This window comes from Tinamus guttatus, unplaced genomic scaffold, assembly GCF_059628265.1.
Source record: "Tinamus guttatus ecotype Peru unplaced genomic scaffold, ASM5962826v1 Tinamus_guttatus_pri_ptg000089l, whole genome shotgun sequence".
Classification (NCBI taxonomy): domain Eukaryota; kingdom Metazoa; phylum Chordata; class Aves; order Tinamiformes; family Tinamidae; genus Tinamus; species Tinamus guttatus.
Genome location: NW_028288623.1, coordinates 3,089,352 through 3,160,078, shown reverse-complemented (window position 1 = coordinate 3,160,078; position 70,727 = coordinate 3,089,352). Strand labels below are relative to the sequence as shown.

The window sequence follows — 70,727 nt, the reverse complement described above, 5'->3', positions numbered from 1 at the left end:
TATAAATTCAGTCATTACACCTTATGTAAAGTTGGTACAAAGAGGCCACTCACCCAGGATTTCCCCCTGAGAGGAAAAAAAAAAAAAATAGTAGTACTTTTTTGGGGGGGGGAAGGGGAGGGTAGCTCTGAAGAGCTCTGCAAGTTTCTAGGCTGGAGGGGACCAAGGCCTGTGTCCCCTGCTCCACTCTCTGGACACCAGTGAAGTTCATCCAAAAGCTGTCTGCAATACAGATGTTCCCAAACCTCAGAAGACCTGCAGACCAGGTGTTCTACCTTCCCCCTGCTTACTTTCCTCAGCAGAAGCAAAGTAGAAATGTACGGTCCTTGTCTAAGACTTTGACTGTAGTGAAATAACTGAGGAAGAGAGGATGGCTGGGAGCACAGCATACGGGGTATTTGTCCTTCTCCTGGAGATAACTATCTTATTTTACTCCTTCCAGCTAATGTCCTTTCTACTCTGCAGCTGCTAATGATCTCTGCTTTTGGGATGGTCTAACTGGTACCTGTCTAATGAAATACAGAATGGTTAATCTTCCTTTGTAATCGGCTCTGGAGTCTGTTGTTTCTGTTCCAAAATGGAAAGGGCTCATGTGCCCAGGTGTCTGCCTGTCCAGATGAGTGCTGCCTCTTCTCATGGAGCTCCAGCTTGACCAGATCCTTCTGATCTTCAGGGTAGGAGAAAGGCAGATGCTTGTGTAGGGGGCCTGCTCCTCTTCTGTCCCAGAGGGGAAGGGGCACTAAAGGACTCTGAGGATGCTGAAGATTGGTGAATATACCCAATCCAGTCACCAGGGCCTCCTTTGCTGTCTCTTTAGGCAGCCACATGCACCCCTCGATCCGCTGCAATTGCGAATACTCATCTGTCACCTTCCCACAGCCAGTTGTTTCCCAAACCCTGTAACAGCGACGTCACATGTAAACAGTCGTTTCCTCTGCAAAGCCACTTCTAATGCTTGCTCATGTATCTTTGGCCAGAGCTGCCGCATGACTAATGCACTCATCATACGGTGTATTGGTTAGCTCAGTGCTGCTGTAATATTACCCAGCAAATAAAGCGTGTGCTTCCAGCCCTGCCGTGTCCCAGTTCCCACTGCAGTCGCTGGGCAGACAGAGCTGTGGTCACACAGAGGGCAGGTAAAACAGGTACCTGAGGCATGACTGGACTTGTTCAAAGTGTAACTTCCTATTTCTCGTGTTTGCCCCCCTCCCCTTCACTTTCCCATAAACTCTACCTTTGTTTGACTCTCAGCACTCCCTTCTTTTGTCCTTTTTTTTTTTTTTTAACGGGGGTTGGGACTTCTGCTCTGCATTGCAAGGTGCCTGCAACTTCTCAGACTGTGCAGTACAACCCAAATCATAGCGTCAGCCGGTCAGATAGCATTTTCTGCACGCATGCAAGAAGTATCTCTCTGAACTCTTCTAGGACCCTGTCAACTTTTTGCATCAGGCATACTAGTGTCAGAAAAGGGAATAGCTTAAAGTATAAATAGCTTCCCAGCTTAAACCACTGAGGAGACTTTGGCACTGTGTAATACACTCCAACAGCAGTCTGTGTGGGACACTTGCAAGCATTGCAGAAAGCACCACAGGGACCTTTGTGTCTGAAAATGCATCATGGCTGGAAAAAGTTCTGCCTCTAATCCCAAGATAGCTAACTTCAGTTGTCTGTCCTGGAGCAAAATTCAAGATAAGAAATGTTCGTCTCCATTTATCTCCATGAGACTATCAGTCCAGCTCCTATCTGTGGGGGATCTACAACAGGTGTGTGGAAGTAAAAACAGCCAGGTTGTGTTTTCACACAGGTTAACCATGCTTTTCACTAAGGCCTAAAGGTGTCTTTCCTAACAAAATCTTACTGCATCCTTTGGTGTTTTATTGCCAAAAAATGATTTAGTTTGCCAAATTATTGATTTAGTGCTAGCAGAAAGCCCCAGAAACAACACAAGAGGATTGTTGCCAGGTCTTAGCCCTTGCAAGAAGCTCTGCCTGACTTCATCGGAATTTGATTTTGAGTTGGGATCTTGGTCGAGCCTTAAAATGGAAAATAAGAAAGGGCAGCTGCTCATATTTGTCAAGTCTTCTGTCTCATATCACAGGTTTCTCTCAGCACAGCAGCTGCTCAGACCACACTTAAAACACAGGTCAGCACCATGATTCAACTGCCAAACTGTTTTCTCCAAGAGGCCTTTCATGTCCTTGGAGCCAAGGACAAAACAACTCTGTCCCAGTACATTCAAAGCTTGACTAGACACATTCTGGTGACCATAGAAAACCACCTGCCTCCATGACACTGGTTGGAAGTGGTCTGCTGAGCAATGCACTTGCTGAAGTGCCAGGCTCCCAGCCCCAGTATCTTGGGTCATTTTTTTGTCAGCCCACAACCTGTGGGTGACTGGTAGGAGCAGAGCTGTTGTTCTATCCCAGGCAATAAGGAAATAAGATCTTTGCCCAATAAAATACTTGGGATACTCAGGGGGGTTGGACTAGATGACCTCTAGAGGTCCCTTCCAACCTTAAGCATTCTGTGATTCTATGATAGGGAGGACGGGCTCCCTGTATGAGGGAAGAGCCAACATACAGGTGCTTCTTAAAATTGGCCACTGGAAGTTAGCTACAAAACAATGTTCAGTTGTTCAACCAAGTCTATGCTTGTCTGTGCCACAATTAGAATGGAGTAATACTTGTTACACACAGTATGGTGCGAATTTCTCATAGACATGAACAACGTAGAGCTGCCCAAAGCTGCAGAACCATTCCCGGTGTGATTGCAATTGTCAGGTACGGCAGTTCTTTGAAACTGTTTTTGAACATAGGGCTGACAAGGGCCTCCTGACTCATGTCCACTTCCTTCTATTTTAGACAATCTGGTCATCTAATAGTTCTCATAAGCATGGTATGCTCTGTCTTCAAGGAGAGTTTTTTTCCTCACACTATTCTAGTTGGAAATCTCTCCAGGAGAAGAATCCCCCTCTTGCTCTATAATCAAGAAACCATCTGCCACTTTCCAGACTAGCTTTAGTTTTGGCCTGCTTATACTCATTTCATTTTTTGCCAAAAAAGTTTCTTTACTCCCTGTAAAATGAACAAGTTTGGGAGTTAGTGAAGAACCTAGACAGGGCCTATATGAGTTGAGTTTTTTTTTTTTTTCCCCAAATTCTCCTTGCAGTTCAATGCAAACTGTAATAAACCATATATCTGATGATTAGAGCATTAGATCTTCTAGCCCATAGGATTAGTAGCAGTAAGTCTCATATAAGAAGGGAGATTTCAGAAATCTATAGGATGTCTAAGGAAACTTGCTGGAAGTTGCACATTCACTCTAAAGCAAATCAGAATGACTGCCCTGATGCACAGCATCTCGGCTCCTCCCAGGGTAGGGGGAGATGACAAAGAGAATCCTACCATGGCCAGTGACTGTTTTTAAGTCACCTGCCAGAGCTAAAGCTCAGACAGGTTGAGAGGAAAGAAAAACTTTGTGGTTTCATGGCAAAATGTATTTTAGCACAGCTGAGATTATTCATTCATTTAGTTTAAAATCCCCTTTGTTTACAACTACTTGAAAATGGCAGGAAGCACTCCTGCACCTTTGCAATGCCTCTTCACACCCACGAGATTAAAAGCCTTAAAGCTTTCTCTTCAACCAGCCTGAAATGACATGTGTGGGTAGCTATCTTGTCACTGTTGAACTGAGGATCTATTTAAATGAGGGATGAAGACTCCATTGTTGCTGTCTACTTCAGAGATACAAACGAAAGAGATCTTCCCAGCTCTGAAGAGTTTTTGAGCTTGCGCAAGCATGACCCCATGCCATCTAAACCTCCTGGAAGCAAGTCAGATTGATGCTTTGCTGATAAACATATCAGTGGCTGAGGAGCTGGCTACAGTGCGGCTCTCATAATTACTAATCTGGTTCAAAGGCTTTTATGCAGAAGAACAGTGGGTCCCCAAACTGTGCTGCAGCATGTTGTGTGCCACAGTGTTCTGCTGTGATAGAAAGGCTGGTCCTGTTAGACAAGCTTGCTTTTCCTATCACTGTCCCCTTCATAACACAAGAGGTAATTCATACCTCTTCATGAGGAAACTTTTGTCCATGTTTCAAGCACAGCAGCTGGGAACAGTTAGGCCCTCTTAGATAAACACTGTCTGAGAATATCAAAATAAATAAAGAAAGGCTATTTAATTCATTTGAAGAGCTCTTCCTCTTATCAGAAGATTTCTCTGGCACTGCCTCTGAGATGGAAGTGATAACTCATTTGTTTTGCCCTTGCTACACACAACCAAGCACCTCGGATTATGTCGTGACTGAGCATGCAGAAGATATTTGCATGTTTGCCACATGTCCATTTTCCCTCTGCTCACTATGCTGAGATCTGCAGCCTTCTAAAATATATGTGTGACCAGTGTGATCTAGAAGGTCACAGAGACCTTGTGGCACATGACAGTTGGAGCGCTACCCTCGGTGCCACCTTCTATCTGCCCAGATCCTGCGCATTTCAGGGTGTCACCAAGCAGCTCTTACTTCTGCAGGATCAGCTTCTTGTGCAACTTACTTTGCAATCAAAGATGAATGCTATGACCAGGCAGCTTCCTTACAGCCAAAGTGGTATTTATTCTGCAGAGAAAGGCTTTGCCTAAAACATTTTTACCCCGATCAGTCAGCACAGACAGGCAGGGCTCTTAAGGCAGCATCACCATATGCAGGTTTAGTTATCCCCAGGAATTTCCCAATTCCTTGCAAGAGGCAGGCCCTTTTCAGACTTGCAAGGTTTTCAAGGGCTTTGGCCTTTCTGCACAAAACTAGTTTTTCAAGTCTCTTGGAGATGCTGTAAAATTCTTCCAACTAGAATGACTTTCCTTAATGACTTTCATTCATGTACTGAGAACCAGTTTATTGTCAGTCAGCTGCTTTTATTCCTGTTCATTTTTTCGTCCTCAGCCCCACAATACTAATCCTGTATATTTGTACAGGAGCACCTCAAAGCCAGATCAACAGACAGTACATTCAAATTAATACAAAACAGCATGTAGGAGTCCCAGTAGGAGGATTGCTTAGAGGAGAACAGGAGGACTAGAACAGGAGTGATCCTTGCAGGCTTATCCCAGCAGGCACACAGTCGACCAATATGGTAGGGGCAGTGTGAAACACTCTGCTTTCCAGTCAGCCTGAGAATTTATGCCCTTTTAAACTGCCAGAATTTCTTCTGCAAAAGCTCACCTGCAGCACTGGAAGTGCAGGAGGTAGGTAGGCCTGAGCTATAGGAGTGTTTATTTGCAGACCTAGCACATATACGAGGTTGACATGGAGTTTCTTTGAGGAAGTTCCTACAGCCAACCCTCACAGAATCTATCTTGGTGAACTGAGTTTATTAACAAAAATGGCTATTGCTGATTAATAACATTAATGGTAACGAAGTAAGTACATCATACTGTGTATAATATCAAGAGAGTTTGCTTTCTTTTCAAGTGCTAGAGCTGGCTGAAAATCCATTTGTTTTCTGGAGCATTTCAAATAAGTTTCTGTTATGATCCATATTGAACCCTGGGATTTCTGTAGGAGAGAAAATGTTCCCTCTAGGAAAACATGTGTCCCTTCCCTTCTAAGTGAAATAAAGTGTGTCGTGTTCCCCTTTGAAGGCTCGCTCTGTCAGGAGCTAGGAAGTCCATAGAGCAGGAGTCCAAGGGAGCGTGAAGGCCCTCCTTCCAGATGGGGTTCCGAGTGCATCTCTGTCCATGGCTGCAAGAGCTGGAGGAAAAACTAGTTTCTTCTCAGCAAGAAGATGACAATCCTCGAGATGTCCAAGTCAGGAGTGATCAGTGTGGCTGGGTTACTCTAAAGTTCATCCAGAACAGTTGCCAAAAATGGGCCTATGAACTACCACTCCCATCCACGAGTATGCAGCAGATCGTCACCAAAAGAGGACTGATCCACCTCAAAATTCACTGGAAAATGTTGGTCTATCAAAACTGGAAAATGCCTCTTAGAAAATTCCTGGTTAGAGCCAGTCATAACTCTATCCTCAGTTTCATCAGGTAAGGAAAAGACAGTGAGGTGAAATACATGGAGCTGGATAGTGGTTAGGTCTTGCTTGATGCCAGGAGAGTTTCCCAGGCATGGAGTGACCAAAGGCGGTTGAAGTTTTCAGGCTAAGGAGATGTCTGGAAGAGCGTAGCAGGGGGAAGTAATCTTACAGTGAGTCAGTCTAGGCTCAAGTCTGATATCCCTGCCTAAAGATGCAGAGGTAATTGCCTCTGATTAATGCTGGCAAGCCTCTGTGAACTCCAGTAAGCATATGAAAGACTGACATGCTTCTCTGAGATGGGTGTGAGATAGAGTACAGTCAGGTGTGGGAAGAAAATTAAGTTGAGATGTAGTTTTTAATTACCAATAAAGCCGTGTTCTGGGATGGAGAGTTGAGAGCAGGACTTGGCCTCTTCCTGCTCTCTTATGCTCCTCAAGTAACATCAAGGAGTTCGTCAAGGAGTAACATCAAACTCCCCTTTAGTAAGGGGAGTTTGAGAAGAGCAACTAGTCCTTGCTATGGAGTTTTCCTTGTAATGCTTAAATGTTTATTGTGCCCCTTAATCCTTTCTTGCTGGTAGGCTGTAATTATTTAGACCACAGATGTGGCCAGAGATTTGCAGTGGGTGCTATTAAACACAGAAGGGTGAAGGGAAGAGGCAGCATCAATGAAGAAGAGACAGACACAGATGTCTTACATGCTGCACTTTGGGTCCATCTCTTTATTTTTCTCTTAGGCACTTGATATTCCCAAGTGTATGAAACCATCGTGCTTTATTACTCCTCCTTCCACATCACTGAAGTGGCATATGTACCGTTTGAGTTGCAATATGTATAAGATTCCCTTTTAATCGTCTTCCAATTTTCCAGGCCATGGAGCTTCAGGTTTCCTTCAACAGCTCTGAAGGCTGGAAACATTTGCTCTAAATACATACTACATTTCTTCCTTAATTGCCTGAACCCAAGCGTGAGAACTATAATCACAGTTTCCAGGTTCCTGAATCTTCTACTAAACTCACCAAAGATGATAATAGAGACCAGTGTCTCAGCACATCCCAGAGCTTTTGTCTTGCCTTATGGAACACAAAGAGAAATGCTGTGATGTTCCTCGCAATATCCTGACCTCCACTATGGCACTCCCTGAACATCAGTGAGTGAATCACACCTGCATGGCGGGTGGGGGGTCTTTTGCTCAGAAACCACGCAGGGAAATGATGTTAGGCCTTGGGATAATGCTTCCAAGTTTCTGGTGTCTAATGCTATATAAAGAGATTTCCTGTCTTCCAGCATCTAGTGCAATATCTGTAACAGCAGAAAAGTCATGTTTGGAGATGGTGGATGAATCCACTGTATTGAAGGCTGGGGCCAGAAACTCTGTTCCCACGCTACTACTGATTCTCTGGAGACAGATAAGCAGATGTTTCAGGATGTCATGTTCCTCCCAAGGAAGAACTGTGTTTTGTCAGTTAGCCCAAAGTCCATGCTATATGACCCAAACTTGGATTATTTTGAAAAGAATGTTATAAATATATGTAATGTGTAATATTTTACTGCTATATGCTAATAACTTGTTACTCTATGGATCTATTAGGCTTACAAGAAACAAAAAAAAATCATCCTGTAGAAGATAACATGGTATAAAATATCCTCACCTAACCTCCCGTCAGATCATACACTGGTACCCAGTTAATATTTCAAGGTGATGACTTATTTTATCTGCTCCATGTTATTAAACCCCACTAGCAAAAGGAATGAATATTCACCTATGCTATTTATAGCACCATCCATTTTACTATCCACAGCTGGAAGAGCAACACAGGTACCCACACTCAATGCCTGGATCTTTGCATTTTGGGTTTTGCAACTTTTTTTTTTTTTTTTCCCATAAGCATTTACGTCTCTCCTGACTGGTGGCTTTAGCGCTCCTTGAGGATTCAGCTGCTCCTCTTCCCCGGCAGAGGTTTCACAGGGTTTCAAAGCCTCACTCCAGTGTGGTTATTAAAGGCTTTTGTTTATCTTGTGAAATCTGCCCTGCGAATGCTGACACCGACTGAAGTGCTGTGAGAGTTTCCCTGACTCTTCCTCTCCCTGTCTCTCACGGGTCTATTCCCATGAAAATGATCTCAGGTGTGCAGTGCGTCATCATTCCACCCGAGGCGCTTTCTGACTTACTGGCAAGGAAGATGAATGCGCAGTTTCTGAAGCTCTGCCCATGTGCTGCCACGGCTCCTGCTGCCTCCCAAGCTGCTGCAGTGCTGCAGGGACACCCCGGCACAGTCCTGCACATCTCCTGCAGCAGGTCAGGCATACCAGGCATCCCCAAACACACGCTGCTCCCTGGGCACCATCCACCCTCCCTCTTGTAGCAAAGAGCTCTTGGAAGGACCACAGCCAGAGTACTGCAGTACTGCCTGAAACCCACTTGCACTGCTCTGGCAACATTTTCCCAGACACTCTCCTGTCTAGCCCTGCAGGGATCCAGCGTATGCTGGGAGAACCAGATCCTCTCACGACAGGCCCGTCTGCGGCACATGATGCTGACTTTCCCTTTAGATCACAGAGCAATTCTGTCTCAAGGGCTGTGCTGTTTATGCTACTACAGCAAAGTTGCCAGAGAGATCCCAGCTAGGACACCCCGCCTTCTGTACGTCCCCATTGCCACCAAACTGCGTGAGCAAATGGTGAAATAATGGATATTCCCAAACAACTGCTCGGCCTCCCCTTGTCTTGCCTCTGTCAGACTCTATCCTTCTTGGTTCAGATGCCAAATGGCAGCATTTAGCCAAGAAAATATATCAGGCTCCTCTTTCAGTTCCAGGGCTGACTGTAATGGTAAGGAGCCGAAGTCCTCCCTCCAGGAGGGGCAACAGTAGCGCTGAGGTCGGTGACAGTGTGAGACATGGACTGTGAAGGTGGAGGAAGGACTGGCCTGTGGCTTGGCTCTGTCCAGAGCTTCACGGAGCTCAGCAGGACTATGGCCAAGCAGACCTGACCCAACAATGTGAGTGGCCTCATGGGAGTAGCTCCCCTTTCTCCCGCCACGTGGGAGTGCTGTCCCCACAGCTCGCAAGCCTGCACAGCGAGTGCCACAAGATCTTCAGCAATGAGCTGATAAGGAGGAACAGGCACTGAGGCCCCAGTATGAGCATCGTCTGCACTGCTGACAGGAGGGAGCTGGGTGGGATAATTTAATCCAAACTACAACATCAGCAGCATCTGTGCCACCCTCACGACCCATCCACAGAGGCCGAACAGCTGTAATGGGGCAGTAATTGCTCTGTGTTTAAAATGTTCTGCTTGACCTGGCTCTGCCCTCACTTACCCTTGAGATGTAGCCAGTCATTTGAAACTGGAGCAGAGGTGCTAGCTTTAGAGCTAGCGGAAAGCTAGGTGTTGTGACAAGGTGGATAGCAGTGTGTTTCCACCTAAAAGCTCCATGAGGGGGCTCCAACAGAAGCCCCTCAGGCCCATCAGGAGAGCAGAAGGTGAGGTATTGAACCAATGAACCGGTGTTCAAGTGCTTGGGAGAGCTTTGCAGCCCGTATGTGACTAATATCTTACATCTGTGGAGGCCCCTCCATGGGGTTGAGTGCTCCCCCTCTGCGAGCAGAGGCAGCGCTCGCAGAATGGCTCCTGCCGCTGGCCCGCGGCTGGGGGGAGCAGCAGGCGCAATCCCCTGCTGAGAAAGCCAGGGCTGCCTCTAGGGCCCAGCAGTCTGTGCCGCTGCGGCTTTGCCCTCTCTGCCACAAGCATGGGGATGGTTTCAGCAGAGCCTGGCTTGCTTTCTGAGAAAACAAGGAAAGAGATTTACCCTAAACCCTGGGAAGCCCATGTATTTTCATTGTATTTTAATTTTAAGAGATTGTCTGCCCCGCCCAAGATTATCTCATGGGAAAGAAAAGCCTGGCTCAATGACTCGCGGTGAAACTTGTCCCTGCGCCAAATTTCCCACACCTGATGTTCCTAGCAGTAGAAACCAGCGTATTTCAGTTCACAACACAGCCCCAGGGGCAGTGCTGGGGGGTGAGGGGACGGAGGGGGAGGATGGGACCCACATCTTCTCCTTCCAGAACAAGTTTGGCAAGTTTGGATGCCGAGTGGCTCAGACCTGGAGCTAGAAAGGGCATAGTGTCACCCTGGGAACAAAGATCACGTGGTGCTGCCACAGAGGGAACTTGTCTCAGGGATACGTTGAAACATACCCTGTTCTCTTGTGCAATAGGTCTTTGCAAGTACAATACTGTCTTCTGTGATGGGAACGGGGAGCCCAGGGCTGGACTCCACAGATGCATGAGTAAGCAGCTTCCAGGAGGCCCCGGTGCCAGCTAGGCCTGCTTTCTGACTCTGGGATCAGGTGCCCACTGGGAATGGGGTCTTATCCAGCATCGTCCAGTACAGGGGTCTGAATCTTGGACACATGCTGTACAGCGATAGTGGTTTCTTTGTATGGGTGACAGGGGATAGATCCATTACAAAAGTGATTTAGCATGGTTCTGGTAAGAGGCAATAATACAAAGGAGAACCAGGATCTTTAAGTAAACCCAACAGACCAAAGTCAGTCTTTTGGGAACAGGTGTCTTTCTGCAGGTCTGAAGGAGAAGCAGTCAAACCTAGGCTAAGGCTGCAAGAGGGTGAACATTTCTTCGGCTGCCGGCGGCTGTTTGAGTAGCGCCTCTGCTCACTCCCACTCCGTCAGGTGTTCCCGCACAGCTGTCTTCAAGGCCACAGAGCAAACCACATGCGAGCTGATCTAGGAAGAGTCGGGGGCAGGAAGGTACTAGGAGCAAAGTTGAAGCAAGCTACTTAGGCTGTCACTACAACTGAGAAAAGTCGAACTGTACCCTGATTCCAAGCTGGAAATAGGTGCTTTGAATTTAATTATGTTAATCAAATAGACTATGTGAAGAAAAAGCTAGTTAGCCCCTGAGGATTGAACTGGTGGTGTTAAGGCGATAAGGTCGTTAACACAGGCAGACCTGACTCAGGAGTCTGGAGGGCAGATGCTATGCCCTAGTAATTGCATTTCAACAAGGTTCAAGCACATCAGAGCTCCTGCTTGTCTCTGCTACTGGGCTCATTTTAGCTCCTGACCTAGTAAAATTCAGGTTGTCCTCACAAACTGAATAGGATGTAACCAACAGGGGATAGAGAATTCCTGGAGACACCTCTTGCCTTTTTGGCCATAAGGCAAAGACTTGCCTTTTTGGCTCTGTTTCATAAGGAGTTACATGTCATGGTGCTTAGCTACAGTGAGTTCCTTGCCATGATGCTCGTGTTGGTGGGAAAGCCCTGATGGATCACTCTGCTGGATGCAGGAATTTACTGACCAGTGTCCAGTTGGGACCTGAACAAACAAGGGGGCACTGAGGAGTTTCTGGACTAGTAATGGGTTAAGGCCCTGGCTAGGTCCATCCATCTGGATAGGGGTGATTGCTTTTAGCTGCTCTGCCATGAACTCTCTTGTGTGCTTGGTGTGTTCCAAAAATATAGGTTACAGGGTAAATACGAGGACTGCTGCAGTGCAAAAACAAGCCTGAAGTACACTAGAGACAGATACAAGCACAGATCTAGTGCTGCCTTACGGAGGGCAAGGCTGAAAAACACCCGGAGTGAGATGCTCCATTAAATGAGACAGATACTTGCCACCCTGGGAACTCAGCTATCTTCCTTGGTATTTCAGGGAGTTTTAGTGTCCCTTACAATGCACGTGACAGGATATACCTCAGTGAAACAAATTCACACTTTCCTGCTATTTCCATTTACAGGTCTTTCTATGAGCTTTAATGCCGGGAAGCAGCAAAGCAGAGAGCTGGCTCCAGATAATCCCCCTGCATCTTTTTGCATCTAACACACTGCAGAAGGACAGAATGGTCTCAGGCTTTGTCAAAAGAAACTTTTTTGTTTTGTTTTGTTTTTCATTTTATTTCCTACCTTGATATTAGAAGACCTCTAGCAGCCTCATTTCCCACCCCTTATCCTTTGGAGCAGCTGCTGCACCCTCAATGCACCCCAATGTTGATGAGGTTAGGTTTTACTTACTGGCAATGCTGATGATAGGCTGATGATAGGGCTAAAAGGATGAGCTATTTGGATAGTGCCTTTCTCTCTTGCATGGTGTGGAAAGCACTGTTCAACACTTGAATCATGTTTAACTACCATGTTAAACAGTTAAATAAGGCTGGTGGCTAAATTACCCACCCCAGCCTGCTGACAGAGCAACATGCTGTTATTAAGGCTCCTAATGCAAGGTCCCCAAGGGCTTGTCCCACTGAGTGCTGTGCGGAGCCTCCTGACCAGTCCCCAGATGGTGGCCTCTGAGAAGAAGTGCTGAAAGCCTTGGGTATTTTCTACTCCCACCCCTGGGCGGCTGCTGAGGGAGAGGAAAGTCTGGGTAGCAGAACGATCTTGAAAGGTTCCAGCTTTCCAAAACAAGGGGATGTTAGCACTGCTAACAGGGGGTTGGCCCAGAAAAGAGAAATGGGGTAATTTCTTTCTTATCCTAACACCACTAAGAGGGGAGTGATTCTTTTTATCTCTACACCCAGCTTGCTTTGCAGTCATGGAATTACAAACACAAATTGCAGTCAATAAAAAAATTTATTTAAACAAATATTAGACACAGTCACAAAGGAAAAAAGCAGCTCTCAGTCCAGCTTCTTTTCCAGGACAAAATAATCCCTGTTTTACACCAAGCTACTGCAGAACGTGTGCTATTCCCAATACACTCCCCTCAGCAGAGAATGAGGGGAGGCTGGTGTTACTTGGGCCTGTGATTTGCTCCATGTGATTCTCCTTTTTGGGCCACATCAGAGCCCACTCTCACAGGTGAAAGAAATGCATAAAGACCCAACAGACAAACTGAATTAGTTATACAGCAACAGTGCCTGTACAGGTAGGAAGTATCTGCAGGGATATATTGATGACTGAGAGCTTTGTTCAGGAAACTATCCTCCCTAGAGATGTGCAGGACACATCACCTCCAACTACTGCCTTTGTACTCTTTGTCTTTTAGGATTCCTGACTGGACCCCAATGGCATTTCACGTGGGGGAGTCCTCTTGCTTGCAGCTTGTTTTGACCCACCAGCTTGTTCAACTCTCCAAGCCTAACCCCACAGCAGCTCCGAGGCAGTGGGCCTTTTGCAAAAACCCTGCCTGCCTCTTTCAGGTAGGACACTGCCAAGGGAGGTGGCAGCCTATGTCACAGCCTGGGACGGTACAAGATGCGTTACCAAAACAAATGGCTATAAGAGGTGCTTGCAGGTGTGCGTTTGGATCCAGAGCTGCACTGCATTATTTGTATTGTTCTGGTTGTACAGATGCTCTGGTCCAGGTCCATGTGCTTCTACTGCAGGGAAAACAGTTCACAACTGTATCCCCTTCTGTCACATTATTCCAGTGGGTTTCCAAAGAGATGGGCCTTGGCTATTTTCAGTGAAGCCCCTGAGTTCTGAAAGCATTCCTTGATATGCTCTTTGCTACATAAGCCAGAGCGAAATGTCTCCATGAGATAAGTTTTAGAAATAGATGCAAGTATGAGTTTCCTTTGGTTTTGGTTTCAGCAGAGCAAGCTGTGATTTTTAAGAAAGGGGAGCACAACACAAAGAGCTCTGTATCCTCCTCCATTCCTGTTCTGCTACCTTAGGAAGAAAGATACAAGGTAATTTCTGGTCTCCTGCATAGATCTTAACCTGAGGATTTCATTGTCCAAGAACAACTCCCCCTCTCCCTCCAACTCCTTCCTTTTGATTTGTAACTTGTTGCATAGACAATAAAACTGTTAGAAAATGAGATCACTAGCAATTTTCCAGTTCCTTAGAGAATCTCCTGAATATTAGCATCAAAATTTCTACAGCAAAGTGGAATGACAACTTTCATTTAACAGTGTTTGCTCTTCTTCATTCCTTCTCCATCTTCCTTCCTTCCTTCCCTTTACTTCTTTCTTTTCTCTATCTGCTTCTTTTCTACCTTCTTTATTCCATACTACATCTCTTTTCCTTTCATTTACATGCATTGACTCTGTCTACTTTTCACGTCTTGGTAGTATTACAAACCCTTTACTGGCAGAGTCCAGTCTCTGCTAGGTAGACAGAGCCCCTCATCACTGCCCTTCATCCTCTGTCTGTCCCAAATCATTACACATATTCTTTTCAAAATAGGTCACCCAAAGTTAGTGACTGCTTCTTAAAATGGGGCTAGAGCACTGTCACTGGAGTGCTGAGATCTCTTCAGAGAATGTTTTTCTTAAGCTTAATGCAGCTCTCAGTGCATTTTCTTTTCAGTCTGCTAATGGTCTTTATTGAGGAAAAACCTTCTTGACAGTACTCACAGTAACAGGGCCTGTAAGGAGTGCTGTTTTTTTCATAGCCAAGTTAGTTCTACCTGTTCTAGAAGGCAGAAACAGAGGGGAAGCCTGAGTCCTACTTTACAAACTCCCCTGCCTATATTACACTATGCTGCAGTTCCCCATAATCACCCCTGTCCTACTCTTGGCCAAGTCTGTAAATCCACCCAAGCACAGGCAGACACCAAGAATCTCCCCCCAGCTTTACACCAGAAATGGATTGTGCTGGGTCAGAACTTTGAAAGTGTGTTTCTTTCAGAGAAAAAGCTAGTCATTTTGAACGATATAAGGTACCTGCCTGTTCTGTAGTACTGAGTCTTTGCGTATCAAAGGCTCCCATTAGTCTGGGATACTACAGACATGTCCAGCAGGTACTTATAGCTGCCTTGGACCATCCACATCTTGGTACAATGGAGATCCAGTTCATGTCTCCTAGGCATCTGATACTGTAACCCAGCAAAAGCCAAGTTTCCAAGCCCAGCAGCTTATCATAACCTCCTTGCTGGGGCCATAGGAGCAGTCACTCCAAGAAGGTGCGGAGCCAACACTGGCGTCATGTGTTTCTTTTTCCCGCCCAACCGCAAAGCAGCTTCAGACAAAGCAGAAGAATTTCTTCCAGCGACACTTCGAGAGGGTTTTGATACCTTTGGCTGTCATCTTCTTTTCCTGTCGAGCTTTGTGCTCAACACCACTGACGATGGCCATGTCAAAAACTTCTTTGAGGTTCTTTTGGGTCAGTGCCGAGCACTCCAGGTAGGCTTCAGCGCGGATTTTGTCAGCTAGGCCTTCTGCCTGAGGCCTGGGCACAGGCTTCACATGGTAGCGGTCCAGGCTGATAAGGACATTGACATCATCCCTCAAGTCTGCTTGTGTCCCCACTAGCAGCACTGGGGCCCGGGGATTGTGAGTTCGTATCTCAGGAATCCATTTCTCAGTAATATTTTGGAAAGAGCTTGGGTTTACCACACTGAAGCAGACAAGGAAGACATCAGTGTCTGGGTAACAGAGTGAGCGCAAACAGTCAAAGTCCTCCTGTAGAAAGTGGGAAAAAAATATTAGTTTGAACTTGAATAGCACATTGTCCTAGTGGTTCTTTTACATATCAGATAGGATAGCAACCCCTCAGAGGTAAAGGCCTCATGGCTTCATCACTTTGCTGATCAAACTTTGGTTTGATCACTTCATCACTTCGGTAGGGCATCACCACTTTGTGGCCATACCATGACTGATACACAAGGGTCCAGGCTGCAGGCGTCTGGCAGTCGCTTAAGACTGTCACACCAGCAGATGCTTAATGCTGGGCTAGTGTGTTTCCTTCCTTCCCAGTTAAATAGTGCCTGCCTCAAAACCCTGTGAGTAATTCCTGCCCAGCAGCACCAGAGCTGGCAGCTCCTCTGATAGAGCTTACCTGTCCAGCAGTGTCCCACAGCTGGATCCGGACAGGGGCTCCATCCACCAGGACCTGCACTGTACCAGAAGGAGAATAAGGATTAGTCCGAGGAAGTCATCTACAACACTTTACACATGTAGAAACACACACACTGATGCACTCTGTTTTGTATCCCATTGAAGAGATTTCCTGAAGTCACTGAAGTCCGTAATAGCTGTCTGTCTTGCTGAAAACCTCATTAAAATATCTGAAGTTTGCACTGGGAACATTAGGGCAACAGAGTTTCTGATTTGGTTACCACCTGAGTGTTAGGGTGGATTTGGTTTTTTTTTGGGGGGAGGTTGGTTTTTTTTTTTTTCCTGACATTTTGAAAGGATGTTTTCCTATTATTAGACAACAGATTCTCTAGAGAGAGAGCCCTTAGGTGAACGGTGCGCTGGGAGCAGTCTGATATTCCTCTGCCACACTCCCAGAGAGCAAACACAGATAAACACAAATTGGGAATTTATTTCAGCAACTTGCTCCCAGCTTTTTGGCCCAGGGTGACAGTTCAAATTACTGTCCATTAAACAAGCTGCTCGAGTTTCTTTCATTCAAGCCAGAAGTTCAGCCATAAAAAAAAAGGTTAAAAAGAGCCTTGCCAGCAGTATCTAAACTAAGGAAAAGCAAAAATCTAAAGTCATTTTTTTGAAGAAGTGCTGAGTTACACATGCAAGGTGTGCACCCGTTTCATTCCCTAATCACAGTAAGCCTTTATGTGGTATCAGCTGACTCAGATTGAGGGCTGGCTCCTCTGATGGAGATCTGGAATGAAACTGTTAGATGTGTAAGAGCACAGACACCACAGAGACTGGCTAGAAAACCGAGGAAAAGGAGGAAGAGTTTGGAGGCACTGGAAATCACTTTAAAGTGGCTGTGCTCTCATGAAAAGAGGCAGACATCCTGTGCTAAAGTGACAATGGCTGGCACTTGACACCAGGTGGCTAAACCCTCTCTCTGCGCCCAGGAGGAGGCTTCATTGGCTTTTGTTGTTGTTGTTGTTTTAAGAACAAAAGCGTGGTCAATCTTTTGGTGTTCTTAAAGTAATTAGCAGGTGACAAAAGTGACAGAAACAAGTGACCTGAATTGTTTAATATGAGAGAGCACTCCTCCTCAAGAGAAGGCTGGAAACAAAGAAGGAGATGGGACAAAAGATGAAGTGACATTTAGTGGGAGATTGAGAGCAAAGGAAGAGAATGGAAGGGATGGGTGCGCACAGTGGTGCCACTCCTCGTGGCGCAGCTGAAAGCCATCCCTTCCCTGTGGCTGGGAAGGGGTTGCGCTGTTACCATATCTTTGCCTCAGAGGAGGAAGAGAAACCTGTTCCTGATCAAAGAGCCTGCTCGCTCCTGACTCACTCGTCAAGGCACTGGGCATTTGCCTTTCTAGTATCTGTCTTCTTCTATCTCACAAGGGTGCTGAGAGGACTAATTAGCATCTCTGAAATGTTCAGCAGTCTTCAGAAGAAAGCTACCACATGCGTTACCTCCCGCTCCAACGCTTGCAAAGTTGTTTCGCACCTGCTGCTAGCATGACTGCTAGCGACTGCCACCTCCCTACCACCCTCACACACCCTCCAGATTTCGGTACAGCAGGGAAGGGGCAGGCGGAACAGGACAGCCCGGTGGGGACAGGTCACAGGGTGCACGTTCTGCTGATCACTGCCCTACCTAGCAGTGACACCCAGCTCTAGGTAGCACCCAGGGAAAGGTGGTTGGGTCACTGGCCATTTTCCAGTGCTGTTCCCCGAGTAACATAAGACTTTCTTATTATCTCCTTTAACTGGTTCCGGCTTTATGATCCACTGCTCAGACTTAGGGTTTAAATTTCTGATGAAGATCCTGAACTGGGATATGTGAATTCAGGGAGGGACTTTCTTCAAGTTTATCCAGGTTAAAAGTAGGAATGGGAAGGGAAATATCCCTGTTTCTCCTCCCAGATAAGCATAAAGTGAACCATGGGAGACCCATTTTAATGATATCTTTGATTTATATCAGTCTCAAATGCCACACTCCTCTGGAAACCAGGCTCAGTACTTGGACATTCATAGTGGGGCTGCACCTACATGCAGCTATCTTCAAACTACTTGCTGCTCATAGGAAAGTCACTGGACTCATGCTGCCTCTGCCTTTCTTGATTGTTTTATTAAGGATTTTCCCTTTCAAAAAATTTGGATGCTAACAATTATGGTAAATTCTAGCCTGTTTTACCCAAAAATGAACGCATTAACATGAAGGCAGCAGGGAGAGCAGTTGCCTTTCCCTTGGAGGACTTGAGGACTCCTTACATGTGTTCTCAAAGGGCCGCTGGACCCTGTAACAGCGGCAAGTTCCCACTTCATTTCCCTCAAGTGACAGTGGGAGAGTTTAGAGAGGCTCAAGGCAGAGAAAGAATTCCCAACACAGTAGTGACTAGGAGGATACTCAGACATACAAAATGCTCCTTCTAAGCGTCCACGAGACTATGACACATTTGAAGTCTAGTTCCTGATCTGACCTGAGCCCATCTCTAACCTGCCCATCTATACTGTCACATCCTGCTCTGCAGCTTTGTACCAGATGAAGAAAAAAAATATTTCCAAGGGCCTTCTATATTTTTGGATTTCATATTATAAGTTGGAGTTGGAAAGAAGAGGAGAGCAGGGAGAAAGACAGTATTTTACAAAAGTAGAAAACTGTAACTATTCATCAGCTGATAAGACAAGCATTTTTAGCCAGACTTTTAGAGCTCCCAATTTTTCTGTAGTTTCTGTCCGGTGTTAGCCTTAGGGCACATGTGTGAAAAAAAAGTTCTTACTGAAGATCAGCAGAAGTTAGAAAGTGCAAGGCATGATACTTATGAAACTAAATAATATAAATAAATCATTAAACCCCCTTCTTCTGTTTATGCATAATAACACAACCGAACCAGGCAGGAGCCCAACATCACAGGACTGGAAAGTCAACCTGACACATGCCTGTGCCCTGTCTACACTTGCTTCTTCCTCAAAGCTGCAAAATCCACACTGCCACCGGGTAAAGGGATCACAAAACATCCAAGCGACTCAGTCCAAGTTGCTGAAAACGCTGTTGGGCTTCGGTCCGCAGGGGCGGCACCTGCAAAGCGCGCCCCGCCGCGCACCTCACAGCAGTGAGTCTAAGCCGGGAAGCCCCCGCCAAGCTGCACCGTCCCATTGCGCGGCTGCAAGCCGAGCGAGGCGGCCGCTGTCGCACGGCCCCGCCGCCTACCTGAGAAGGTGTCCAGCGCGGTGGGCTGGTACTCGTCGGGGTAGCCGTTGGTGGTGTAGCTCACCACCAGGCTGCTCTTGCCCACCGCGCCGTCGCCCACCAGCACGCACTTGATGCCCAGCTCCGGGCCGCTGCCCCGGCGCGGGCTGTGCCTGCGCAGCGCCGGCGGGTAGTCCAGCAGCTCCTGGGGCGGCATCGCGGCCCCGCGCCCGCGCCCGCGCCGCGCTCAGGGCCGGCCCCGCGGCGCCGCGGCCATGCCGCGCGCGGGCTGCTGCCGGGAGCGCGCGCGGAGCCCAGCGCCGCCGCCGCCGCCGCCGCCCGGGCACTGAGGCGCGGCCGGGAGCGCCGCAGCCGCCGCCGTGCGCAGCCCGGCCCCTCGCGCGGCGCCGCCCCCGGGCCGTGCTCTGCACCCGCACCTGCCCCCGTCCCTGCCCCTCTACCTGCCCCTGTCCCTGCCCCTCTACCTGTCCCTGCCTCTGTGACTGCCCCTGTCCCAGTGCTAGCCCCACTCCCCGTACAGAGGGAGCCGCTCTATCCCCCTGGCAGCGCCACCAGCAGCACCTCCGCCAGCCAAGGTCGCCCCGCGGGGATAAGATCGTCTGGGCCAGTCAGCAGCGTGAGAGCAGATCGAAAACCGGTATCACATCCATTGCCTGTGCGGTTGCCGCTAGCGGGTTCTTCTGGCACAGCTCGGCTGTTGCTACCTGCTGGCAAAAGCCACGGAGTGTATTTTCCCAGCTAGGTGGACCTGTACAGGGTTTTCAAGTATACTGCCTGTTTTATACTCCTTGCCAGTAGCTCACCCAACACACTGTGCATTGGGAGCACAGAAGATGTCTCCATCCCTGCCCTGGGCTAAAGTGCAGGCAAACAACCAACTAAACAGAAAGAGCAGGAGAAGACCACTTGAAAGCAATGAGGCAGCCACACTATCATAGCAACCACTGCAACCCGTATAACACCACCAAGTGAGAGAAAAACACTGGAGGGAAAGTTTTCCATGCATACAATATTTAACATTGCAAAATCAACTTTGAACGTGGGCTTGTTTCCTAACAGAGAAGCTAAACTCAGACTCTCAAGGAGCAACACCATTTTAGCTCCATAGCGTCCTTCATTGGGCTTGAGACACAAGGGACCTGCTTGCACCAGACAGCATCGTGCTACAAGGAGGCATCCCAGAACGTGAGCCTCCCACATTGCTCACATCCATGCTGAGCAGCCCCCCAAGGGTCTCACCTGCAGGAACACTATGTTGAGGTCTCTAAGCCATGCACAAACTGAAATGATTTTCCTTGTGGCTGCCATAGAGCCATAAGCATTGCACCTCCTCAGGCTCAGGAGCCTGGGCCGGTCCCACTCTCCCAAGCAGATGCCCTGCCCAGAGATAACCTGTGAAAATGGCACCGGGCAACAGCGCCTCTTCTTTGCACTTGGCTCTAGCAGTTTGCTTTAAATCTCCCTCTTTTGCACTTTTTTCTTAACATTTCCATACCAACAAAAATGGGGACAGTAAAATGAGTTAGGCTGTTGCTAGAACTTCATGCTGGGCAGCCTTGCTTCAGCAAGCAGCTGCTAATTCAGTGGGTCGGTTTGCACAGAGCTCCTTCCAGGGCCCCCCTGCTCAGCGCTACTTGGTGCCAGCTGAATGACTGCAGAAATCCCTGGGACAGATGACCCTCAGTAACAGGCGAGGTGTGGCTGTAGGTCAGGCAGGACCGTCAAGAGGAACACAGCTGGGTGACACCCTCTGCCAGAGCAAGGCCAGGGAGCAAAGGGAAAACAGATCCCACAGCAGTTTCTTAGCACATGCTTCAAGTATGTGGTGACATTTTACGAACTGTGACATTTCCATTTATTTGGGAGAAATACATGTAAAAGGGGGATTATCCATTGAATTATTGACTTCTGGCAAGTGCCAGCAGCAGCAGAAGGAAGAAATGAAAAGAAGTTGGCAGCTTTTGTTTCCTCTTTGCTGCTTACCTAGGAATAGAGGGCTAGTAGGAACATGAACTGTTGCCAGCACCAGTGACAGAATTCCTTTTCCTTCTTTCCCAAAAGCTCTTGCTTCTGGGACTGTGGTTTCTCTGCAGTTTCGGACAGCCATTGGCTGGCCTGTACTTAACTTGTGGATGAGCTTAAGTGATTTTTAATCTATATTTAAACTAAGTGATTAAGCAAACAAACAGGGCAGCTCCCACAGGTTTGTTTCCCAGGTCCTGTCTTGCTCCGACAGCAAACAGAAGATGTAGATATGGTTTCATAATGCAGAAAGGAATCTTTTGTAAGATTTCTCTAAGATTTTGCTCATGCAGTGAAAGTCCGTCCTGTTCACAGAGCTGCTGTGCCGGGTCAACAGCCCTGGGGACAGGCTCTGTGCCCCTACCAGGCACACGGCGACACCGCATCGCGCGCTGCCTCCCCGGCACGCTTCGTGCCAACATCAGCTCCCCGGCTGAGTGGGCCATGTGCAGTCTGCAGGGCTGTGCTTGGCCTCTCTCCCAGGAATGTAAATTAGTACCAATTATGATGGGATTCCTCATGGAATGAATGCTTAAACACTGGGAACTAAGCGCAGAAGATCAAACTCCTTTCAGGCAGGCCAAATATAGGCTTCAGGTACTGTTAGTGTTCAGTCATTACTCAGCTGGGCTGCACTATCATTGTAGCTTCTTATTAAAAACAAAGAGAAAAGCTACTTCATTAGATAAACAGTAGAAATTCAAATTATGTATTTAGGCAGTATGTGATTCTCAGCACTCAGCAAACTTTGCACATCTGCACAGAGTCCTCTTATTTAAAAAATCAGCCATTTTGATGAAGATACTTGCTATTCTGCACATTTCTATTATTGCTTTCTTGCTGAGACTGAAACAGAAGTCCACACTTACATTAAAAATGCTAACTGTGCCCATTTAGATGATGAGTGAAATAGGAAACTAGGATTTGCCTCTTGTAGTGGGATCAAATCTATGGATCTGCTCAAACTATTCCATAAAGTTTCCCCTCTTAAAGGCAGTGTTGTCATACTGGGAAAGTGTGATACTGAGATTTTATGTACCTAGTGGTCTTGACTTGCACTGGCTCCTGAGGAATAGGGCACCTCAGACACCATCATTTTCTGCTTCTCTTGTTGATCTCATTTGTAATTTCAGCCACAAATAGCCACAAACCAAATTACAGAGCCTCTCATTTTGCCCGAAAGACACAGGACACAGAATGGGAGCCACTATTTCTTGCAAAGCTTACTGAACTATTCAGTTTTGCCTAAAATAAAGCATTGCACGCTGTGTGAATTGGCAGATCTTTGTTTTAGAAATACCAGGGTTTCCTTCTTCCAGAGCTGGAGAGAAATATATATCAGCTACTCTAAACATGGTTTATGGGTGCAAAGCCTGGTTAGGCCTTTGGTTTCGCCTGAGTTTGTTCAAACGGGTTGTGTATGTCAATACACTCCCTTCGCAAACGGTGCTCTTGGATCATATTTCTGAATCCTTTCACAGCGGGAAACATAAAACAATAAGAAAACAAAAAGAAGGTTGATGAAAACTGAAGACAATGTCACCATGAACAGGGGCAGGATGGGTGGAGAGCTAGATTAAGAGAGGGGCTGAAGTGGCGTGCAAGCGCCGGAGCAAACAGGATCACGAGATGCCGAGATATCTGCTGAAGAAGTCAAGATCCACCCGCTGCCTGGGCTGCTGCTTTCATAATCACAAGGAGAAAGACAACTAATGCTGAGTCACGGGGCATTTTGTCATGCACCTGCGCGTATATCCTTCCTGGGAAAAATCAAGTGCAATTAGCACTTAAAAGAAGTGGCAGGCAAAAAGGTGAAGCCTGTGCCAGCGTTTCCCTGGTGGCATACATTGTCTAGTCACTCTTATCTGTGATGTAAAGTGCTGCTTTTTATCATTTTCTAACAACTCTGCAGAGGCATAAGTAGCCATAAAGTCCAAGTCGTTGTATAATTAGGTTTCTGTTTTTCACAAAAAAATGCTCCCAGTTGAAATTAAAGGAAAAATCACCCAAGTACTTTCCTTCCCATGTAGCTTTCTCGATTAACAGAAATTCCTTAGTTTCTGAGTCCATAGCAATAAATACACATAAAAATTCTGTAGGAGTTAGTGGGAGTTTATGTTGAGCACTGGAGGTGTGTGGTTTTAAAGCGACTTGTGGAGAACAAATATGCAGAGAAACAACGTGAGAATTCAGCTCCACCTGCCCTGGTCTCCTTCACCGCTCTCCAGAACTAAAAGCAATGCCATGGGGATGCAGGAGGTGTGCTGGCTCACCTATTCATTGCCAGGCGAGTTAAGTGGAGACCAAAATTATTACAACAGTATTATATTACATTTTAAAATTAGATGACAATACTGCTAGCACATGAAATATTTTATTAGATGTTTCAAGGAAAAATACGCATTTATATTGTACTCAGTGCCTTTCTCAAAGGCTAATTCACTTTCTGTGTGACTTGCACAGAAACGAGTCCCAGCACTATGATGATGCATCAATAATTTAGATGTATGTTGCCACCTGCTGGAAACAGCGCACCTCTTATTACAGCAACTTGACAACTTTGAAGAAGTGGACAAGGCTTCAGGCACTCAAAGCCCTTTTTTAAAAATCTGAAACAGTAAAATTCAGATTAAGGATAGGCTAGGAGACAATGTTCCAAGTTTCATTTAATTCTGTTCATCAATTAGATAATTAAAGAGAAAGGCATTAACATTTAGGAAGGGATGAGGGAATTAGCAAGGGGAAGGTGAATAGCCAGCTTGAAGAAAACGGTAAGATGTTGCAAGATCACTGTCTGTGCTGAGTCTGCAATTTTGACTTTTCTGTTTCAGTCCCCAGGTTTACCTTACATAAATGTTCTTCAAGGATCAGAACTGAGGGCCTAGCTACGGAGTGTTGACTGCAGGGGGAAGGTTTTCCTGCTGCTAGAGGATGTTCCTGTTCTTTCTCCCTCATTTTCATATGCTCATTCTGGTACCTACCGGTTACATTCACTGGGTTCTCATGAGTTTCATCAAGTTTGCCATGCTTAATGACGGACATCATTTTCTGGAATACACAAGCCCAGGATACAAAGATTTTGAAAGTCCAGTTGTGGGAAAATGTCTTGACCTGTCCTAGGAGTTGTGACAATTAGGTCTATGTACATTGCTCTGGCCTAATCCAGTGTCTGCAGGAAGTTTGTTTCTGACTGGGAGTACTGTGAGCTTGGTAGGTTGGCTGATGGCAAGGAAGTGGGCTCTTGCAAGCTCATTTCAAGATCTGATCCTTTCCAACATAAATTAGTCATTATTTAATGACTTCCTATATGGATAGGCTCCAGTGCAGGTTATCCTGGGCAACTATGACACCCATGGGTTCACAACTTTGAGACTTTATTTTCCTGTATTAACTGTACACATGTCACTCAAAGATGCTGTCTTTCTCACTGGGGAAGTGTTGCTGTTGGGAAAAGGTCTCCTAATTGGGTGGGGGGCCATAGGTATCTGTAACATTTTCCTCAAAGCAGCTACAGTCATATCTGGGAACGTTATTGTATGGCATGTCTTTGTTACCATGTTATGTAGGTTGTTGTTTTGGGGGAATGTACATGCATGTAGGTTTTACGTATGTGATTTTTTTTAAGTGGATCACAGCGAAGGAATATTCCACAGTGAGAGAGATTAATGATCTTCAAAAGACAAAACATATAAGCAAGGCAACGGGGAAGACCTCATCTGAAACGAGAGGGCAATTCTGCTCATTGGTGTTCCATAAAGATTAGCTGAAGATGCAACTGATACAGAGAAGGATGCTCCAAGAAACTAATTGCTTTCCTTTTAAGAAGAGTGAAAGAATTACTTGGTTTGGTAAATCTTGGATCTGGTAAATCAGAATGCAGGCTAACATTGGCTGTGATTTTTCTGAAGGAAGTTACTGCCAGAATGGGAGAAGGACTTGTACACTAAAGGTGAACAAGAACAAATGGGCTCAAACTACCCATGAGTTATTTGGACTAGAAATTAGAGCTCAAAATTATGACAGAAAGGAGGACCTGGAACAGGTACCAGCTGGAGCAGCCAGAGGAAAAAGTACCCACACTTTGAGACAGAGCTTGTAATGAAAAAACTTTACGATGTGGTATCTGCAAGAGAGGGAGACTGGATCTGATAAGCCAAGAAGTCCCTTCCTACCTCGTTTCCCTAAACCTATGTTATTTGTGTGCAGCTTTACAGAAACTGAAGGAAAGCACTTGCTGTTTGTGGTGATCGGGGAACAAAGCAATGTGGTTGTGCTGCTTTCACCCCAAGGTGCCCCATCAGGGTGGCGATGAGTGGAGGCTGGAGGCAGTTGGATGCAGGCTCCTGTCAGTGCCTCCGTGCAGGCTGCCTCAGAGGGGTTTAGAGAGATGATCCCGCAGCACCTCGCCAGGCCAGGAGTTGGGCTGGCGTAGGACCTGCATTTTCAGCTCAGTTCTAGGGAGGAGGCCGCAGTGAGGCAGAGAAGCCAGGAAACGTTGGTGGGTTTGAGGTGGGTGAGGGCATCGCCTTCGAAACGGAGCTTGCAGGACAGTGGGGGCCAGTAAAAGGCAGAGGAGGAGCAGGGGACAAGTGTCTGCTTGTGCACGGCCAGCCACCAAGTACATCGGTGGTGCTCCCCACTGGTGGCTCATGTGCTGCCAGGAGGAACTGCTTTAGTTTGCCAGTGTGCCGAAAACCTTATTTCTTTCTGTATAAAGCACGAGATACTTGTACGTCTCTAGGCAACCTAAAAAAAAAAAAAAAGTGCTGTGAAGATTCGTTTTTATACACATAATGCCAGGACATATTTGCACATCTGTATTCACTTTACACGCGACAGAAACATCAAGAAAAATCCCTGCGCGCATCACGAGATCGATGCTCGTTGCCTCACAACCCCAGCCCCGCCATGCCGGGGCGACCGCCCCGAGACGGGGCCACGCGCTGGCGCAGGCGCAGAGCGCCGCCGGGCGGGCACGTGACGCGGCTCAGCTGAGCGCAGGCGGAAGTGGCGGTGTCGGTTGCGGGCCGGCGGCCGTTGGTGGCCGTTACCGGCTGTTGGTGGCCATGGCGTCCATCCTGGACGAGTACGAGGACTCCTTGTACCGCTCGGCCTCGGTGCCGCCCAGCCGCGCCGCCGTGGGCATCCCGCACTCCGGTAAGGCTCGGGCCCTCGCCGGGGCCTGCTTGTGGAGGGGCGGTCTGGGCGCGGCTGCAAGAACCGATGAATTGTATCGTGCTCCGCATGTCGGGAGCGGGAAATACATACAGGCCAACTAGAGTGTAGGTGTTGAGGTAGATGTGATCCTCGTGGAGTTTTTTTTGTTTGTTTGTTTTTGTTTTTAACATACATAGTTACTTTTATTGTGTAATGAATGATACTTGAAAACAAAGTGCCCTGAGTAGCTATTGAGCAAAACTGTTGATATAAGGTGTGTGCCTGAGGATTATATTTTCAACAGTTCAGATTTTCTTATTGACTGCTGTAAAACTCTGTTCAACTGTGTTTTTCCTACTTTTGACAAATCTGCCTGTTTGCTGACAAATGATGTTGGCAAAGGAAGTGTGGAAGGTGTTTGATTGCAAGGGAACAGCCTAATTGTGGCTATAATTGTTCTTGAAGCACTTAGCACTGGTGGCTTTGAACAAATCTGGAGTTTAAGCAAACTGATTTTGGGGAAAAAAAATGGAAACAGTTCGTAATGAAAAGCAGCCCTTAATGTTATCCTGGAAATCTTGGAAGATGTAAAACATATTCCCCCCTCCCCTCCTTTTTTTTTCCTCTTCAGTTAGCTGTTCCCAGTACAACACAGGTGCTTTTCAAAGTTGTCGATAACTAAATGGTAACTCTGGTGTTGCAAGCACTGAGGATTCCTGAGGTGTGAACTTCAAATGCTGCAGTTTCACCATGAAAGGACCTACTTTGATCTTGTAGACTTGTCTGATGTTGGTAAAATTAAATCTGTGAGCAAATTTAAAGCTCTATCTTTTTTTTTTTTTTTTAAAAAGGCAGATTTTTCCAGAAACCAAATTGGGAAATGCTCCCACTCTTCTGACCAGAACAGAAAAGGGATGCTGAGGTCAGGGTGGAGAAGACTGTTTGAAAGGGTTGTATTATGTGATTTAGACTTCCCGTTCCCCTTTGTCGAGGGAAGTGGAAGCTAGAGAAGTACATCCTCCTGTTACAAACACTAATTAAATTCCTTTTGTTTATGGTGATGAACCTATATCTACTTTAATTGTAAGTGATTACATCTTGAAGAGTCCAGAGTGCTGATCTGAACTATGCTTGAAGCTTAGAAAACAAGCATGAACCCTTCCTCCCCTCACACACCTTTGCAAACATGCTAGGTTGTTCCCTTTCTCTCTTGAGGTTGTGTTTCCTTGCTGGCCCAGGCAGCTTTGTTTTGCCTGCTGCCTGCTGGAGATGTTCTCTTTCTTTTTTTTTTTTTTTTTTCTCTCCCTTTTTTTTCACCTCACTTCACCCTACAGCTAGCTGTGACACTGCTTGAAATTCCAGCTTTTAGGAGTTTTTTTTTACGTGTTTTGATCCACAGTTCAGCCAGCAGGACCAAGCCATAATATTGAAGCTCCTTAATCTGACAGAAGCAACATCTGTTTTGCTTTTGCTTAGCCTGATACAAAGGGAAGACAGTAAGGCATATATTGCTACTTTTGTTTTCCGCTATGCGTCAATGTCAGTGCTGCTCCCAATGGTCACACTCCATGAAGCACACTCCTTTTTGGGTAAAACTCGGAGCTGGGGATGGTCCCTCTTGCTTTCTAGGTTAGATTTCCATGTAGTATGGAAGGGGAGTTGTTTGTGTATGAGGAGCTTAAGTGCACGTTTTCTTTTTCCAGGTTATGTGAATGCACGACTGGAAAAGGAAACACCAATATTTAATAAGCAAAGGATTGATTTCACTCCTCCAGAGAAAATTAACAGCCTTGTGGTCTCCTCTAACCAGCTTTGTATGAGCCTCGGCAAAGACACTCTTCTCAGGTAATTCCACCAGTGACCTGAAGTTATCGTATGTTTTCTGTGCTTTTTGTTAAAAAACAGTTACTCGAAATATATGGAAAAGTGTGAGAAATTGTGTTTATGTAGACTTTTGTCAGTAGTGTGCTTTCATGGTTTCTCTTTGCAGGATTGATCTTGGGAAACCAGATGAACCTAATCAAGTAGAGTTGGGACGCAAAGATGAAGCTAAAGTCTACAAGATGTTTTTGGACCACACAGGTGAGTCAATGGACTACATACAATCACCTAGTCTCTTTTCCCTTCTACAAAGAAGGCAGGCAGGTGGTTCTTCTGTGGGCTGAACTCCATTGCCTAGGGCCTTAGTCCATTGATTTGCCTCTCAGCTATTAGAAAAAAATTGTTATGTGTATATTTTTGCTTTTGAGTTCCTTGAAATGAATGCTGATGCAATCGAACTGTTTTGAAGAAGGCTGCCAAAACCTATGCAGGAAATCCTTGCAGTTGCCCGGTGCTGTATGTATGTATCAGAATTTCTAAAAGAACTCTTGCAATTCACTGTAGCATAGACTGTTTTGTTGTTGTTGTTGTTGTTGTTTTTAAAAAAGGGAAGGCAGTGGGGGGAGGAAAGACTGTTTGTTACTATCACTACTTGCCAGAGATGAAAGAAAAACTCTGAGAATTGTTTGTCTCTAGAGCATTTCTTGGCATAATAGAAGAATGCTTTTACACTGAAGCATCTAGGACTTTTAATTTTAGCTTGTGGCATATGGACCACTGTTTTTATCCAGTATGGGAATTCCCTACATTCTTTGAATGCAGGTGCCTAGGGGAATCCTGGATTAAGTACGTTGGTATCAATGCCTATCAAATATGAGGCTGAGAAGTCTCGTGAAATTAGTTTGTGGAAGTACAATCTAAATTTGTTCTCTTCCTGTGCTCTTCTCCTGTTGGCAGGCTCTCATCTCCTGATTGCGTTGAACACCAGTGAATGTCTTTACCTAAACAGAAGTGTTCAGAAAGTGCGAGCACTGTCTCGCTGGAAAGGCCACTTGATTGAAAGCGTGGGCTGGAACAAATTTCTAGGCACAGAGACCAATACTGGGCCTATTCTGGTGGGGACAGCCCAGGGGCAGATCTATGAGGCTGAGATCTCTGTCAGCGAGGGAGGCCTCTTCAGCACTAACCCTGACCAGTACTTCAGACTGGTTTACGTTCTGGAAGAGGAATCGGGACCTGTCCCAGTCTGCTGCTTGGAGATTGAACGAGGGATAGAAGGAAAATTTTTTATTATAGCTACCACTCAAAAAAGACTCTTCCAGTTTGTTGGCAAGGTACCTGAAGGGACAGAGCATCAAGGCTTCAGCTCCATATTTGCTATGCATGCTGACTATTTGCCCAGCTTCCGGGAGTTTCCAGCCACCTTTGGCTTCAGTGAAATAGCCTTCTACACCCCAAAACTGCGCTCTAACCCCCGATCCTTTGCCTGGATGATGGGAAATGGTGTCTTGTATGGCACACTGGACTATAGCCGACCCGAGTCAATTCTGAGTGAGGAACGGGTCTGGGATTATCCTTCTGATATAGACATAACTGTGAACAAACCAATCTCTATCGTACTTACCCAGTTCCACTTTCTGTTGCTGCTTCCTGATGGGGTGAAGGCTGTATGCACTCTGAATGGGCAAATTGTTTTTCAAGATCTCTTCCTGGAGAAGTTTGGCACACTAACACGCATGATCAAAGATCCCACTGTCCAGCAGATATGGATCCACACGGAGAAAGTAGTGTTCCGCTACCACGTCCAGCGGGAATCTAGAGATGTGTGGAAAATGTACATGAACATGAACAAGTTTGATTTAGCCAAAGAGTATTGTAAAGATCGTCCAGAGTGCCTAGATATTGTGCTGGCAAAAGAGGCAGAGCACTGCTTCCAAAACAAGAGGTATCTAGACAGTGCTAAATGTTATGCATTGACACAGAACTACTTTGAGGAAATTGCCCTTAAGTTCATTGAAGCCAAACAAGAGGAGGCCTTGATGGAGTTTCTAATTAAGAAGTTAAGCAACCTAAAGCCTTCTGAGAAGACACAGACCACTCTGCTGACCACATGGTTAACAGAGCTTTACCTGAACTGGCTAGGTATATTGGAAGGAGATTCCTCAAAGCGGAATCTCTACTTGGATACACGGGAGAAGTTTCGCACCTTCCTGGGGAGCCCCAAGAACAAAGACTGTCTATTTAATAACCGCACATCTATTTATGAGCTGCTGGCAAGTCATGGGGACACAGAGCACATGGTGTACTTTGCAGTTATCATGCAGGACTATGAGCGAGTAGTAGCTCACCACTGCCAGCACGATGAATATGATGAAGCCCTAAGTGTGCTGTCTAGACACAGAGATGAGAAGCTGTTCTACAAGTTCTCTCCAGTCCTCATACAGCACATTCCTAAGAAGGTAGTTGATGCTTGGATTTCTATGGGCTCAAGACTGGATGCCAGGAACCTCATTCCAGCCCTTGTTAACTACAGCCAGAGTGCCAGCACTCAGCAGATCAATGAAGCCATTAGATATATGGAGTTCTGTGTCTATCAGCTGGAGGAAACTCAGCAAGCCATTCACAACTATCTGCTGTCTCTCTACGCTTTGTGTCGGCCAGACTCGTTGCTGTCATATCTGGAGCAAGCGGGAACCAACCCAAACCGAATCCACTATGACCTGAAGTATGCACTGCGCTTGTGTGCAGAACATGGGCACCACCGTGCCTGTGTCCATATTTACAAAGTGATGGAGTTATATGAGGAGGCTGTGGATCTTGCTTTGCAGGTGTGCCTGTGTGTGTGTGTTTGTGCATGCTACAGCATAAAGGACTGTAGCTGACATGCTACAGCATAAAGGACAAGCACTGAGAGAACACGGGCAAACTTGACTATATAGGAGCAAATAAGTTCTAGGGATAAAGACCTATGTGTTAACTCGGTTTCCCTTTTTTTCCGCAACTGTTTTAAGTGAATAGCTGACTGAGAAGCCATAATTGGAAGTGGAGGGGTAGAAATGGAGAGTTCCATCTGCCTTAAGCTCCATCTCTGGCATCAAATTCTTTTAACGTAACTGAGTTTATGCAAGACTTGTATAGCTATCGTTCAGGGTTCTAATTGCTTCCTATTCCTTGCTGGAATAGTTATCGCAGGAGAATGCCTTTGTCGGCTTAGTCTGGCTGTCAGAGAAGTGCTGTATTTTTTTTTTCCTTGACCTTATTGTCCCTTCATTAGAATGTATGGCCAGCAAAGATACAGAAACACAGATTTGCCCTCAGTCTAGTGTTGGGATTTTTCCTCTGTTGTGTGGCAAACAAACCTAGCTGGAGGAATGATATTGGACAGGAATACTGTTGGACATGCTTGACACGTAAACAAGTGGTAGGCCAGTAATGCAGCCCTAGACAACAACAGAAATTATCTACTCGTGTCTCTTCAAATGGACAACAGGCTTTGAAATTGAATGGGGAATAAAGAGGAAAGCTTATCTCGGTTTTCTTGTCCGTTCAACTTCCAGGTGGATGTTGATCTTGCCAAGTCCTGTGCAGATCTCCCTGAAGATGACGAGGAACTTCGGAAGAAACTCTGGTTGAAGATTGCTCGCCATGTTGTTCAGGAAGAGAAGGATGTCAAGAAGGCAATGGCCTGCCTCTCCAGCTGTGCCCTGCTGAAGATTGAAGATGTCCTGCCCTTCTTTCCAGACTTTGTGACTATTGACCATTTCAAGGAGGCAATCTGCAACTCTCTGGAGGACTACAACAAGCACATTGAGGAGCTGAAAAGGGAGATGGAGGAAGCCACGCAGAGTGCCAAGAGAATCCGAGAAGACATCCAGGAAATGAGAAACAAGTATGGCTCTGTGGAACCTCAGGAAAAATGTGCTGCCTGTGAGTTTCCACTTCTAAACCGCCCTTTTTACCTTTTCCTTTGTGGCCACATGTTTCACTACGACTGTCTCCTCCAAGCAGTTTTTCCAAACCTTCCCGCCTATAAGCAGGCAAAACTGGAAGATCTTCAAAAGAAGCTGGCAGCCACTGGCCAGCCCTCTAAGAGCCATCATCGTCCTAAGGATGTAGATACTGCTAGCCTAGGGAAGGGGCAACAGAGCCGGGAACAGATCAAAGCTGATATTGATGATATTGTGGCAGCTGAATGTGTGTACTGTGGGGAGCTGATGATCCGGTCCATAGACAAACCTTTTATTGATCCTCAGAAGTATGAAGAGGAGATGCAAAGCTGGCTGTAGCTTTCCGGATCCATAACTGTCATGACACCAGAGCAGTTTTGTTCACTACCTGTGAAGCTACTAGTGGGAATGTAACCTCCAGAAGTGTGAACACAAATGGCTTCTGTAGAGTTAAGGAAAGAACATCATGGTCTTTTTACCAGGATCACGGTGAATTAGGCGTGAAAATGGGGAACAATAGATATGGCTGGGTACAGACTTGAAAATTAGTTAGAACTAACTTACTGGAATCTCCCTCTACCCCCCACCGATGTTTGCTACTTGCTGTTCCTCTGAGGTTCTTAGTATGACGTTAATGGAGTGCCTTGTTGCCCAGATGGAGCTGGGAACAGCCTATAGTTTCTGTTGGTTTTCACCTGGACTGCTTCTATGTTGTGTGGTATTTCTTTTGATGAAGACAACCTTGAAGGGAAGGGTAGAGACAAATACTTAACAGCATAGACTTCATTCATCACTTTCAAAGCTAAAATTGCCTTTGGTTTCCTTTTTGCTGAGAGTCTGTAACTATGTACACTGAGAGAACATGAAAGGAGAAACTCTTGCGTATATGTTTTGTAAATATGCTACAGAAATACATGTTTCTACACAATGTAATATAAGACTGTGTATAATGTTCAAGCAGGAGTGTCTCATAATACAGTTAAGGCATTTGCCTGCAATTCAAGAGGTGTAATTTGTTTCCCACAAGCTTTCTGAACAAGCCTGTACAGCCGAAGTGACTCTTCACTGCTTTTGGCATGCTTCCTAGCCAGTTCACACATCATTTCCATTTTGCACATGACTGTCTTTATATAGTAAGTCTTAGTTTCACTTGCGTCCCAAATCAAAATTGATAAATGACTTCAACTGCTACTCTGCAAGTAGGAATGTTAGGTTGCCCATTGCATTACTCTGTCCTGGTGCTCTTAAAGCTGCATTTGAACATTACAATAGAGTAATTTATAGATATAGATTCTCTCAAGTTAGAGCTTTGTGAGTTGATTGTTAAATTTGCCTTCCCATTTGAAGCCAGTACCTTGTGACCAAGCAGCTTTTGCCTTCGTGACTGTATTTGATACTTTCTGGGGATGCCTAAAGGCCATTGCTTCTGTCTGTTCCTCTGAGTTGGAAAATTCCTTTCAGATAGTGGTGGTAACTACTGTGGGTGGAGGAACAAATATTTTCTTTAGGATCTTAGTGGGGTCTTTTGTTTTACTTTCGAGGAAACTAAAGTTTTAACGAACTTCTACTTCATTATGGATTTTGAGCCTGAATCACAATGGTAGCAATTAGAAGAGGAATGGAATGATAGAAATGAAAAAAAATATATATTCTTGTTAAGTCAGGACAAAATATTGTTCTCTGAAAAATCTCTTCTGGTCTTCGCTATATCTGTATGGACCTGTCTTGATTACCTGTATTGGTCAACTGATCACCCTGCTGATAAGACTTCAGAAAAGGTTTTTTACATCATTTAAAGGTAATATGAATTGATTTCCTTCTTGAGCTGACCAAGGGATTTTGATAACAATGCAGAGTTCAAGGGAGTTTTCATGAATTGAGGACTTTACCTTGTAATTGATGAATTTTATTTAAGGCAAATGACATGAGTACTAAAATGCAGAGCTGACAGTAGGAAGATCTGAGGTTTTGAAATACTCATTTTGATGTTGGAGCCATGGTATAGATTTTCTTATTGCTGCTACCTGTAAGTGTTTTTAGCTTATCAGAAATCACTGAGGTGCTGGTTTTAGAAACCATATGCTTTTTTTTTTTTTTTTGGTTCTAGATACCCTTTTGCTTTGAATAATTTGATGTATCTACTAGAAGAATGTGTGATGAAAACTACACACGATGTCTTTTGAAGGTCAGCATTAAACCTGTTATAACTGGCCACTCGTGAATCATTATCTTTTCATGTAAGCAGAGTGATGTTTAAGGTTGTGTATGTCGTTAGAAAGCAACAGCAGCTACAACCAGTTTCAGCCACAGTGACCAGTTTTCAGCCCTTCAGGGGAAATATTAGTAGCTCACCCTAAAGCAGGTTCTTTGGGAAGTTATTATTTGTTCCGTCTCTTCACTTTTGGGCATTTGCAGCATGCTTTTGCTGATATAATAGAATTATTGTAGCCCTCCATTCTTTTCCTATTGGTGTTACAGAACAGTCAATTTATGCTATAACTAGGTAAGTGTTTCTATTGTGTTGTGAAGAGGAGAAATGTCATTTGCTTGTATATCCTTCCAGGGAGTTATGCTTGGAAGAAGAGTGTGTATGTGGGAACTGCAGAACAGCAAGTAGTCTTTGCCCAAGGTGGGATGATAAAGCACCTCAAAAAACAACCCTTCAAGTCTTGAGCAACAAAACCAGATTTTCCTTAATGAGTTGTATGCAGTATTTTCTGAATTTCTCTTACGTCATCACAAGCTCCAAAAGTTTGATTAACCATGCACCTGTGTTTCATGGCAGTTTTGGAATATCATGCACCAAACAAGGTGAGAGGTTTGTGGGGGGTAGAGGGAATAGAGGGAAGTGGGTGCACACTGTTCTCCTGTATATCCAATCTGCAAGATCTTTCTGTTTGCTTTCAGAACCACACTTCTCTCCTCTCTATCTTCTCTCCTTACAATCTCAGCAGTTACCTTTCTGAAGTCAGTTCTCCTTAACAGAGTTAACACTTTCACAGGTATGGTTTATTTTACCTGTGAATTAACTATGTATCAGCTGTTGGGATGATGTGGCCTTAGGTCTTGTCTGTGTGAATAACCACTAACATTTAATGTAGTTGGATAACAACTTAACCAGAAGGGTGGGTGAGAGACCTATTTCACTAGAAATCCAGGCCAAAATAATTATACTGGCTTAATTTCACATGATAGGCTTATCCTGGAGAAACTGTTGTGCAGGTAAGGTCTAAAAAGCAAACCTGTGCCTACTCCCTTACTTCTTAGGTGTCAAGTCAGGGATTGGGAAAATACTATGAGCTGGGGGAGAAATGGAGGGTGTACGTTATGGTAGGTTTTCAAGAATTTCAGAAGTGCTTGCTGTTGGCCTCACTAGTTGGAAATTGCTAACAAACATTGAGAGCTGTGTGGTTTGTCTTCAAGCTAAGTGATTGGACTGGAAATGCAGCAGGCAAACTTCTAACAAGCCGCTAGATGTCCCTGCTCCCCAGTGAAACCCTGAGGTTGGCTACAGAGGCGCTGGGGTGGTCTCAGGAGCAAGAACCTGGCCCAACAGTGAGCTCCTGAGGCTGGACCCAGGGTCTCTGTGTGGGGTGTGGAGACGGACCTGTCCACTAGTTATTGGGGGTGCTAAAGAACTGTCTTTAATAGAAAGACACTTAAGTTTACAGAAATGCTGATTTTCAGGTTCTGAGTACTAAAAGCTTGATTTGCTCTGTTAACAAATTCATACCAGCTGCCTTGTGTTTATTTGCATTCTAATGTTCCTACAGATTTGTCCTATTTTGTAACGTGCAGAGATACTATCCTTGGGCTTGGAGTCACAACATTGATAGCCTTGGATCTGCCATTCTTGTTTGGTGAAAGTGATGGGGCCAGGCTCTTTAGCTGCCAGAGGTTGCTTCTGGTGTCTGTGTTAAAAGCACCAGTAAAGCTGCGTTTGCAATGTGATACTGGTCTCTACAGGAACAGAAGTTGGCATGTTTGCTTCTGGCCTTGGATTTACCAGGGTCAAAATCCCAACAGAGATGCAGGCAGGAGTAGGCACATCTTAAAACCATAGAATTGTAGAATGCTTAAGGTTGGAAGGGACCTCTAGAGATCATCTAGTCCAACCCCCCTGCACACGCAGGGACACCTAGACCACGTGGCACAGGACTGCGTCCAAGCGGGTTTGGAAGATCTCCAGAGAAGGAGAGTCCACAACCTCTCTGGGCAGCCTGTTCCAGTGCTCTGTCGCCCTCACTGTTAAGAAATTTTTCCTTAAGTTCCTGTGGAATTTTTGGTACTTCAGTTTGTGGCCATTTCCTCTAGTTCTGTCGGTGGCCACCAGGGAAAAGAGGCCAGCACCATCCTCCTCACTCCCTCCCTTGAGGTACTTATAGACACTGACCAGGTCCCCTCTCGGCCTTCTCTTCTCCAGGCTGAACAGGCCCAGCTCCCTCAGCCTCTCCTCGTAGGGCAGATGTTCCAGGCCCCTGATCATCCTCGTAGCCCTGCGCTGGACTCTCTCCAGCAGCTCCACATCCTTCTTGTACTGTGGGGCCCAGAACTGGACACAATACTCCAGATGTGGCCTCACCAGGGCTGAGTAGAGGGGCAGGATCACCTCCCTCGACCTGTTGGAGACACTCTTCTTAACGCACCCCAGGATCCCATTGGCCTTCTTGGCCACAAGGCCACACTGCTGCCTCATAGTCAACTTGTCTTCCACCACGATGCCCAGGTCCCTCTCTGCAGAGCTGCTCTCCAGAAAGTCAGTCCTGAACCCGTACTGGTGTCTGGGGTTATTCCTTGCCAGGTGCAGGACCTTGCACTTGGCCTTGTTGAATTTCATGAGGTTTCTCACCGCCCAGTTGTCCAACAGAATTAACTACTGGAGTTTGGCTCGGCCTGTAGTCACGTATTAGCATGTAGTTCTTGGAAGGGTTAGTTCTTGTTAGCTGTGCTCCATCACTGTTCACGTATGTGTAGGGTACGGCGGTCGGAAGATCTCGTGCTATGCGGAAAGAATAGGGGAGATGGGCACGTGCAGGGGAGATGGGCACGTGCAGGGGAGATGGGCACGTGCCCGTATAAGGCAATGTTAACGCTATTGGCTACGGAGCGCGCTTCCGCACACAGGCACCCTATATAAGTTCGGATGTACCTGCAATAAACGCCATTTGCTGCATCCACCATATTGGTGTCTGTGCTCATTTGGCCCGGGCTCCCGGGTGGTGGCGCCCGTGCTCGCACGAGGTAACGACGAGGCAATTGAAGCCGAAAGGCAGCACGTATGGACAGGGTTTATCTATGTTTAGAAGGGCAAATACGAAGCTTTCTATGCTCAGAATATTTCTTCTCTGCAATGCCTAGAAGCATTGAAGAAACTGGACTGGTTGCCTAGGGCCAAAGAAGCTGCAGGAGCTCTCCAAGGCCACGAGTGCAGCTCTAGCTGACCCTGCAGACTCTGTGTCACTGCAGGCTTTGTTGCTGTGGGGTAGCTCAGCAGAGGACGGTTTCCAGCTTGCAGCAAGTCAGTGCTGGGCCCAGAGCCCTTCATCGCACACTGTCCGTCCTGTTTGCTTGAGGTGCTGTCAGTGCATGGCTTTAAGGCATCAGAATTATGATTGTATGTGCGGTTTTATCAGTCTTGCACATTCTCATTTGAAATAGCATCTAGGACACTTTTTTGATAGAAGCTCACTATATAAGACAATGTGGTATAACTACACACTATAAAAACATTTATGAATGAAATGCAGTCCACCACTAACTTCTCATTTCATATTAAATGGATCACTGTGTGTGGCAACTTATGTGAAAAGAATTGAACAACTTGTTTTGGTATCCAAAAGTTAGGTGCTCTGTTTTGCTCAACTGAAAGCCAAGTGCCCATCACTTGGCATAGGACTTCCTCTTTGGAATGTAGCCTCAATTTGGAGGCTGCTGGGCTCTGCTTGATCAGACCTCTGTTTTCCAATTTATTCAGTTACTTGGCAGTGTTTTTCATCTATTTTCACCTCTTTGCATTCTGAATATTTTTTTTTTAATAAATAAATGGCTACCATGATACAGGATTCCTAGGAATGCTGTTTATAGTTTTTTGAAACAAGGTGCATAATGTGGTTTTTGCAAGGTATTTCTTGATCTGTTACTTCCACTCTGTTTCTCTTTTCCACTTATATAGAAGGGGATGTAAATTGGGCTGGTGCCTTTGGATAAATTAGGAATGTTACAGATGAAGATGAGCATGAAGGCTGCTGTGTTAGCTTTTTAGGGCTTTCCTCTACATGTGGACATGTGGTTGAGATATTAATTAGCAGATGCTCCAGCTGTTTTTAATGGCTGCTATCTGGCTTGTATCCATGTGAATAAGATATTTACTGTGTTTAGAGACTGGGAAGGTATGCATAGCCAAAAACTTTTAGCCTTTGACTAATTAATATTAATAGCAAAATTGCCATTGTCCAGTTTTTCTCTTGGGCTTATGAGGACAACTGTAATATGTATAGGTATTCTAGTAAAATAAAATACATCTAGCTGAAGCATATGTGCCATTCTTGAGCTAACAGCAGCTCATGCTTTTTAAAAAGATTGGGCAGAGTACGCTGCTGGCCGAGGAGGAAGCTGTGGGAGCTGAGGCTGACTCTCCTAGATGTCCCAATTCTTTGTTTAATACTCACCCGTGTGACACGGCATGACTGTCTCCAAGTGACATCTGCATTTGTGTTGTAGTGGTACGTTCTGCTGAGCAGCTGTTTTGGGGTGAAAAGCACTTCCTCGTGTTCTGCAAGTCTGTTTCAAACAGTGGCCTGCTTGCCCAGTTAACTGTGACCCCAGTGTTAACTTTCTGCTATGTTCTTCTGCAAGGTTGCTTATGATAATCCTCTGTATGAGGATTCAAGCATTGCAGAACCAGAACTTTCAAAGCATAAAATGCTTTAGCGCAGGAAGTGTCTAATGAAAGTGGAACATGCAGAAACCCATTCTGTAATAAGGCAGATCTCATTTTCATTCTGCCAGAAAGTGTTAGTGAGAAAGCAAGCTGTAAAGTAATTTTCTTATTGTTATTTGAGATCCTAATACTGTTCTAGGAACATATGAAGGATATAGGTTCTCTTCTGCAATTTTGAGTGGGTACAAATCAGTTGTCATGGACTTTTGTGTTTATAAATACTGTCCTTTAAAAATATATATATATTGTTGGCTATTGCCTGAGAAATGACGTCATGCTTGATCTACTCAATACTTGTATTCACAGCATGAGCTTTTAGACTGTGAAATAAAACGATTCACTGCAGTAGTGGGTAGCCAGTAAGGGTAAATTCTGGCAATAGTTTCCTTGCCAATATAGAGCCTGAGTTCATTCCCTGCCAGTCACTTTTCTCCGTAACACGATGGAGTCCTTCAGAAGCAGGGGGGAGTTTTCAGTGCCCCCGTATCATTTCAGCAGGGTACCTGGAAGGTGCCACTTGTTGGAGTCAAGTGATTCAGCACCGTTTCAGCAGCTTTGGTTACAAGCAGTTGCTCACTTGCTCACCGTGACACCTGAGCCAGTAGTAAAGGGCAGGTTATTTGCCTGCCGGAGATCATCTTATCCTGCATTGAGTTACACTCTGAAGAAAATCGACCTCTTTGGGAATTTTAAGCTGCTGCTTATAGTTAACTTAGGGAAGGAAGGGGAAGGGAAGAATTTCTGCAGAGAGCTCACATTACCAGTCCTCTTTCAGCATATCTGCACAGTGCCAGTGTACAGCAAGCTCGCTTGGAGGCTCTCTGTAAAAGTGAGCAAACATTTATAGCTAGAGCCTTAGGCAAAAGTGCAAAGTGCTGCACTCTTTCCTCTTCTCCGGAAGGGAAAATGCTTCTGGAGCTGAACGCTGCCTCATGAGGCCCTGAATCAGCAGTGCTGGTGGAGCCAGTTCTTCCTGATGCCCGGTTATGTTCTGCCTTTTTGTTCACTCTTCTGTCACTGGGACAGACACAAGCTCAGCTGCCACCTCTGCCTCCTGCTCACTGCCTTCTCTGCTTACTGCTCTAGCAAAGAATGCCTGCCTGATCGAGTGTGATTCGGACATAAATATTAACTATGGGACAGGTTAATAGGGGAGGAGGTGAAACTGTCTTTCTCCTATGTCGTTCAAGTCTTGAGGGGAATTATGCTGAGGGAATAACAACAGAAGCTTGGGAAGGATGAAATGTAGGAGAGATACCAAACCTGCCCAATGTCATGTGCTGTGTGTGTAGCTCTGTGGCCTTCATTCTGCTGCAGCAGAACTAACAAGGTTGTGTAAAATACTAGCTCCTAGGTAAGCTACTTTCCTGAAGAGTATGTTTCTTTTCTTTTTGCATGAGTAAGAGTATGTTTCTTTTTCTTTTCTTCTGGCACAGGAGCAGCCAGAGATCGTTGTGAGGAAAAGTGTCTCAAATATTTATCACTGGTGACAGTTGTGTTGTAGAGGATGAGCTACAAGTCTCCAATACGGGAGGAGCAGGAAGGAATTAGAGCACACACTGGATACAAGATGGTTACTGATGTGTAAGTAGCACTTTCTGATTTTGGTGGGTATCATGCCTAGCCTCTAAGTGCTGCTTGAGAAGGCCTTTTCCTTCCTAAGGTACCCTATACATGTCTGAAATACTCAGGATCCTTAAAATACTTCTAGGTGCTGACATTCACACAGTTGAGTTGCTTCTAAGCTGTTAGCAGGGATATTGTCATGTCATTAAGCTAATGCCTCCTCTCACTTTCCCAGTGTGGCTGCTTAGTGCAGTCCAAGTAGCAAAGGAATCGGATGGCTGTTTCAACAGCGTTTGAGATTAAATCTAAAGAGCATGCTCACAGTAGTGTAGTTATATTAAAAAGCTGAGGCTGAATCTTAATATTTCCTCCCTGCTTTTTACCAATGCTACAAATGGCATCCAAAGAGGATTTGGCTCCTCACTGTGCCCCTTTCTTTTTGACTAATGCTACTAATGAGTATGGAAGGCTTGAGACGACTAGAGAAAGTCATCCTTCCACTGACACACATTGATCTGATCTTGCACAGAAGGGGCCGAGTTCTTCCGCCTTTTGAAGTAGGATCATACAATATTGCCATTAAAAAAACAAAGGCATTGCAATTTTGTCTCTACAGTTCTATTTCTGTTCCCTTCCTGAAGCTTTAAGTTTTGTAACTTGAGTCTCGGGCTGTTGAGATTCCTTGTTTTTTTCATGACAGTCCAATCTACTAGTCTATAAAAAGCTGTAGCGTCTGGATCCCCTCTATCTGTGGGGTTGTACATGCAACTCAGCCTGCATGGAGAAGGCTGCAACTGTGGGATGGGGGCTGCAGTAACTTCCCTGAAATGCTGAATTGAAATTAGTTCTGGAGTTTCAATAAATGGGGTTGTTACTCTCTGCCCTAATGCAATCCTACATGTATTAAGGGCATCAGTTCTCTTTCGTAGCAGGAAGGAAATGAGATCCCTTGAAAATATGCTTCTAAAATCAACTGGTTGTGTTCCTCTGTCCCTTCTTAGTGCGTTTGTATGGTAAAGATTCTTGTTCTTGGTTTCTAGACACAGCAGCCCACGTGTTAGCTGCCAGGAGGAAATGGTTTCTCTGCCAGGTTTCAGATGTCACAGTCTCATTAACATCTTAGCTCAGGCCCCAGTGTTCCTCTCCCATGTTCAGGTGCCCTTGCAAGGATTCTTATCACCCTGAAACAGTTACTCTGGATCCTAGCCCAGCATGCGTGGGCACTGGCAGCACTTGGATATTTATAGGGTTTTCTACTTCCTTCTTTTCTTTGGCCCATTTTCTTGCTTATTACAAGAATTCTGTGTTCCTCCCATGCCCCAGTAAATGCGACACTCCCAGGGCTGTGTACGCACGTTAGATATTATGTACGTGCCCTCCCAGCAGCTGGGGCCATGCGAGCAGGAGGACATGACACAGCTAGAACCTGCCAGGCACAGCCAAAAAGAGCCACTGCCTCTTTTGCCCCTTCATAGTCTGGTGGGCTGACACAAAACCACTCTGCTCAGTTGCTGAGGCACTAGCCTGTCACAGGCATGTGTCCCGTGTCTGGTTCTTGCAGTTGTTGTGCTGCTTAAGTCTGACAGAAAGAAGGGGCAAGTACTTGTGTCTTAGGTTATCACAGTAAAAGGCAAGGAGTTTCAAAGCTGCTTAGTGCACTGTATTTTTCTTCCAGCTTTTTCAGTTACGAGGGATGGGAGAATAGCCTTAGGGAGCTAATCTCATCTTGTTGACTTACTCAACTTCAACAATGATACAGTATCTTGAGCACCATTAAAGATTGTCAAATGCTCAGAACTTTCTCCAGCAACTGAGATTGTTGCATGCATGTGGACGGAGAGGGAGAAGGTTATATAGCTTGAATGAGATCTTTCACAAAGTACAGTACTGTTTGTTTTTTTTATGTGCTTTTTCATTTTCATAAGGTAAATTGATAGTCTGATTCTTACAGATCTATTTCTCACTTTTTCCTTAAACTTCCATCTCCTACTGTGTAGGATAAATGTGGTGGAGAGGAGATAGCAGCTGTAGTAGATACTTGATAGCTCCATGTGTGCAGGTTAGGTTAAAGCTGGTCAGCCAGCTGATGGAGGGAAAGCAGAGCAGCAAATTCCCCTTTGCTGTCCCTAACTAGAGTGCTGTCTGCTGCCCAGGAAGCCTCTGTTGAGAGCTCAGTACCAGCCCGTGTGACTTGCAGAGCTTTGCACCTTTGGAAGCCGGGGCATAATGAGAATGCCACATGCGAGCAAGATGTGGAAGGACTATGTGGAGAGAAACAGGAGATGCGGGGGAACATCTGCCGGGACTATCATTGAGCAATTCTTATCAGGAGCCACTAGGAGATGAGATTAGGAGCTGTTACTTGGAAGTCTCCGTAGCGTCCAGGGCTCCCCATTAACAGATGGCTCTGAGGCAAACGCGGAAACGTAAACTCTTGCATGTTTGTGCTTGCTCTGCCCTGTGCCTCTCCTGGCAGCACTCACTGGCATCATCTGCTGGAAATGAACCTTTTGCTGTCAACACAGAGGCTGCTGTAAGTCTTTCCAGTGCCTGTAGCAAATTTCTCCAGCCTCTTTGCAACAAGGAAGAATTCTGTCAGGCTATAGGAGAAATGCTGGATACAGGATGGCACACTTGTGTAGGGAACCCTTCTCATGGCATAGGCTGTGGGTGTTTATGTGGTTTGGGTTTTTGTTCCCCCCTCCCTTTTTTTTTTTATGGTGGGGGGGGTGGGGAAGTGTTTCTATTGCCAGGATTTGTCCCCACAATCCTCTCCCCCAATTACCCATTGATTAGGGCTTCTCTGGTAATCTGCCAGATGCAGGTTTGTTACCAACAGATGGCAGAAAGCATTTGAGGTAATGAGAGAAAGGATAACGATTGCTGATCTGCATAATAATCAGCTTGTGGATGGGCTTCCTGGTTTTTCTGTGCTTCCCCTGGTTCAAAGATTACACCGATGGAGAACCGGGTACCTTCTTGTCAGTTAAAGTAATAGAGGGACCTGTTACTGTTCAGCCACTGCCAGGATTTCTGAAGATACACAGGGTTGTTGAGCCAAACAGTCGTCTTGCAATTAAGAGCTTTTACCGACCAATGTGGGCAGAAATATGTCCCATTCTGCTACCTCATCCTGTCTCCCAAGCTTTGCCACAAGTAGGAAGATCTTCAACCCTTATGTATCAGCTTTACACTGTCTGTCCAGTCTGAAAAACTACTTTTCACTTCAGTGTCTTTGGGGGTTTTTCAACCCAGTTCTGCCGCTTTGCAAGTCAGCCACTCCATTGCCACCTACCAGTCCACATCTAAACCTTTCTGGAGACTCTGCAGAGAGAGGCCTTCTCAGTTGTACTCTAGAACAGTGTGACTGGAGTTATCTATATCATAAGTCACTGATTTCCTAGGCTGTGCAAGACCTATAGTATTGATTTCTATTATTTACCTGAAAACTATATGTATTTGGACTGCAATTGCATTAGCAGTTGTCCACATACGAAACAAGTCTCATACATTCACTCAAAAATGATCTTGTTTTGGTGCTGTTCACTGTAATTTTTTTTCCAAAATATTTGGATGAAAGAAACTTTTTGAAAAGTATCCCTATGTACATGCAGTCATTAATGCATATCATTATTTATTCCCTAAGTTGGCTGGGAGATCCATCCTTCACTTGGTTTTTAGGGAAACAAGGTCAGGGCATATGAACTTCTGCATGTGTGTCATATCCTCTTTCTTGGGGGCTGTGTTCTTCCCCTATAACTTCTGAATCTGTTTACCAAATGCTTTTCTGGACGAAGGCTGTAAAGATACTTCCTGAAAGACTTCTGAATGTAGGTGATGGGAAGTGAATCTTATTTGTGGTTTCACAGAGGACACATGTTGCATAAGCTCAAAGTCTGAAATACTAGAGAAATTAACCTATGATAAACAGTGGAGACTGTCTCCAAAGGAGAAACCCCATGTAATAATGGGCTTGCTAGACACTTGGGGGCCCAAATACTAATTCACAGAATAGCTACCTTTGCTAACTCGAAGAGCAGTGTCTGCTAATTTTTAGCCTGCCTTAGCTCTTGCATGGAGACCTGTTTGCTAAGTGATTCCAGGGCCAGCAACACTCCAATGTGCAGTATTACCATGAGGGTGGTGACCTTCCAAAACTGAAAATTGAGCCATGCTGCCGCAACGTTGTTTCTGTGATGCTGCTTGTGCCACTTGGGAGATGGTAACGGCACCAGCTGCAAAGCTCCTTGCCAGGCAGCAGAGACAGGGTGAGGAGGGCAGAGCGAGCGAGCTGCTGGCTCCTGGTGGGAAGTGCTTTAGCTGGGACAGGAGTGAGGGGGAGGCTTTCCAAGGAAAACCTGCAGTCTGGGCTGTCTCTGTCCTGCTGCAGGAGGGAGACTGGACAGGACTGTACCTGCTACAAAACTCTTAGGAATGAGAGTCAGTCCATGCTGACTGCGGCTGCCATGCTGAAATGCTTCACAGGATGTGTCGGAGCCTGTAGGGAAACGCTCAAGGCAGCAACTGAAAGACACAGTTTATTCAGCAGACATACAGAAGTGCCTCTAGAGCATATGAACAAAAGCAGAAAACACTTCCTTTGAAGAGCATCCCTCCCTCCTGGTAAATTTTCCTGAATGTGTTTGCAAGGCTCTTGTGCGGTGTGGTGTCACTTTAAGCCCACACAAGATGGAACACACTGCTCTTTAGCAGGTGGAACAGCTACTGCAGGGAATGAGGCCGTGTTGCTCATGGCAGTGTATTCAGTGGAGCGATGTCCTGAACCTCGAGTGCTGGGAGAAGTTAAGCTAAGCCTAGAAGCTGCTGAGCTGCTGTTATTAGCTTATCACAGTTATTTTCTCTCTGCTCCGTTGTTGGCATTGACTTCTGGCTTTGGTCCACCAAGTAATACTGTGCATCTACTGTGAGAGTTTCTCTGTGGGGTCTGTGCTAGACAGCAGAAGTGGAGGGATTTACGTTCCAAAGTACTTGATTCCTTATTGATTGCAGTGTAATTAAATGCCTTTTCTTCTGGTCTTAGCCTCTTGCAAGTGATCATAACAAAAAAGTATCAGGGATTACTGTGCCCAGTTGTGGGCCTCCTGGTACAAGAGGGATGTGGAGCTACTGGAGAGAGTCCAGCACAGGGCCACAGGGATGATCAGGGGCCTGGAACATCTGCCCTATGAGGAGAGGCTGAGGGAGCTGGGCCTGTTCAGCCTAGAGAAGAGAATCTAATCAGTATCTGTAAGTACCTCAGGGAAGGCAGTGAGGAGGATGGTGCTGGCCTCTTTTCCCTGGTGGCCACCGACAGAACTAGAGGTAATGGCCACAAACTGAAGCACCAAAAGTTCCACAGGAACTTAAGGAAAAATTTCTTAACAGTGAGGGTGACAGAGCACTGGAACAGGCTGCCCAGAGAGGTTGTGGAGTCTCCTTCTCTGGAGATCTTCAAAACCCGCTTGGACGCAGTCCTGTGCCATGTGCTCTAGGTGACCCTGCGTGTGCAGGGGGGTTGGACTAGATGATCCCTAGGGGTCCCTTCCAACCTTAAGGCTTCTATGATTAGCTGGTAGGTCGCTTGCATATCTACATGTTTGCATTTCTGACACTTGCTTACACCCACTTCTCCAGAGGGCTGTGTTTGCTGCTGAAATCATGGGTTGGTATTGGTGCTCAGCATGTTCAGGTAAAAGTCTCTTGGTGCTTCTTGTAGAAGCAGGTGTGCTGGAGGAACTTGCTTCCTTCCCTCTGTGTTAACCCCTCAGCAAAACCCTCTTAAGGCTTTGGACCACAGCAAAGCATTGCCACCAACTTCACAGAAGCCACTGGCTGCCCGCGGCGTCTCTAGTTCCTCCAGTGCTTAACTAGTCTGACAGTGCTGAGCTGTTTGTTCATTAGTGCACGTAACAGTAGTGCCATGTGGTACTTCAAAGAGGGAATTTAACTCCAGCAGTCCTACTGATATATATTATTGCCTTCACATGCAGGCCCTTTCTTTATAGGGAACATGCCTACATAGGGAAGAGGTTACTTTATTTACGGATCGCACACTTTTGATTTATTTTAGAGGGGCTTTTGGTACATTCACTGTAGAGCTGTGTCTGCTGGAATGTCCTGTGGATGATGCACTGTGTATCTCTGAGAGACGGATGCTTGTAGAGGCCAATCCTGCCTTTTAGTAACAGCTAGGAAGTATTGCAACTGTGAGTCTTTAGGCTCCCCCATGGAAGCGTTTGGTTCTGCTCTGCCTTCTGGGTCCTGCATAGGGAGTGCTGAAGCAGGACCCTCCAAGCATCTCCAGACAGGGGTTAGAAGCTCTAAATAAAGTGCTAAGTGCTGTGGAGTAGGGATGAGCGGTGTGTGTAGGCAGAACCAATTACTGTCTCTGTCCCCAGGAGTGTTGTTGGTTGGGGGGGATCTGAGGAGATGAGAAAATCCATGGCTGGACCCTTAGAGAACAACTTCTGATCTTTCCTTGAGCCGGTCTGAAGGTAGAAAAGAGGACTGGGTGGTAGCAGCACCCTATCGCCTGGTAGTTTGCATGATATAGCAGAAAGCAAAGTGTAAAGTTAGGTGATGCATTAGGGTGGTAGAGTAGCTGCTGTAGCTCATAAACAGGCTTATCCTGCTGTGAGGTGCTTCCTTCCCAGGCAGGATAGGTGGTTGTAGGGCAGGCAGTAATTCTTTGGCTATCACAGTGTAACCTGCCACTACATGTGGGAAATGCCCCAGTTGGAGTTCTTGTTCAACAGTGCACTGCTTCCTGCTGTCGGTTGCTGGACTGACGAAAGGAAAGACTAGGGGTCTGTGTTAAAGTGAGTACTGATGTTTTTTCCCTCCTTCTCCTTGCTTAATGCAATACAGCGTGAAGGACTCTTCATGGTCAACAGCTTGTTCTCAAAACTAAGGAAACCAGAATTAGATAAAATAGTCTTCAATAAGTTACTTTTTCCTAATACTAGATTCTATGAAGATGTAGAACATCCAGAGCATCTTTTCTGGTTCTGATGTTTGCTCTCTGGCCTTAGTCACTTGATGCTGTGGTAAAATAGGAAAAGTGATACCTGTGGCAGATAGTTGTGTAGCTATTTCACACTGAGAAAACTGGAGTGCAAAACTGGCTTATTTCTGGTTCAGCAAAAAGCTCCACCCCTATGTGGAAAAGGGGAAAGGAAGGTGCACAAAGAAACTGTTAGGGTCTTCCTGTCGTCTGCCTGGATTGCTGCCAGAGCTCATGATGGAATGAGCACTGTGAGAGATTAAAGTCACACTAATCCAGATCATCCAGAAATGAGGCACCCAGTCATAGATAGGGAGGTAGAAAATTACTCCTGACATTCTTCTCCTGACAACTAGCAATGTCTTGGTGATTTCTTGCTGCTTTGGCTTCACATGTTCATCTCCAGGAACTGGGGAGTACTTTGGAGGCTGCAGGCTGAGGGCAGCTCACTTAGTGCTTGTTAGGTTGTTGCTGCCGCAACAGTCCATCAAGATGCACTCTAGTTATTCATAAAAGCAGCTCCTGCTGTGAGGTGGTCATGCAAAGTTCTGTTGCAATCTTTCCTCAATTTCCCTTATGAAAAGAAGCAAATGCACCTGCACCAAATATCCATGAGGAAGTGGTTGCTTTTTGTTTGTTTCCCGAGTTAAGAACAAGAGCAAAGTCACTGGAGTAGGTTTCACACCGCAGGACAGCCTTCATCGAGAGTGGGTGTCCAGTGCTTCTCTCCTGTGCTTCACTTTCGTAAGGCAGGCATGAGTATAAAAGCAAAAGCTGCATGAAAGCTGTGAAAAGAATATAATTCCTGCATGTATGTTTGCGTGTTGCTCAAGGATGAAAGCAAACTCCTGAGGAAGCAGGTTTTAAGAAACTATCTTGCCTCTGATGACACGAGAACCAGAAATCTGGACACTTAGAAAAACTGGCTGCTTTTGCTTCTGTTTTAGCCTTTCAACATTATTGGCTATGCTTTGTTCTATAGCAGAGAAAGAAACTAACTTTTGAAAATGTCAGGCATATCTTTTGTCATCACTGGTGTTAAGTGGCTAGGCTTAAAAAAAAAAAAGGGGGGGGGGAGGCATATATCAGAGAGCAAAGATTTCAAGAAGTCCATGAGAGATGCCAGCAGTGACTGTTCCGTCTTGCTTTACCAAGCTCTCTGTGCCATGGTGAGCCGAGGAAATGCCCCAGTCTGAAAGCAGAGGGGTAGCCAGGTTGCGGCTGTGCAGTATGCGGTGTGACAGCACGTGCTAAAGGCCCCAGGCCTCCCTCTCCTTGGAGACTGATGCCTGTTTCTGGCAACTCATATACTGTGCTTTTGGCCAGCGGGAAAGCTGCTGCCATCCCTTGCCCAAAGCAGGGCCGTTTCTTCCTGGTGAGTCCGTGCTGAATGCGTATCTGAAAAGAATCAGTGTGTGCAAATGTTCCTCTCCAACATTCAAGCTGATCAAGCCACTGTGGGTCATGGGGAGGCTCCCAGCAAAGTGAAGAATTAGCTTCTGCCTTTTCAAGAGTACTGAAATGCAAGCAATTACTTGCTGGAAAATGTTTCTGTTCATTTCTGCAAATTATAAATATAATCCAATACAGCTGCTGTGCTAGCATAGCCATCCTGCTGTTCATACACAGGGTCTGGCCCCTGGCCATGCTTCTGTAGTGTTTTTTAAAGACACATATAGGAAAGCTCCACCCCTGAATGTATGAGATGCTTCTGCTCACAGTGAAGCTGGGTAGGGCACAGCAGCCGGCTCTAGTGCTAGGGGAGGACTTGTAAAGGATGACAAAACTGCCTGGCTTGCTAGAAGCACGATAGCCATTCACTCTTTTTAAAAAATTTTATATATATACTTATATATATATATGTGTGTGTGTGTGTATATATATATAATATATATATATGTACACACACCTTTGGTCCTTAGCCACTCCTGGGTCAAACTCACCCAGCGAAGTGTTAAGCCCTGGAGGAATGGGTGGGCGCTTTAAAGAGGGAGCTAGAAGCAAAGGAGCTGGAAAGCTGCATTATTGCTGCTCATTCTGCAGAGAAACCATTAAAACTTTGGCCAGTCAGACAGCATTCTGCTTGGCTTTCCATGAACTGCAGCAAAGCAGGAGCTACCAGTCCATCTTAGAATGTCTCACCAACTAATCCTCATCCTCTCCAAGCTTTGCCTGCCTTTGGTTGGAGGCACTGAAGCTCCTCAGTCTTTGGCTTGTGTCCAGAACCATGCTGGAGAACAGCGTTTTTCTGCTTGTGCTAGACTGTCATGAATGAGCTGCAAAAAGCAGAGAGGGTGGGAGAAAGGAGTTAGAAAAAAAGCTGTCTGGTGCAAACATAAAGAGTCTGCGTCCTACTGGGTCAGGATGTATTTGGCACAGATCCTCAGGAATTTCTCTCCCTTCTAAAAGAGAGAAAGGGGAAAAAATCCACAAGTTTTCTTTTAGAAAGATGGATAAATTAAAGAGATTTGGAAAGTCTAACTGCTTTTGCAACCCCCACCCTAACAGTTCAAATAGCTCATGAAGCTACCAGCTACCCTACCTCTCCAGTGCTATTTTTGCAGTGATGGAGAAATCTATAGTTCTGGCCCTCTGGCATTTTTTACAAGCGCTACGGAAGTTAATGCCAGAGTTGGGGCCACTTTCCAAGCAGAGTAATTACTTTCAGCTGACCTGAGACTCTTGCTGCTTCTGCACAAGGTCACTTCAGGCAGGGCCAGGGCTGGGGCTAATAGAGGGAGCCCTGCTCTGCCCTCCCTCCTGCCCCCTTGCTCTAACCTCTCGGTGTCTTCACCCCTGCAAAAGAAGAGAAAGCTCCTTGCTTGCTGTGAGGTAGCAAGTGCCCTGTGTAAAACTGAGCTAAGGAAGCAGGCCTGAGAAACCCCCCTGAACTGCTTTCATTAAGTTTTGAAGCGTGACCTGATATCCCACTCCTTTTGCTAACTTGGAGGCCGGTATTCCTGGTGGACAGAGGCTCTTTTCTTGTTCTCCGTCCCGCCCCTTTAGGAGCCAGTGTGGCACAGCTAATTCACAGAGGAAATTACATTTATTACTTTTCCTAGCAAATGCTCCCTCTATTCTGTGCCATTTCATGCAGCGTAGGGCAGATGCAAGTCAGACGGCCCTTTTTCCTAATTTCATTTGGAAGGATCAAGAGACAGCAGGCTCCTGCATTGCTGGAATCCATGGCATCGCCCCAAATAAAGACCTTGAGGACAAAGTGTATCCTTCCTGAAACAACCTGCCCCAACAAAGCTGCGCCAGCCTTTGCAACAGCTGTGGCTGGAAGGAAGGGAGCTGGTGTTGGGGCAGCAATGCAACAACTGCCTCAGTGCAGAGCTGATTCTGCTGCTCTTGCTGCCCTGTCCTGCAAGGCTGAGCTGACACAGCCTTTGATGAGGAGGCTCTGATATTCAAGGCAAATGTTTTACATGCCATGTCTGCACAGTTTCCTCTGTGACTATGCACAGAGCTAAATCTCCAGCCCCTAGTCCCACAGGTCCTTGTGTATTAATTCCTTACAGTGCCTCTGTGCATGCTTCCCTCTTAATGCTTAGCCTCGCTTTGATGTCCTGGCTCACATGACACAACAGCGGGAGAGACATGCTGGCCTGCCTTGGGACTGCTTTATTTGTCGTGGAGGTGGCTTTAGTCGTAAGTGCAGTTATCCTGAGCTATGACTCTGTCTTTTCCATTTAACCTCTTCTTCTCGCTGTTACTTGGTTGGTTTCATCTGAAAGCGGAGGGGCTAGGAGGAGGCACTGTAATTGTATGTGATACACTTTCTACACTAAGGTGATTTGGATGGTTTCAGCGTGATCCTTCTAGAAGTGTGAACAAAAATCAAAGGTTGCAGGACTCGAACTCTTCCAAATATGTTGTTCTTGGTTGAAAGTGGTAGGAAGTGGTAGAAAGTGAGGAATCATTCAGAACAAACATCTGTCCCCTTCTCAGACTGAACTTGACACTTAAGAGCTTAAAAAGCTTATGTGAAGAGTCAGGAAGCGAGTGTTCAATTAAGTTCTTAAATTAATCAGACTGCTTCAGTCCATTGTGAAGATTTAATTTTGTAAAGTCTTAAGGTTAGATTTGATGCTGTCCCTTGAAACATATAAGAAGCTAAATGTATTGGGACAAGTCACATCTGTGAATAACAGTGAAATCAGGGGAACAGCACAGAGGCTAAAGATTATAAAGAAGAAAAGCTGTTTTTTGAAATATATTAATGTAATTTTTAACCCTGCGGTTAGTTACCCTAAAATGTGTTTGGATTGGAGCCAAAGCACCCGTATGCCACAGGGATTTACAGTAACCTGTTAAGACACAAATTCAGAAACCCAAAGAAAACTAAAAATCAGCATGTTGGACACCTGCCCGTGATTTCTTGCTCTTTTGCTCGTGCTATCGGTGTGTGCAGTGCATCTGTATAAGCCTTGGCAGAGACTGACAGGTGTGTGTGAGCGGCCCTGGTGCTTTCAGGGGTGTCCAGCTGTGCCTTTCGTGTGACAGGGGTGAAGGGGCTCCGGCTGCAAACACAGTGCGAGGCGCTGGCTGGTCACTCGCACCTCCCTCCTTGGTGGCACCAGGTGTCAGCAGCAAATTTGCTTGTTTGAATAGCGTCGATTTCAAAGCTGAGGGAGGCTGCAGCGTGACTGTAGGTAAAGAGAGGGCTGTTTGCTGGAAGGCAAGAAAGCAAGGCAAGGGAAGGAGTGAAGTCTGCAGATGGGAGAGTTAGTGCCCGCTGTCTGTGGGGTGAGGGCAGAGGGAGCTGGTGCTGGCATGGTGCTGGCAGAGCAGTGCGTACACACGTGGAGGGCAGCACGTGTGGATGCCTGGCACGTATGGCCGAGCCCATGTGCTTCCACATATGGCCTGTTCATGCAGAATGTTTGTATGTATAAGCACCCTCTTTTGTATGAATCGCAACCCTCTGGGGATGGCACGGCGCCTATCTGGGAAAACCGCGTGGTGCGATGTATCCGTGTGCGGGAGCAGAGCGTGCTGCCGCGCCGCTCGGCGCGCGCTGGGCAAGCAGGCCGCGCAGGAAGGCCGTGCTGAAGCCGGCACCGCGGCTGCGTCGACGCTGAATTTTAAGAGCAGCCTCAAGGCTGGGCCTGAGGCCAAATATGCCGACTGTCCATGCTGGGGCCTGGGTGGAGGGCGAAGCAGCGAGCGTGTTCGAGGGGGAGGCCTTCAACGGGCTCTGTGTGTTTGCTCGCGCACGCGGGTCCCCGCGTGCCGTGCCTGCCCATCTGCTCCGTGGCGCTGGCTCATGACTGACGGGCTCACAGAGTACCCCAGGCACCGTCCTCAGCCGTCACCTGCCACTGGCAGCTGGGATTTCAGCCCGGCTCCAGCTCAGACCAGCTTCAGTCCGCTCCCTGCTCCAGTTGCTTCAGGTACCTGCGGATGCAGCTACGTCCTCTCGGGAAAACCCTCTGTACCTCCTTCTCTCCTCCAAGCAGGATTCCTGCCAGTGAGCTGCCGTCACCAGGAGCTTTGAGGGGTGGCAATGTTACTCTAAGGTACCGTGGTACTGCGGCAGGCCTAGTCACGTGCGTGTTGTCATACTCGAAAGGCAGCGCGTACCGTGTCATGTACTGAGCTACGCGTAGAAGCACGAATAAGCCCAAATTTACCAGTAGGATGCGCGAGCTGGAAAAGCTGCATGATAGCCAGCTCTCCCTGGCATGGACCTGATGGGCTGCATTAGCGAATTGCGAAACGTTTGTCCTCTGAAGTCCAGTTTACTTTGAAGCAATAGGCAACGTACATCTGGCCACAATTAGATTATTAAGGGAGCAGCAAAAGGAAGACTTGGACTTTTTTTTTTTTTTTGGAATTATTTAGGCTCAGACGTGATCACTTGTTTAGGTTCCCCATCTCTCTCTCTCTACTTTAATCTTTGAAGCTTTAAGGGCTGTAAAACGGGCTAAAAACTGCATGGGTATCAGGCTCTGTTGATCATAAACCAGCAGTGCTGTGCTGGATGAGGACCAGTTTACTAGTTTAAACCAGTTTACTATACCCTGATTTAAGGCCCTGCTTCTGCACAAGTGTGTGCCTTGGAGACCTGGGGCTAGCTTCAGTTTAAAGTGTTTAAAGTCCTTGCCCTACAGATATCCCCTGTCTTTTCTTTACTGAGGGGTTTGGCATGAGTACGAGCCTAGAATTAAGTGCTTTTTTCTATTATTATTATTTTTATTTTGTGTGTGTGTGTGTGTGTGTTTTCTGTGCTGAACTTTGGTTAAATCTCCCGGCAAGACCCTTTGCTTTCCAGGTTTTCTGGTGCAAAGGACTTCATGTCTTGCATCAGGATGATATAGCAGAGTCAGAAAAAATGCTACAGAATTTGAAATTTAAAATGCGGCAGAAATCACGAGGAAGATTGCCCCAAATAGGTGGTCCATAGAGGCCAGTTGAAGTTTCTCATACCTAACCCAAGAAGACAAATATTCTTTGAATGAGCAAATTCCTTCTCTGCAGACTGTTTTTTCAGGCTGCGAACTCAGGCAGAGAGTTCTGCAGATTCTGCATTTCTTGACAGACCTGTATCCCAAGAATGCAGGTACACACTAGGTCATGAGAGCTCAAAAAGTCCACCAAAGAGGACCAGGACACAACTGGGCCAGCAGGATAATTCTCTATGATTCACAGGCAAAAAAAACCTAATCTGCGCAAGACAAAAATAAGGAACAAAGAGCCACTAAAAAACAGCTTGCCCTGAGCAAGGAAAGAGGTCAGAGGCTAACCTGGCAGAGGAAGATATCAAACATGCAGGAAGAATGTAGGAGACTTAACAAACTTAAATGGCCCGTGTATTGGTATCCGTTATAGCAGACAATGGCAAGTGAAGGGAGCACTTCCAGCCTCCCTAAGAGAGGAATTGCCAAGAATGGTGCAGCCGCCTTCTGAATTTTGAGAGGCAGAGATGGCAGAATGAACCATTGCTGGCATTCTTCGTTCCTGCCTTTGAGCACAACCTGCTTCTCTCTGATGTATCTTCAAATCAGAGCTTCAACAAGGTGTTTTGGACTGAGGGTGTATTTCACATATTCATCCTCCCATCAGGTTCTCCCGTCTCTCTTGATAGTTTCCTACCTGTTGCTGTCATTTACCTCCAGTCCTCCTGCCCAAACCTCCTCTGGGAGCTGGAGGTATGGCAAGAGCAACTGGAAAGGCTCGAGCAAATTGGCAGTGATGCCCCCAGCCTCTGCTTGACCTGGCCTCCAGGGGAGGGTGGAAGGCAGTGCTGAGGACTTCCACATCATCAAAAAATGACACGCTTCCATTCTGTGTAATTCATCTTCTGCCAGACCAGAGGAATTAAGGGAAATTTTAATGTGTATTTCTAACAGAATAAGTTCACAACACTCTGCAAGAAATCTCAGTGTCACAGCATGCTCATCAATGATTTCCAGATTGCTAGGACAGCTGTTCTGCCATATTCATTTTTTGTCCAGTTGCTCTAAGGAGTTGGGTGTCTAAACAGGAAGTTAGACGGAGTTCAGGAAGCTGAATTCAGGTTGTGAATCCAGAAATTTCCACTCCTCTGCCATTTAGCTTATACCCAGTAATATCTTTTTTTTTTTTCCTCCCTTCCTAAAAATGCATTCCCTGTTCCCAGCAGAACCTTGATTGTGCTGGGCAACTTAGTGCCTGATTCCTCAGCCTCATCCAGCCAAGGGTGCTAGATACTCCTCTATTCATCTCCTCTGAGCTTTTCTCAAAACTCGCTTCATGTCGAAGCCTGGAGGAAGTCAATACAGGCCTAATAGAATATAAGAAGTTATTTCAAATTTCTGCCAACAAATTTACCTGTTGTGACAGTAGTGTCTTCCTTCTGCTGTACCAGCACTTTGGGGTAACAGCTTGGGAGTTTGAAATCAATTTCTAAACCCTTGACCTCTTAGTGTGAAAAGTAGCAGCAGCAGGAGGTGGATTTGCTAGAGATAAAGCTCTTATGCACAAACTATTATCATTTAATAGCAATCTAAGGACAAAGGTAGATATAAATCCAAGAGAAGCATCTACACTCTGTATCCCTTCTAATATCAAATGAGATGCCTGCCAGGCAAATGGCAAGTGGCTGAGCTCTTTCTCTTGGAGAAGTCTTCCAGACAGTCAGGTAAATTACAACTAACCAGAAACAAATAACCTGCTACACAACCTTGTGCTGCTCTTCTAATGACATGCTACCAGCCTGCCTTGCCCTGCCACTAACTATGCCCCCTCCCCACACTTGCTGTGGCAACTGAAATCTGTCACATGTGTCCAGCTTTCCACGAGGCCTGCAGCACCTTAACTTGGCTTCTCCAAGTGGTAGCAGGGGGCTCTTCAATCTCCCATTACCCCAGCCCTTGCTATTGCTTGTCCCTGATTCCCTCCTTGCCTGCAGGGCTTCAGAGGCTGCAAACATCTGGAGCATCTGGCAGACCCCATCAGCAAGGGAGCAGAGTCCCCAGGCTCTGAGGTGAGCGTGTTCCTGATTTCCTGCTGAGCAGGAAGCATGGGGCTGGCCTGCTGGAAGGCTGGGAGTCTGCAAGGCAAGAGGCATCTCCCCCCCAGCCCCAGACAGCCCCAGATGCCAGGGTCGGCAAGCGAGGGCACCAGGAGGGGACCTGCCAGCTCTGCCACTGCAGCTGCTCCCTCTGTCGCTGGCAGCTGGGCTTGAATATTCATGGCAACAAAGATTAGCACTGTGTGCGCTTGGCACTGGAGGCAGATAAACTTTCTTGAGGTGCCCGTGGCTCTGTTCTCATCCCATTCAAGCGCTCGCTCCCTCTCCCCGACTCCACTTGTCTGCTTCATCGACCAGCTGATTCCCTTGCTGTATAAATGGCTTGTGCGGGGGGAGAGGCGAGCAGCATGATTAAGCATTCAGCAAAGTGGTTCGGAGTCCAGACAAGCTAACAGGGACCATGCCAACATTTGCACTAAACTGGCACTGAAGAAAGACACACACAAAAAAGTAATTTATAAATGGGGCAAGATTTTGCAAGGCATCAGAGCTGACTTAGGAGCTGTTAACCACTGTTGAAGTTGCTTAGTAAAGCATCATTCCCACTGACTTCCAGGGAAATTTAGATTTTGCGCATTTAAAGCTCTCAAGATGGAGATTTAGACCTTTCAGACACTTAAAAACTTTTCACAGTTTCACCTTATAATATCCTGGATATCCTTCATATCCTTGATATTGTAAGGTTCAAAGTACTTCTCCTTTGCTGCTCAAAACCTGCCAGGAAATGAAACAAACTAATCAAAGTAAGGGGCCTTTCAAAGTTTTGATGCTGGTCAGAGGTGGAAAAGGGAAATTCTGTAGCTCTGCTGCTGTTGCCATTCGATTATGATGCTGTTGGGAAGGAGCATGGAGTTGTGGTCACTCTGTTAACCCTGGTGCTGTGACAGCACTGGGCGGCCTGCAGATGTGAAAACCGCATTTGATGAAGAGATACCCAACCTAAGTAGATGGAAAACAGGAGCTGGAAATGTTGCTAAACTGTAAGACTCTGATGTGAAATGCTGCTGTGGCCATCTAGGAACTCATCATGTATGAGTTGGCCCTATGGAGTCACATTTAAGCCATGCTATGCTCCCTTCTCGGCAGGAATTCACAAGGCCTTGTGAGCTGGCAGGATTCAAGCCAGAGGAGGAAGGTTGCTCATGCTTCAAGGGAGACCTGCAGGGTTAACCAGCAAACAGTAGCTGGAGTTTGGAGAATGATTGGTTACAAATCACTAAGCAAAACCACTAGCATGTTAAGCAGTGGCTTTTCAAAGCATTCGGAAGTGGGAAGACAAGTCACGGCTATAGAGTCATCCTGCTGCCTGCCCGGTGTGTCTTCCTTTGCACACTTGGACACCGTTGATGTTACCAGGCGATAGGGTGAGAATTGTGCCTGGCGGAGCTGCTTTGTTGCCTCTCAGCTGAGCTCTCTGGCCTCGCAGGCTAAGTCTTTTGCACACAGGTAGAACAACACTTACCTCCCCTTAAGAGAAGGAACCGTTTTAGCCGGCGGAGAGAAAGCAAATCATCTGAGCTGTTCCCGCTCCCTGCTTTAGAGTGGGATGAACCATAACCTAGAAGCACCTATATCTTATCAGTAGTTAGAGGAAATTTAGATGACTATGAACTATAGACAGATAAAGGTGACTGAACTGCATCTCCAGAGCAGGTAGGAATAGCAGCACCCCAGGAACACCAGCATCTCCAGTGTTGTCTGAAGCCAGAGGGCTCCAATGGATGAGTTGGGTTTGTGCTCCAAAGTACTGTGGATGTAAAGCCTTAGCACCCCATAACACAGTTCTGTGCTGACAGTGGGGAGATGGGAGCTCTCCAGATCTTCCCCAGGCTGTAACGCAATGAGGGACCAGCAGTAAACAAACTCTACAAAAGGCTGCCTGATGGGGTGTGCTCAAACTAGCCAAATAATTATCTTGCATTGGCAAACCACACAGGTCTTCAAGTCCGGAAAATACTAACTGTTTATTCTTTGTCACTGTGTGGGAAATGGGAACAATTCTGAGTTTTCAATAATTTGCTAGCAAATTAACTTCTGATGCCAAAAGCAAGGTTGCTGCATTGCTAACCATTCTCCAAGGATGACAGTGGGGGAAGGAAAGAGCTTAGGGGCATGGCCACCTGCTCCTTCTCCATCTGACACTGCTGTAACCACAGTCTGCCCAGATTTGGCTTGACAGGTCTCTCATGAGGACAATGGGAACGACCTCATTAGAAAAGAAAGGTAAAACTGGTCAGCAGTGAGAAGTAAAATTTGCTTCGACCAGATTCATGAGTCGGTTGTGAAACAGGATCCTTACTGTGCATGGTAGTTGCATTGGAAGGCCAGTGCTGCATATCAGCCCACCAGCTTTTTGCTTCCAGGCCAAATGACCAACATGCTTAATAAAGGTCAGGTATGTCCAAAGCAGCTCTTTTCCTCATGTCCTCACAAACGATTCCTGCTAATATTGATCCCTTAGGCTATTCAGTGGGTTCTGTGAGCTAGGAGAACAGATCACGCTCTCAGATGCATATTTCTCTCTTGCTTGGAGAACTGAGTGATGTTTCACTGAGTGTTTAGTTTAGTGCAAATACTGTGCAAACAGTATTTTCCTTACTGTTTTCTTTCATATTCTTCTACTTTTCTCTCAAGACCCAGTGAAGATATGAAGAATTTTCTTTGAGCAGATTGTAACTTGCTTCTTTCATTGATTTCTAACACAGCTCTCCATTCGCCATTCGCAGACCTGGAACCCAGTCCACTAGCTGGCACCCTCCCTAGCCTCTGCTGCCATGAGGTGCAGCATTTGTCACCGCTGCAGTCATTGAAGTGCAGTTCCCCTTCTCATCCATCCTGTGTGTGATGAGCAGTTACGGCTTCTTCAAGCTCCTCGCTGAGCAAAAGGACAGCAAGTTTTTATCAGATCCAACCACATGGAGACACAAGCTGTGGCTAGGCAGGACTTACCTCTGCCAGCTTCTCTGGAAGAACAGAACCAGGAGCCACCTTCTCCCTGGCAGCGCTGGCCCACAGCGGCTTTTTTCCCCAAAGAGCAGGCTCTGGCTTGCTCAACCCAAGACCTAACTACAGAAGTGAGTCAGAGACTCAAGGAGAGAGCCAAATCAGCTCAGCCTTACTCATCTTGCATGGACATCTGGCCCGCGCTGTTAGGCCTTCACCTGCTGTTCTTATTAAAAAAAAAAAAAAAGAAAGAAAAACTTTTCCTAATATAGACTGAATGTCTGGAAAAGTCCCTAATTATTCATCAGGATGAGAAGTGTCCATGCACCCAGCTGCAATACCTCATCTTGCCATGTGTAATATACCAATATACCTGATGGCCACAGGCACAGGGGAACAGGGCAGAGCATGAAGGAGAGGGCTGACGAGGAGAGAAATCTGAGCTGTGGTGATGGTTCCTGTTAATTCAGTCACATTTAGAAAATAGTGAGGCATGTTCTTGCCTTAACTTTGAACATCGACAGTCATTTAGTGAAATTAAGCAATACACCATGACCCTTATAGTGGGGAAGGGCTGCAGAAAAATCAGTTCTTATTTCTTCAACAGACATGCGGGCTAGAGAGGTGATTTATACTAGAGAAAAGGAGAAAAGAACCAAAGGAAGGCAGGAGAGATGGACACTTGTGAGACCCCTGGACAGATCTGTGAAGGACTTTAAAAAGAAGGGCAACCTCACAGTGTTCATTTCCTACAAGTCACAGAAGCAGGGAGTAATTTGGTGTATGCAATCTAAAAAAAAAAACGGATGAATTTTCCAAGAAAGTACACTGCATAAATCAGCAATAGAGAGACCAATCAGTTCATAGAAATAGCCTGATTGTAGAAAAAAAAATAAAATAAAAAGTCCCCTTGCAGTTTGCAAGAAGATTGCAGAGATAAGACTCTCTGAGAGTACAGCAGGAAATTCTGTGCTGGCAGCTAATCTTCTCCTATAAGGAATCTTGGAAGAGCTTTAAAGAAACAGAGTGTTGGGACAGGGAGGGGAAATGAGTAACAAACAGGAACCCTGCACAAAAACAACTGACTTCTGCAGGCCTGTGACTCTGGCTTTTCTCATGCGGGACAGGGAGATGAGGATGCCGCAGTCTTCAACTTTCACCTTTTTACGACAAGAAGGCCAAGTGACCCTCTTACGCACCAAACTTCCAAGTTTTGCAGCAGTTCTCCCCTATTATCCCTCTTGTTTCTTTTCCATGAATCAAATATGTCCCCTGGTGGAATGACCTTGCTGGGAAAGAAATGATGGTTTTCCTGATGGATGTGCATGTGTCTGTACACACACATACACTCAGGTTTCTCAGGGGTAGATGCAAAGCTTTCCTAGTGACACTGATCAACACAAGTAATAATAGCGCTCTTTCCTTAGCAAAACGCGTTATTGGTTCCGAGTTCGTTGCCTAATGGTGGGTAAGCAGCTATAGCGACTATTTTGATGCAACTGAGAGTTCAGGTACAGGACACAAGTTCTGCAATACTGAGATTAGTTGAAAAAAACGACTGTGTGGAAAATGCGTACGAGGCTGTCACCTTGGTTGTATTGCTGGTTACTCATTTTGAGAGAGGAGGAGCAAACTACAGAGAACGATGGGTAAGATAAGGTTATATGAAAAGAAGAGGTGCCTTCTTTTGTCTGTAACCTACTGTAATGTGCTTGTAACTGCCATTTCTCTTGCTTTTACCAGAAGGGATAAATGTAACCATTCTGCAGAGCCACCAGTTGCCAATTCAAGGACATTGACCCTACGGTCCCAGCAAATGGCACTGTGGCCTCCGGCTTCCTGCTCTGCTCTGAGGCCAGAAGTTATGGTCCCCCAACATTACACATCCCGAGTGCTGCACAAGCAAATGGACCGTCTTCACCTGACGTGTTCCCCAGCAGATGAGCGTGCTGGAGAGGAGCTCTGACACTGTCGCTCACTGGGGTTGTGCGGATGCTGCAGGAGAAGAACCATCGCTCTTCAGAGTGATGACAGGGATCGCTGAAGCTTCCCTTGGCTGAAACTCATCCCAATTAATCAGCTCCAGTCCCAAAAGCTATGTTTCTTCCTGAAACTGAAATGTAAGGAGAGGAAAATCCAGATGTAGCTAGTCTTTCCTGGCTCGCTAATGACGACAATAATGATTAAGCCTGAAAGAATTTCTAAAAATATATAAAAGTAATGAGTTTACATGTTGCAGACTAGTGTTGTGCACGCTTCTGGCTATTTATTTTTTTAAAAGGCATCATCGTATGCATCATCCCTTATCATTTTATCTGCTTCATCCTTTGTCCTTTATGAACAGTTTGACATGAAGGTTCTCAGGAATGAAGCCACAGAGCAGAGATGGCAGACATCGCAGAGGAGAATGTGAAGATCCAATCAACAGAAAATCCCCAACTTCCAGGATACCACTTTTAAAAAATACATATCTGAAATACCTGTTTTCAGTGAAGAAGCAAGATTCGCCTCTAAGTGGTAAGAGGAGCCAGTGAAAGCAAATGCTGAACTACCTTGCTGTCCCTATCAGGACCAGACTCACAAAAGTATAAATCAGCATCTTTCAGTGGCTCTACCGAGGGACACAGCCAGTCATCTGAATTTCCACAGTTTTTGGTGTGGGGTCATGACTTGTCATCTTCTTAGTATTGATGAGTGTTTTGGAGCCACTGCAATATTTCTGAGCTAGTAAGTGGCTAAGCTGTGCATGAATAGAAGCAGTTTGGGTCAATGAATTCTTCATTAGTATCTCAGAGGAGAGCCTGTCATTTTAGGACCTCAGAGGAGCAGAATATGGGACATCTGTGTATACCGCTCAGCAAACTGTCAACACAGCGCGCTAGCAAATTCATGAGACTTGCCCTTAAATGAACCATTAGGAGGCCAAGTGATTAATAGGTTGATCTGTCGAAACTGTTAGTTTCCTAAAAGCATGACTGAGTGGAGTCATTGCTTACGGTACAAGGAGCTGTTATTAACATTCCAATAGCTGTTTTTCGTTAAAGACATCTGTGACTTAGAACTGTGAAAGCCTGTTTGGTTTTATATTTGTGTTTTAAATAAACGAAACACTGCATTTGTATACCCAGCACATGTTTCCTTTAAGGGGTTTGCTTTCAGAGCAGTCAGAGCAAAATATATTGCCTTGTGGCAAATGCAGCTGATGGGGTACCACTTTGTGGCCTAGGGCTTTTGTCTCCTGTGAAGACAATGTGACCTGTGGAGACTTCAGGTTTTTTCATGCAATGTTCCTTTTCTTTGCCAAGATGCTGCTCCACTTTTACCTAACATGTAAGGCATCTGGCAGCTTGCTTTTTGGCAGTCGTATTCCTAATGTACAAGTACTGCAAAAGAATTCCTCCCCTCCCCACCCACAATGCCACATCTGTGCTTCAGAGTTGTACCTCTTTCTTCAGCAGTTGGAGAAATCAAAACAGAATTGTAATTACCAGTAAATGCTGCCTCAGAGAAGAATAGTTGACTCTGAAACTGTCAGCAGCCCAGGAAGGATTATGAAATAATGAACGGGGCAAGGAAGCAGGATACTATGGTTGTTAAAGCCTTCCTGGGCCACTTAGATTTGGCAATGTGATGAGTCACCTAGGCTTGGATCTACAAAAGGATCGGAGCCCTCAAGTCTGAAAGGTGTGTGGCTAAAAACCCTGCTCAGATGGTGACGTAGCCATGGCACTCATGTTCCATGGACACTGCACACTGATGCATTTGTAAAATACTCTGTTGTCATACAAGAAACAGGAACCGTTCAGGAAGCAGTTTCCCATCCAGCTTCCCACTAGACTACAGCCAAGTCCCTCTCTTGCCCAGTCTTTCTGCTTGATAGTGATTAGATCATCCAGGCTAGCTAGGGTAAGTTCAATTTCCTCTTCTGAACCTGCATCTCTCAGCAAATGTTCCACTTCCTATAAAAGAAGGTTTGGAAGGAAAGGGCTCTCTTGCACCCTTGGGCTAAACTTCTTTCACTTTGTGGAACAGCCAGGGACAATGAAGAATTGTAGAATCACAGAATAATTTATCAGAAGGGACCTCTAGGAGATCAGCAGCCCCTCCAAGCAGGACTAGCTTCAAAGAGAGATCAGGTCACTCATGACCGACATTTCTCCATTGTCAATCTGGATAAAACATAGTCAGGCCTGCTGTACTTTCATATGTTTCACACCTGGAAAAAGTACTAATTGCGCTTGCATTTATATAGCAAAGTCTCATCAAACAGCTTTTACCAGAAGCTGCCCAAAGGAAGAGAGTTGGGAATGGGTAGAGGCCGGAAGACCGTCAGGGAAAAGTCAGGGAAATTCCTTCTGCCCCAAATGAGAAACGAATGTGTCATGGCACAGTGCAGTATTTTTCAGAAGTTGTGTTGCTTTCTTTCACACGTCACTTTAGGCAGTCATTCAGTGTTCAACGGCCACCGCAAGTCAAGTGGCATCTTCAAAGGAACAGAGCTTGGACGGGTTTGGCTGCTGAATTCTCTCAGGAAGTTGTGATCTTTGGCCAGAAGAATGTGCAACGGAGACATTAGAAACAAGCCCACAGAGCCAAAAGAGCAGAATCTGAAATGCTACCAAAGGGGGAGGCCTTGGGCCTTCACGCTGTGATCGTGAGAGGTCCCCATGGAGGTCTTTGATCACGCAAGGCCTTTCCACTCAAGTCTGAACAAATGAAACCTCTGCCCAGTAATCACTGAAAGCAAGGGCAAGCGCGGCTAAGGCCTGGCCAGCAACAAGCAAGGCCGGCTGAGGTTTGGGCAGCTGCTCTGGTGACACCCAGGGACACGTGCAGGGACACGAGGAGGACACCTCCTCCTGTGCCAGCGGGTGTATGCCTACCATCAGCTGAGTAGGCAGCGGGCCCTAGGTGGGCATGGAGGTGCTTTGCACTAAGGTGTTTTGGTAGGCACATGGGCCCCTGCAGCAGCACAGCTGATGGGCAGCTGCCTGTTAAACTGTCATAAAATACTTACAGCTGCTTCTGTGCCCCTAGAAAGGTTCTTGTTACCCAGTTCTGGGGGAAAAGGGAGCAAGAGATTTGTGGGAGACATTTGTCATTGAGAAAGAACTGGCACTTTACAAGAAGCTGTGTCATCCTCCCCTGTGTTCGGGGAAACTCTTGTTTAGGATAGGAAGTTGGGACCCTCCAGGCTTTGTTATATCAAGGCCTCTATGTACACACTTTAGGCGTATACAAACCCCAGAGAAAAAAGTTGATCCATTGCTCAGGTCAAAAGGGGAACATGAGTCGCAGGCAGGACAGATCTCTTGCAAAGCTGGGGCAAAGCACAGAGCAGAAGCTGTTCTCCTGGTATGGGAAGATGTTTTTACTGAAATAGATGAGACTGCCCAGAGTTTTCAATTACCAGCAAGCTCAACAATTTCCTCAGCAGATGGGATGTCTCCCTTCATACTCACTTTTGTTACGTCAATATTCGAACCCCACTTAGTGCTCTTTTGGTGAATCATGTTTGTAAACTGTACAGTGTAGCTATTCAGATATTGGGCAAGGTCCTGTCAACTTCTTTATGCTGGAAGTCTGGAAGCTATTAAAGCAATCTGAAATGTCCAGGAAGAGAGTATTTTATCACCTGCAAAGCCTACTAATGTCCTCCAGGTTGATCTGCTATCATTCCTAACTCCTTGGGCACAGCCCTAAATCACAGAGTTAAGTGTTCACAAAGACCAGCATGGACTGGGAGCACTGCACATGTTGGCCAGAAGGTACTACAGCATGTTTTCATGCTGTTACTCTGAGCCAGGAACTGTCTATGCAGCTCTTTGTAAGCAGTCTTTCCTCCTTCCTCCAGCTGCCTGAAAGCTGCATGAACGCAATGAACATGACATCAGGGCTGCCTGAGGCTGAAGAGAGTCCTCATTCAGGCTTGGCAATCCAGCCCACGCTCATTGCTGCACTAAGCAGATTCCCGCTCTTTACAACCACCTCAGGCAGTAAATAAAGTGAGTTGGTGTCTGCTCACAAACGGCCACATCATGATGCTGTCATCTGACCTCCATCCCATGGAGCTCCTCTGGCCTAAGGGTTAGTTATTAAGAGCACACTCTATAAACTAACCAGACCCATTTAAAATACAGGGCCTGGTTCTTTTCTTACACCAGAGGAGAGGCCCTTGCAGTGCAGGGCGCCCTGCAAGGGCGCTGGCAGAGCTCTCCCGAGCTGGCGGACAGCTCAGAACAATGGCTTCGAGACGCGCGTCCTGCCGTCATTCATCGCACCCGGAGACCGGCCACCAGGTTCCACGGAAACAATGTGAACGGCCATATTCGGTGTTTCACTGCTGATTATTTTAGCAGACAGGATGGGGACAGGGTAGGAACGAGACCCATATGGGAAGTGGGAATTGCATGGTAGGAAGTAGGGAGACAACACAGAAAAAATCAGGGAAGGGTGAAAGAAACAAAGACAGGAGAGGGTGAAAGAATAAACCCTCAAGGGCAGACATGATGGTGATAATAAGGTGCTCGCTCTTTATCTGTGAGTGACACTGGGCACCACGGCAGGAACAGAGCTAACAGGATGAAGATAACCGGGCCATTTCTTCCTCATTGCACGTTTCGCTTGTCTGCCGTGCCCCTATCGTTTGGGGAGAATTGTTTTCTGGTGGGAGGACGCAAATGCCCTTTGTGTTTGCCCCAGCCCAAGAGCCGTGAGAAAGCAGCTCCCCTCAGCCAGCGTGACGCTAGATACCCAGCGAGGGTGAGTCAGCCGGCGCTCACCACGGAGAGGCACTGCCAGAGGTGATTTATCTATGGCCCTTGTTTTAGGAGGGGAGGGATCACCTCCCGGATCAAGGCCTTCCACCCCTCCACAAGGAGCCAGGCCACTACCTATTACCAGCAAAGGCAAAACCCACCCAAGGACAGGCAGAAAGGAGCATGAACGGACAGCTCCACGTGTGTCCTGCCTCCTCAGTGGTGTATCAGAGTCCCTGCTCTGCTCAAGTTAATGGCGAGCCACCTTCCTTTCAAGTGTCAGATGCTTAAGACAAGGAACAGACTTGTGTTTCTTTTTTTCCAAGAGGCTGTGAATTTCAAGTCTGGGAAAGCCACACAGTACATCTGAATTAGCAAATTAAACAAACTCAGGGCTCTTCTCTGACACTGAGGCCAGCTAGCACTGAACAGCTCATGTTCACACTGAATGTGCTAATTCCTTTACCATGCCATGGGGCTGTATGGAAGTGTGCTGGGTGGCCCAGGACAAAACTATGCCAGAGATATTTCTGTTTGACAGAGTAGTTGATTGAGTTCCAGTGCCTGCAAATGTTTAATTTGCTAGTATAGATAAAGCCTAGATCCTACATTAGCGCAGATGCAGCCCTGTTTTACAAGAATCTCGTAAATGCTGGCTACCCTGTCACTCCCAGAAGAAATCTCAGGATTATCTTTGAAGTATTCTCAACATAGGAAATGTGTGCCTTTACCAGTTCTAATTTTCACACTGCCTTGGTATGAATTTATAGCAGCTAGTATGTTTGCAACCTCTGTGTGAGCTTTTGCGGGCTTGCTTGTGTCTGCTTCTGAGATGCTGGAGAGCAAAATTTGTGGGGGCGGGGTGAGGGGGGGTCATGCACACAGACTCCTGCAGATCTTGCTGCGGGGCTGGGAACATTCCCATTCTCTGCTGCCCGTGCTGCTCATTTGCTGCACAGCTCCCCCAGCAGCAGCAGTGGCGTGTGGCGCATGCTTGCCTGCCGTCGCTAACATGGTGAAGCAGACCCACCAGAAAGACCACCTGCTACATTAAGCAGTGTTTCTTCACCAGGGCCCTCAGCCGTGTTGCTGAAAGCAGAAGAGATTATTGAGCTCCGCAGGATGGATGTCTCCAGTTGTTCTGGGCAGGACAAAAAGGGAGAACTTCACTTTTTGTCAAAAGCAGTTGGGATTGACAACCGTCTACTATCACACAATGGGGAAGTGTCCTTGGCACTGCAAGCAGGCAGGATGTTTACTCCCAGTGATTAGCAGAAACTATCAGAAAGGGCTATGATTAGTGGATCTGATACATTTTACAACCCTTGAGGGCCTTTTCCTAATTTGCCATGTGACTTATCAACCTGTTATTGTCCTCTGCAGCTTTCCACATATTGATGGTGCTGACCTGGAAAAGCCCATGGCCTAATATGTTGAATGATATTACCGTGTGTGGAGACACAACCAAATTCTAGGTCAGAGACTGGAGGGGGAAGAGTGAACGCGGACACAGGGCAAGGTGGAGAAGATTTCCAAGAGCCAGTCTGTGTGGGCCAAGTCCTCAGAGGGACGGACGAAGTGGTTCCCATTCCCTGTCACTGCTGTCACTGCAAGCCAAGAGACGCAACTAATTTATACTGTCTTCTAAGCCACACCAGCCTAGCTTCTGCCAGTCCTATGGCACAACCCAAACTTTATATACCCCAGTCACTCTGGGACCTTACAAAATACAGCATTATCACCCCTGTTTTACAATCAGGGAAATGGGAAGGAGTTTTTAAAATCTCCTAGATTGCAGAGTATACCCATGGCAGAAGTAAACCCTGAAATCCTTTAAGCCCCTGCACTTGCCATTTCTGGTTGGCTTCCCAAATCCGTTCAGAGAGATTCCGGCCACAAGAGAGACATCGTCCCGGGGCCACCTCCCTCCGCACAGGGTCCTTCCTTGGTCTCTTTTGACCACTGCGTTAACCGCAGAGCGAGGCGGTCACTTCCCCTCCTGTTCCCGTGTCTCTAAGGGCACTCGGACGGAGCCCGCGGCTGCTCCCGCGGCCCCTCGGCGGCCGCCAGGGGGGGAGCGAGCGCCGGCGGCCGCGCGGGCGGTTGGGCCGCGCCGGGGCGGGCGTCGCCTCGGGGCTGCCGGTGGACGGAGCGGCCGGGCCGGGCGGAGCTGGAGCCCTCCCGCCTTTCCTCTCCCGCCTTCAATCCCTGGTGGGAGCCTGTGGAACAGCGCAGAGGAGCCCGGCAGCGCCAGGCGCGGAGGCTCCTGCTGCCGCTCTGCTGCGGTGCCCGCTCCGCCCGCGCGCGCTTCCTTTGGGCGGGAAGCGCCGGTTACCGCAGGACGGCGGTGCTGGCCCTGCCCGCGGGCGGCCAAACGCTGCCCTGGCGGTTTTGCGGACTGAAATGGTTCGGGCAGGTCCAACGCACGGCGTTTTCATTGCTTTTCAGAGCCACTGCTGCCCTGTCCCAGGGCAGATCCCCGAGGAGCGGTGCCTGGTGAGGCAGCGTGTGGCAGTGAGCCCCGGCAGTGTTTTGCAGAGCTGTGCACGAAGGCACCAGATGTCCTGGTGCTGAGGAAGTATGGGACCAAACATGACTGAGTGATGCCATTAGCCTGCGTTTCCTGAGGAAACGGTGGGAACCTGCGAGCAGCAAACAGCCCAAATCTTCAGATTTAAACTTTTCCCTAGGAAATGGCGCTCGGGATTCCCTGGCACCTCTTCAGGGAATGAACTTCTGGGACTAATTGAGCCACTGAGTGCACGGTGGTGCTCCTGCACTGCAGTCTGGAGGCCAGACCGTTTCCCAAAGCACCTGGCTCTCCAAAGAGGAAGCCCAGACCCAGGGCAGGGCTCTGCACTCTGCTTCCCACCTTTGCCTCTTGCACTTCTCTCCCAAGAAGAGGAGGTGAGAATTCAGTCTGCAACAGCTCCTGAAGAACGGATCCTGTTCATTCCCTGCCCTACACCAGTGCTTGTGGCACTTCTGGCTCTATCACTGGTAGAACACAGAACAGATGAATCTCTCCCAAAATGAAAGGGCATGGGATGTCATCAGAAGTCAGTGTAGTCAGTGCACTGCTATGAAACTTCTGCCTCAGAAACGTTTAACCCCGCCTCCACCACCACCACCAGCTTTTGCCAAAGAGTTCAAAGCTGATAAATCAGGGAATTTTCGGTGTGTCAAAATCAACTTTGCCATATATGAACTGGTGCTCCGGATCTGGTCTGTGATCAGCACATGGTGCTGTGTAGCATCCAAATGGACACACTCATCAGGTTTTGGCTTGATGAGTGAAACAGAACTCGCAAGTATGACTTTTTTCAAAGCTTAGTGCTAGAGCCTGCATTATGATCTTTCTTCACATGCTAATGCCACTTCTGCCATGAGGCCACGAGCTTGCAGAAATGAATCTGAAGTAGCAGTCCCCAAACAGGAGGGTCTATTTTTATAGTCACGATGCGGAGATGGCTCTCCTGCTTTTTCTGGCAACGGGAGAAATTCCTCTCCGCAGCTTTGTCCACCTGCACTGGACAACAATAGATGGTGACTCAGGACGAAGGGCTGTGTGACACTTCCAGCTCTGTCGCAGCTGAGTCACCAGCCGGGATGGGATGGGGTGGGCCCAGCTGGGAACGCGGTGTGCAGGATGTGTCCCAAGTACAGAGCCAAAGCAGACAGGTCCTTCTCATATGCCTGTGTATGGGACTGTAGGCAAATGCAGATGGGTTATTTAAACCAAAATAGTTGCAGGACCTCCAAAGGACAGGGCTGCCCACAGCAAGATGCTTCATCATCACGCTGCCCTCCACAGGCTCAGGAGATAGCTGTTGTTAGAGTAAGGGCATCTTAGTGTTTGCAAAACTCCTTTCTTTTTCAGGAAAATCTTAAGTTTTCATTTGTTGTATATCTCTTACTCTTTTCAGGCATTGCTTCTGGACAGCATTGTGTGCTTACGTGGCCTAATGATGCATTTTTTTACATCGTAATGTGTTTGGAGAACCCTTATGTTTTTTAACTTCTAAATTCTTCCATTTCTAATGTGTTTTGAGGATATTTTCTACATCTCTTTCTTTTTGCACATTATGTTATTTTTTTCTTTAAAATTACTCTTTAACTGTGTAACTTCACTCTAACCTTGCTTTTTCCTAGGAAGGAAAATACAGGGTGGAAAAAAAAATCGCTTAAACCAGTATGTTATGCAAGTGTAAAAAATAATTAAAACATTCCCTCCATGAATGAAAACGGAAATTCCTCTAAGCATGTAGACATTAAGGGTTCAAATCTGCTTTTACTTACCCTGACATCAGTTAGGAATGACACCAATAAGTTTCATCTGGGGGAACTTAGCAATGGGGAACAAGTCCTGGGTTTTCACATGCACTAAAGGCACAATTCTAAAAACACTAGTGCTTCAACACGTGTCCGAAGACAACCCATGCTCTTGGATAACCCTTGCAAACTCAGAGACAGTGAAGAGCAGGGAGATGGAGGGCTGTGGGATGGCGGCTGTAGGTCTTTGCCCCCACCACGGTGACTCCAGTGCAGCCGTGCGCCGGGCAGCCGCACACATCAAGGATGCTCACAGCCTGCACTGGTTTGTGCTGACATTGGCCCCGGGGAGGACTAAGACTGTCTAAAGCTTCTGCAACTGTTATGTCGGTTCCCATACTGAATCCCAAGGGGAAGATTTAAGGTTTGGGTTTGGGGTGTGCTGTCTCTCTCACTTTTAGCCTCAGGGCACAGGGGTCAGCAGGACCAGGCAGCAGAAAGAGGTGGCAGCAGAGCCGAGGCCGGTGTTTGTCAGCGGGGCCAGAAGGGAGCCCCGTCTGCCTCACTCCGAGGAGGACAAAAATGATCTGTCCTGTAGCGACAGGAAATGGTGGGGGCACCTCTTAGAGTTCCCCAAGCAAATATGTGGTTTCCAGGCTTCCCCCCCCCATCCTTTTTGTATATAAGTTTGTTCTTTTAAACAAATGGTTTCTACTTTGGTTCAGTTTGCCTTTCAGGATTGGCTCCTATTTTATTTG

General features: G+C 46.5%; 2 protein-coding genes across 2 annotated transcripts; one reads left to right on the top strand and one right to left on the bottom strand.

Annotated features, from left to right (window-relative positions):
* Window positions 1-14,662: 14,662 nt before the first annotated feature.
* On the bottom strand, window positions 14,663-19,215 carry RHOV (ras homolog family member V). Its single transcript, XM_010215926.2, has 3 exons — window positions 19,020-19,215; window positions 15,772-15,830; window positions 14,663-15,395 (listed from the first exon to the last, which is right to left on the bottom strand). Exons 1-3 carry the CDS (start codon window positions 19,213-19,215, stop codon window positions 14,955-14,957), a joined length of 696 nt encoding a protein of 231 aa, XP_010214228.2. The 3' UTR covers window positions 14,663-14,954.
* Window positions 19,216-26,048: 6,833 nt separating this feature from the next.
* On the top strand, window positions 26,049-32,939 carry VPS18 (VPS18 core subunit of CORVET and HOPS complexes). The gene is made up of 5 exons (XM_010215915.2): window positions 26,049-26,198; window positions 27,902-28,043; window positions 28,189-28,280; window positions 28,977-30,847; window positions 31,577-32,939. Exons 1-5 carry the CDS (start codon window positions 26,108-26,110, stop codon window positions 32,303-32,305), a joined length of 2,925 nt encoding a protein of 974 aa, XP_010214217.1. The 5' UTR covers window positions 26,049-26,107; the 3' UTR covers window positions 32,306-32,939.
* Window positions 32,940-70,727: the final 37,788 nt, after the last annotated feature.

Bases quoted from the DNA above. Each gene is read 5' to 3' on its own strand.
- RHOV (XM_010215926.2), bottom strand. From the start codon at position 19,215: ATGCCGCCCCAGGAGCTGCTGGACTACCCGCCGGCGCTGCGCAGGCAC. The intron at 15,831-19,019 runs GTAGGCGGCGGG...CTTCTGGTACAG, and splicing joins CGCGCTGGACACCTTCTCAG to TGCAGGTCCTGGTGGATGGA. The intron at 15,396-15,771 runs GTAAGCTCTATC...CACTTTCTACAG, and splicing joins TGTGGGACACTGCTGGACAG to GAGGACTTTGACTGTTTGCG.
- VPS18 (XM_010215915.2), top strand. From the start codon at position 26,108: ATGGCGTCCATCCTGGACGAGTACGAGGACTCCTTGTACCGCTCGGCC. The intron at 26,199-27,901 runs GTAAGGCTCGGG...TTCTTTTTCCAG, and splicing joins CGTGGGCATCCCGCACTCCG to GTTATGTGAATGCACGACTG. The intron at 30,848-31,576 runs GTGTGCCTGTGT...TTCAACTTCCAG, and splicing joins CTGTGGATCTTGCTTTGCAG to GTGGATGTTGATCTTGCCAA.